The sequence below is a fragment of the Scyliorhinus torazame genome, chromosome 18 (assembly GCF_047496885.1).
Source record: "Scyliorhinus torazame isolate Kashiwa2021f chromosome 18, sScyTor2.1, whole genome shotgun sequence".
Classification (NCBI taxonomy): domain Eukaryota; kingdom Metazoa; phylum Chordata; class Chondrichthyes; order Carcharhiniformes; family Scyliorhinidae; genus Scyliorhinus; species Scyliorhinus torazame.
This window is the reverse complement of record NC_092724.1, coordinates 60,212,556-60,284,644: the sequence shown is the minus strand read 5'-3', so window position 1 is coordinate 60,284,644 and position 72,089 is coordinate 60,212,556. Positions and strand designations below refer to the sequence as shown.

Here is a 72,089-nt window from a genome sequence, read left to right as displayed (position 1 = left end):
CCCCATGTCTGACACCGTCGCACCCATTGCCTCCACCGCGGATGCCACCCGTGCGGTGTCAGCCTGGGTGGCACGCATGATCGGCACCACTCCCAGCTCCTGGACGCGGGTGGACTCCTCCACCTGCGACCGCAGCCGCCGCAAGCCGCCCTTCACCCTCTTCGCTCGTCTCCGGGTCGGTGGTTGCATCGGATCTATGTGTGGGTGTGGTAACTGCAGGAACCCGGGATCCATCTGGGCGGCAGATGTTCGCTTGGGCTGGGCTGCCCGCCGACCGCCCGGTCCCTCTGCTGCTCCTACCTCCACCTGCTGTACCGGGACGGCTGTGTTGTGCGCACCAGTGAGTGTACCAGACGCCTCATCACTAAAGTGCCCAACCGTGGTGAGTGTTTCTGCGATGGTGGAGGGTGTTGGTGACAGCAGTGGCGTTGTGTCGTGCTCTTCGTCCCACTCTGAGTCCATGGCACTTTGGGGGTGGGGGTTCGTCTCCACCCATCCACTCTGAGTCACTGTCCGGTATTTCGTCTTCCTTGGTAGTGCTGTCCCGGGTAGGGGTGTCCTGGGTAGTGCTGTCCCGGGTAGGGGTGTCCCGGGTAGGGGTGTCCTGGGTAGGGGTGTCCTGGGTAGTGGTGTCCTGGGTAGTGGTGTCCTGGCTCGGATGTGACGGGGGCCTGTGGCTGCCCTCCTCGTCGCTGGGTGGTCGCTCCCGCACGTGACGGGGGTGTCGTCTCCCTGTTGCTCCAGGTCTCTCTGTCTCCCGTGGTCTCCGAGGGGCATCCTGCGGGCGTCGCATGCTGGAGGGTGCGGGTCTCTCCGTCTCCCGTGGTCTCCGAGGGGCATCCTGCGGGCATCGCATGCTGGAGGGTCCGGGTCTCTCCGTCTCCCGTGGTGTGCGAGGGGCATCCTGCGGGCGTCGCATGCTGGAGGGTGCGGGTCTCTCCGTCTTCCGTGGTCTCCGAGGGGCATCCTGCGGACGTCGCATGCTGGAGGGTCCGGGTCTCTCCGTCTCCCGTGGTCTCCGAGGGGCATCCTGCGGGCGGTCTGCATCTGCGGGGCTGGGTGCCTGGACGTTTGGTCCTGCGATACACAATGAAGCATGCATGGTTAGACATCAGGCAGTGATCAGGTGATACGGGGGAGGGGGATATAGGAGAGGGGGGATATGGGGACGGGCTGTCGGTGGCTCACTCGCTAGTACGCCCCCGACCTCTGCATCAGCAACCTCCCGGTCCTCAGGTCCGCCAGCCAGTTCCAGGGCCCTTTCCTCGTGTACGGTCAGTGGCCTCTCATCAGCGGGCCCTCCTCCAGTCCTCACATGCTCCCTATTGTTGTGTGCGCACTTCTCCTGTGGGTGGGGGGTGCAGGGGTAAAAGGCAACAGTGTTAGGCAGGTATATGAATGCACGCCATCGGTTGCGCGTGCATTGCAGAGGTTAAGGTTAGGGCTGGATTCACTTGGGGATATGGGGGATATGGGGGAGGGGGGATATGGTGGAGGGGGGATATGGGGGAGGGGGATATGGGGGAGGGGGGATATGGGGGAGGGGGGATATGGGGATATGGGGGAGGGGGGATATGGGGGAGGGGGGATATGGGGGAGGGGGGATATGGGGGAGGGGGGATATGGGGGATATGGGGGAGGGGGGATATGGGGAAGGGGGATATGGGGGAGGGGGGATATGGGGGAGGGGGGATATGGGGGAGGGGGGATATGGGGGAGGGGGGATATGGGGAGGGGGGATATGGGGGAGGGGGATATGGGGGAGGGGGATATGGGGGATATGGGAGAGGGGGGATATGGGGGAGGGGGGATATGGGGGAGGGGGATATGGGGAGGGGGGATATGGGGTAGGGGGGATATGGGGGATATGGGGGAGGGGGGATATGGGGAGGGGGGATATGGGGGATATGGGGGAGGGGGGATATGGGGGAGGGGGGATATGGGGGAGGGGGGATATGGGGGATATGGGGAGGGGGATATGGGGAGGGGGGATATGGGGGAGGGGGGATATGGGGGATATGGGGGAGGGGGGATATGGGGAGGGGGGATATGGGGAGGGGGGATATGGGGAGGGGGGATATGGGGGGTATTGGGGAGGGGGGATATGGGGGATATGGGGAGGGGGGATATGGGGGAGGGGGGATATGGGGGAGGGGGGATATGGGGGAGGGGGGATATGGGGGAGGGGGGATATAGGGGATATGGGGGAGGGGGGATATGGGGGAGGGGGGATATGGGGGAGGGGGGATATGGGGGAGGGGGGATATGGGGAGGGGGATATGGGGGAGGGGGATATGGGGGAGGGGGGATATGGGGGAGGGGGGATATGGGGGATATGGGGGAGGGGGGATATGGGGCATATGGGGGAGGGGGGATATGGGGGAGGGGGGATATGGGGGAGGGGGGATATGGGGATGGGGGGATATGGGGGAGGGGGGTATGGGGGAGGGGGGTATGGGGGAGGGGGGATATGGGGGAGGGGGGATATGGGGGAGGGGGGATATGGGGGATATGGGGAGGGGGGATATGGGGGAGGGGGGATATGGGGAGGGGGATATGGGGGAGGGGGGATATGGGGGATATGTGGGAGGGGGGATATGGGGGATATGGGGGAGGGGGGATATGGGGGATATGGGGGAGGGGGGATATGGGGGAGGGGGGATATGGGGGAGGGGGGATATGGGGGAGGTGGGATATGGGGGATATTGGGGGAGGGGGGTATGGGGGAGGGGGATATGGGGGGGATATGGGGGAGGGGGGGATATGGGGGATATGGGGGAGGGGGATATGGGGGAGGGGGGATATGGGGGAGGGGGGATATGGGGGATATGGGGTAGGGGTGATATGGGGGAGGGGGGATATGGGGGATATGGGGGATGGGGGGATATGGGGGAGGGGGATATGGGGCTGGGGGGGATATGGGGGAGGGGGGATATGGGGGATATGGGGAGGGGGGATATGGGGGAGGGGGGGATATGGGGGAGGCTCACCCTGCCTGCTCTGACGAGGTCGTTCACCTTCTTGTGGCACTGGGTGCCTGTCCGTGGTGTCAGGGCCACAGCGGTGACGGCCTCTGCCACTTCTCTCCACAGACGCCGGCTGTGGCATGGGGCAACTCTGCGGCCGTGCCCGGGATACAGGGCGTCCCTCCTCTGCTCCACCGCGTCCAGGAGCGCCTCCACATCGCGTGACTCGAACCTCGGGGCTGAGCGACGGCCAGCCATCCAGTCGGGTGTTGAGGTCGGGTGTTCCGGTCGGGTGGGGGGGAGCAGCGCGGCCTTATGAGCCGTCACGCCGTGCAGCGCGTATGACGCTGCACGGCGTGAACCACTGTGCAAGCGCGAATCCCGTTATGTCGCTGCTGGCCCATTTCGGGCCGGAGACTATCGACCCATTTTTCCGACGTGACGCAAGTCGGATTTGCGCCGTTTTCTGCGCCGATCGGCGGACTTTCCGCCGATAACGGAGAATTTCGCCCAGGATGTATAATCATCTGGAAAGGAATAATTTGATTAGCGATAGTCAACACGGTTTTGTAAAGGGTAGGTCGTGCCTCACAAATCTTATTGAGTTCTTTGAGAAGGTGACCAAACAGGTGGATGAGGGTAAAGCAGTTGATGCGGTGTATATGGATTTCAGTAAAGCGTTTGATAAGGTTCCCCATGGTAGGCTACTGCAGAAAATACGGAGGCATGAGATTCAGGGTGATTTAGCAGTTTGGATCAGAAATTGGCTAGCTGGAAGACAAAGGGTGGTGATTGATGGAAAATGTTCCGACTGGAGTCCAGTGGTGTACCCAAGGATCTTTTTGGGGCCACTGCTGTTTGTCATTTTTATAAATGACCTGGAGGAGGGCGTAGAAGGATGGGTGAGTAAATTTGCAGACGACACTAAAGTCGGTGGAGTTGTGGACAGTGCGGAAGGATGTTATAAGTTACAGAGGGACATAGATAAGCTGCAGCGCTGGGCTGAGAGGTGGCAAATGGAGTTTAATGCAGAAAAGTGTGAGGTGATTTATTTTGGAAGGAATAACAGGAAGATAGAGTACTGGACTAATGGTAAGATTCTTGGCAGTGTGGATGAGCAGAGAGATCTCGGTGTCCATGTACATAGATCCCTGAAAGTTGCCACCCAGGTTGAGAGGGTTGTTAAGAAGGCGTACGGTGTGTTAGCTTTTATTGGTAGAGGGGTTGAGTTTTGGAGCCATGAGGTCATGTTGCAGCTGTACAAAACTCTGGTGCGGCCGCATTTGGAGTATTGCATGCAATTCTGGTCGCTGCATTATAGGAAGGATGTGGAAGCATTGGAAAGGGTGCAGAGGAGATTTACCAGAATGTTGCCTGGTATGGAGGGAAGATCTTATGAGGAAAGGCTGAGGGACTTGAGGCTGTTTTCGTGATAGAGAAGAAGGTTAAGAGGTGACTTAATTTAGGCACACAAGATGATCAGAGGATTGGATAGGGTGAACAGTGAGAGCCTTTTTCCTCGGATGGTGAGGTCTAGCACGAGGGGACATAGCTATAAATTGAGGGGAGATAGATATAAGACAGATGTCAGAGGTAGGTTCTTTACTCAGAGAGTAGTAAGTGCGTGGAATGCCGTGCCTGCAACAGTAGTGGACTCGCCAACACTAAGGGCATTCAAATGGTCATTGGATAGACATATGGACGATAAGGGAATAGTGTAGATGGGCTTGAGAGTGGTTTCACAGGTCGGCGCAACATCGAGGGCCGAAGGGCCTGTACGGCGCTGTAATGTTCTATGTTCTAACCCAAAACGCATAGACATCCACCTGAGGGACTGTCTCATTAAGTTGTATATGTGCATAGAGATAATACATAAGTTAGTCTGTTGTAATAATGTTGAAATATTTGTTGTCACTAAAGAAATAAAGAGGGAGGGATGTTATGTGTCAGAGAATACATTCCTGCTGGTGCAACATCACAAGTTCTGTAGTGACATTAGCAGTGTTTTGCATGTTCTCCATCTTAACCGTGAATGAGCAACATCTAATAAACCTCTCACCGTGTTTGTTAAAAATCTAAGCGTGTGGCACCACAATACTCATTGTGGCACTCAGAGATAACACACCTTTTTCTGACATTCCTTTCCTCTTTTCCTGCTCTCATTTTCTCTCCATCTCGCTGTTTCTCAATGAGACTTTCAAAGGCTACATTAATATCTTGTTACTCGAGTCACTATCACAGATGACTTAACCTTGTGCTACCTCTGTTCACAGACAGAGAGATGTATGTGAAGTGTTGGGTGCTCTGAGGTACAGACGAACCAACACGGTTGCGATTGGTACAACGCAGTTTTATTCCATTAAACTATTTATACATCAAACTTGGTACTCAGCACGTGGTGACTGTGTGAGTGTCTTGCTTTGTGGTCCTGGCCCTGTGCCGTCTCCAGATGGACTGCCCAGGAGGTGTCGTGTTTCCTGGCGACAGACTAGCGACCTGTCCCAGGAATAATTAGCTACAGATGGAAGTCTGACCTAAGCACCATCAGGGTGTGGAAAGGTTGAGAGAGAGATAGAAGCTTTTACAGTTGCTTGCATGTTTACTCTCATTTTCCCTCTTAAATCAATCTCTCCTTTGCTATTATTTACTGTTATTTGGTAACAGATCATTCCTCTTTTGAAACTTGACCAAATTAAGCTATATTGTTTCGTTCATCTGATTATTACACACTGCGTATTGCTAAAAAATAGTGATATGTTTCAACAGTGTGTTTCTTTTGTTCAGCAACATTCCAGTTCCATTCTGCCATGTGGCGCTTTGTATTGCACATTGGCCCAATGATGAACATAGCAAACTAGAGCAGAAGAAGGCCATTTGGCCCCTCAAACCTGACCCGCCATTTGATAAGATCAGCCAGCTGTACGTTCTGATTTACCCATAATAATCTTCGATCCTCCTACCGAGCAAGAATCGATCCACCCCGCCTTAAAAATGTTCAGTGACCCCTTCCCCAACCCCCGCCCTCCTCCACCGCCTCCTGAGGCAGAGAGTTCCAAAGGCACACAACACTCAGAGAAGAAAACTCTCCTCATCGGTGTCCTAAAAGGGCGATCCCTAAATTTAAACAGTGCTCCCTGGATCTGAGCTCACCAACAAGAGCAAACGTCCTTTCCACATCCACCTTGTTAAGACCGTTCAGCATCTTATACACTTCAAACAAGTCACCCGAGTCTTCTGAACTCCAGTGGAAATGAGTCCAGTCTGGCCAAACTTTCTCATTCCCTCTGAGAAAACAAAATGATTTCTTGATCCTCCACTACAGTCCCGTTACCTTCTTCACGCACAATCGCATCTTTCAGTCCCTCACTGCTGACCAAAACAGAAGACCCTCTTCTCAGAGGAGTGGCCATCTTCTGGAACAAAGTGTCCAGATATTTATCTCCCTTCTTCCCTTATGTTGCGCAGCGTTTACCGTTTGGCCTCTCGATAAATAATCCTGCTGCGGACTTCCCCAAGCTGCTTACACTTTCTGCAACAGCCTTTGTCATGGATCGAACTGGCATTCAAAATCACCCACATGCTACAGCTGCAATATATCATCTGTCCTGCCATTGTAACTTATGTTATTTAGTTAATTTAATTTAAGACTCACTTTGTTAATTGAGGCTTGAATTTTACCCTCTGGGTGCTCCCAAGATCTGCATGGCTGGAAGTGGATTTATAATCCGCTCCTAGCCTCGATCCAATTGTTAAGACGACATTCCGCTGGGTGGCCAATTAAGGCCCACCCGATGTAAAACATGTCAGCTGGACTGGCACGCACTGCACGGAGGCTGGGGATGCGTTGGGTGATGGGTCTAATGGGGACCCATTGGGAATAGGGAGAGGAGGCGGGGAGGGGGGAGGGGCGCTTGGAGGAGGCAGATCCCTGAAGACTGCCACACATTTTGGGGCAGACTGAGAGAGTTACCTGTAATCATTATCATAACTTTCCTGTAGTAGGGGTATACAGACTCAAAGCGTTAATACTGTTTCTCTCTCCAAAGATGCTGCCAGGCCTACTGAGCTTATTCAACATTTTCTGTTTTTATTTCAGATTTCCAGCATCTGCAGATTTTTCTTTTATTATAAAATCCCTGTTGTGCAGAAATGGCCAGTGGTCAGGAAAGGCAGGCGGCAAGTCGGATGTGCAATGTGTGCCAGTTTCACAAGTAGGTGTCTGAGTATCCTGGCTCAGGAGGTCAGTGCCAGGAGGAGCATTTTCATTCCCAGGGATGGCAGAGGAAGGCTATCCCAGCTGACCAAAACGGCCTGGTCAAAAATCATCATCTAGGTCATTGGGCACAATGTGGAGCACTGCGCGTTGCTTCAATGCAGCAAGGGATTCAATGATTTGCTGCAAATGGCAAGGGTAAGTGGAGATATGGCATGGATCTGTGCAGAGATATGTAGTTGGGCACATTATAATAACATTCATGAGACCCAAGGGGACACATCGATTGATCTCCCTGTGGAACACGTAGAATATGAGCTTGCCGGCTAGTGGCGGAGGCCCATCCAGCTGGGGGTCGAGATTCACTCTTTAAAAGCCGGCCTGCACTGGGACCCGCACTTCGGTAGTTCCGATTGGGACTGTGAACTGTAAGCTGTGTTGCGGCCTTTACTTTATTTTTATGAATTAAATGTTGTTTAATTTACCTTCTCGGGTCGCCAGAGCATTTATACACATGTCCCTCTGTGTGCTCAGGGGTCTGAATGTTTGCCAATTCGCACTGAAACCAATACATTCAAATCTATCCAATGTGCTCAAAGCTGTCCAATGTGCTCAAAGCTATCCGATGTGCTCAAAGTTATCCAAAGCACACAAAGCAATCCAATGTGCTCAAAGCTATCCTTCTTGCTTTTGCTTCTAAAGTGAATAACCTCACACACACGCTTCTGAAAGTCCAAATATACCACATCGACTGACTCCCCCTTGTCAACTTGTCAACTCCAGGGGCTGGTTTAGCACAGTGCTAAATAGCTGGTTTTTAAAGCAGTCCAAGGCAAGCCAGCAGCACGGTACAATTCCTGTACCAGCCTGCCCGAACAGGAGCCAGAATGTGGCGACTAGGGCCTTTTCACAGTAACTTCATGTGAAGCCTACGTGTGACAATAAGTGATTTTCATTTCATTTCATTTCAGAATGTTTGAAGGTATGGAAGTTCATAGCTATGGAAAATGAACTTTGTGATTTTGGTGTCCAAATGCTAAAATAGTATTGCCAATTGCAAATGTTTGAGCATTGTGGTTTGAGGTAATTGATGACATTGAGGCCAGTTATGTTACTTGCAATGTGAATTGATCGTTAAATGACTGCTTCTAAGTGCAATAAATGACAAATGATAGCCAAATGATTGTTTTGAGTACCACTGATGTCAAATGAGTGCAAATGAACACTGTCAGAAATTTTGTGTGGGTAGGCTTGAGGGGTTGCACAGACTAATCCACCTCCTATTTTCCCACTAGTGGTGTTTTGCTGAGGTTGAAAAGGAGAAGAGGAAGATATCTCATTACCTGGCCCAGGATTAACCTGTTTGATGCTGGCAGGGGGGGTTAAAACAGTCCACAAAATCTTTCCTTCCCAGTGCTGACACTGTTTCTACTGATAATTTATAATTCATCAATAAAAAAATATAGAAATAGGATCCAATGTAACAATTAAATTTTAGGCCTGTGTTCCTGGAAAGGTGGACACTGTGTATACCTGTAGTGTAGTGAGCTGGTCAGAGCTGGAACACAGGGTCAGTTCACTCATGCTGATTACACTGCTTGATGTGTCTGGAACACAGCAAGGCCAATGGACAGGTTATTTGGCATCAGCGGCTCTTAAAAAAGTCTGGGCCACCCTTAATGGGATCTAAGTGCAGCTTTACAGACACCCAGTGGTTGAGATAAATAGAAACTAATCAAAAATTAAAAAGAGGTGGTCATCCAAATATTACATTTCAAAGTATTATTACCATATTCCCTTTGAAAAGAGGAATTTGATTCTTGAGCAACATTCTGAGAATCATGAGACAATCCTACATCATTTGTTCGTTACTGTCCTCCATTTCCCAATCAATGATGTGTCCATAGATATGAAAGATGGGTTCTGGGAGGCTGTGTGTGTATATAATGTGGGAGGACACCCGCCGTTCAGTCGAGCTGCTCGGAGGATCTCTCCAAGGTGAGTTTGTTAATACAAAGTTTCTGTCTCATTCCTTCCATAGAACATAGAAAATACAGCACAGAACAGGCCCATTGGCCCACGATGTTGTGCCGAACCTTTGTCCTAGATTAATCATAGATTATCATTGAATTTACAGTGCAGAAGGAGGCCATTCGGCCCCCTGAGTCTGCACAGGCTCTTGGAAAGAGCACCCCACCCAAACTCAACACCTCCACCCAACACCAAGGGCAATTTTGGACACTAAGGGCAATTTATCATGGCCAATCCACCTAACCTGCACATCTTTGGACTGTGGGAGGAAACCGGAGCACCCGGAGGAAACCCACGCAGACACGGGGAGGACGTGCAGACTCCGCACAGACAGTGTTCATTGATTAATTGGGTGGAATGGGATGGGTTCAGTTCCCATTCTGTGTGTACGTCCAGATGGAATGGGGGATAAATTCACCGGTTTCAGTATTCTGGGAAAGTAGTTCAACATTTTTCAGGTTAATCACCAGGTTAGTTAACTCCTTCTCCTCCATGTTACTTTTTGTATTTGTTTCCAGGATATTGGTAAGACCGGTATTTATTGCCCATCCCAAGCTGCCTTGAGAAGCTGGCGGGGAACCTTCTGTTTAAACTGTTGCAATCCTTGTAGTGAAGGTGCTCCAAAAATCTCCTTCAATAGGAATTCCCATGACAATGACGAGAGAGCAGCAATATATGTCCAAGTCCGGATGGTGCGTGACTTGGAGAGGAATGTGGAGCTGGGGTTGTACCCAAGACATTGCTGCTCTTGTTCTTGGTGTTAGAGGTTGTAAAGGAAGAAATAGCCTTGTTAATTTGCTGCAGTACATCCTGTAGATAGTACGTACTGTAGCTGTAGTGTGGTAGACGGTGCAGGAGAAACTGAGTCTCGTAGCAGGAGCACCAATCAAGTGAAATGCTCCGTCCTGGATGGTGTGTTGTTGTGGCTGCACCTTCCAGGCGAGTGGTGATGATTCCATCACACTCCTGACTTGGAGCTTGGAGATTTTGCCGAAACTCTGAATGGTCAGACGGTGAGACACTTGTCTCGGAATACCCAGCCTCTGCCCTGCATGTACAGCCAGAGTGTTGATACGGCTGCTCCAGTCCGGATTCTGCTCAATGGCGTACTCTAGAAATTGGCAGAGTGAGAGCACAAAGGGGGTTTATTTTTCAATGGAGAAACTAAGGTGAGGTCAATGGCCATCAAACAGAATGACAAGTTTGTAAAAAAAAGAGGAAAGGGGAACTAAATCTAGGAGGACTTGGAAATGTCAAACTCGCAAGTATTACAATGTATTGAAAGTACAGAAACAGGTCATTCAGCTCAACAGGTCCATGCTCATCTCTATGCTCCACATGAGGCTCCTCCCACCCCTCATTATCTCACCCGATCAGCTTTTCATTCTGTTCCTCTTTTCCTCATCTGCTTGTCGACTTTTCCCTTAAGATTCCCACTTCCTGTTCTAATGGCGAGGTCCTCATTCTAACCATTCTGTGGATAGAGACATCTCCTCTGAATTCTCCATATGAGTGAATATCTCATATTTATCCCTACGCTAACAAACTCTTTCATAATCTGGAGGACATCTATCAGGTTACCCATCTGTCTTCTCTTCTCTAGAGAAAATAGCCCCAGCTTATTCGATATTTCTTGATATGAGTAACCTCTCAGTTTTGGCATAATTCTAATCAATCTTTTTTGCACCTTCTCCTGTGACATTTTTGGGCTTGAATCTGATCACAGCATAAGTTGGGAAAGATCTCAAACTGGGATCCTGCTGGTGCAAATCCCGTTCTGGCCCTTTGCAGTCATAACGGGATTTGTGCATGCAGCAAACAGGCCGACTAAATTCCGCCATTTCGGTAATTTATTACACAGCACTAGAGGAAGGTATTGGGTATCGAGGCATTATGTAGCCATGGTTGTGAAATGGTGATATAATTACACTAATCCTGAGGCCCAGGCAATTGCTCTGGGGTCTTGGGTTCAAGTGCCTCCCTAATCCCTTGTGGAATTGAAGTTCAAACATTAAATCTGGAATATAAAGATTGGGCTGGATTCTTTTGCCCTGCCGCAAGATCGCCACGGGCGAGATGCAGACCATGTAACGGCGCATTGACCTCAGGTGGGAATTTCTGGTCGTCTAGCGGGCACGGCTGGAGAATCCCGCCCATAGTGTCAGTCGTGATGACCCTGACACTTATCCTTTCTTTGATTGTTGAAGACCTGGTTCACCGATGTCCTGCAGGGAAGGAAATCTGCCTTGCCTGGTCTGGCTTATGCAGCAATTTGGTTGACTCTTAACTGCCTTCTGCAATGATCCAGTAAGACACACAGTTAAAGGGCAATTAAGGATGGGCAACAAATGCTGGCTTTTCCACCAATGTCCACATCCCATAAAAAATTTAACAAACTATCCATACAATAATGTTCAAACAGTGCTTTCTATCCACTGACATCAGACAATGAGGGCAAAGGGAGAGAGGAGGGGCTGTGTGTCGTGTAGTGTATTTAGAGTTTAGCAAGAACAAGATGGGAAGGTCCAGAAGAAACTGATCATAATATTACAATATGTTAAATATTTGTATGTAAGCATTTACATTGTATATAATGTGTGCATATCAACTTGTGTATATATCATCATTCTAGTCTAATTGTCATTTATTTGCCGTAAAATATCATTTGTCAGAGACTGGTGTTCCATTCTCTGCTCAGTGAAGCTATGATGGGAGGGACAGGAGGACTCTGTTCCCAGTAATTATCAGGATGGTAATTTGCATGGTAGCACCATTTTCAGAGAACACCAATTCTTCGCTCTGATCTGTTGTGGGGCTTTTAAAATGCATTCTCGGAATGGTGGGTATTTCTGACAAGGACACCATTTATTGTTCAGCCCCAGTTTCTCTGATTCAGCAGAGTAGCTCACTGGGGCAGTTCAGATGACAAGTAACCACATGAATGTGGAACTGGAGTCACATGGAGACCAGGTAAAGACGGCCACTTAGGGAATAAAGAACATTTCAGTAACAAGTGAACCAGTTGGATTATTATAACAATCCAACAGTTTTTTTGGCACTTTAATGGCTGCATATAGTGACACCAGTCTTATTTTTTAAAAAATATATATTTTATTCAAAATTTTTTGGCCAAACAAAACAATACAAAGGTTTTTACAACAATAAAGCAGTATAAATAACAGTGGCCGTTTTAACAAATAAATAAATAATATATAAACTAAATGGCAACTGCCATATCAAAAATAATAACTCTCCAAAAATAAAATCAAACAATCCAATATACATAACCTAGTACAAATATCTACACACAAACATCCCTGAGGACCCGCCCGGGCCCCCCCCCCCCCCTCCCCCCTGGGTTGCTGCTGTTACCTTCCCATTTCCTTTATCGTTCTGCGAGGTAGTCAATGAATGGTTGCCACCGCCTGGTGAACCCTTGAGCCGAACCCCTTAGTGCGAACTTTATCCGTTCTAATTTTATAAACCCTGCCATGTCATTTATCCAGGTCTCCACGCCCGGGGGTTTGGCTTCCTTCCACATAAGCAATATCCTTCGCCGGGCTGCTAGGGACGCAAAGGCCAAGACATCAGCCTCTTTCGCCTCCTGCACTCCCGGCTCTTCTGCAACCCCGAATATAGCCAACCCCCAGCCTGGCTCGACCCGGACCCCCACCACCTTCGAAAGCACCTTTGCCACCACCACCCAGAACCCCTGCAGTGCCGGACATGACCACAACATGTGGGTGTGGTTTGCTGGGCTTCTCGAGCATCTCCCACACCTATCCTCTACCCCAAAAAATTTACTGAGCCTTGCTCCGGTCATATGCGCCCTGTGTAAAACCTTGAATGTATCAGGTTTAGCCTGGCGCACGAGGACGACGAGTTTACCCTACGTAGGGCATCAGCCCACAGCCCTTCCTCAATCTCTTCCCCCAGCTCTTCTTCCCATTTCCCCTTCAGCTCATCCACCATGATCTCCCCCTCGTCCCTCATTTCCCTGTATATATCCGACACCCCACCATCCCCCACCCATGTCCCTGAGATCACTCTATCTTGAATCTCCTGCATCGGGAGCTGCGGGAATTCCCTCACCTGCTGCCTCGCAAAAGCCCTCAGTTGCATGTATCGAAATTCATTCCCTTGGGGCAACCCATATTTTTCCGTCAGCGCTCCCAGACTCGCAAACGTCCCGTCTACGAACAGATCTCTCAGTTACATAACCCCAGCTCTCTGCCATGCTCCAAATCCCCCATCCATTCTCCCCGGGACAAACCTATGGTTATTTCTTATCGGGGACCGCACCGAAGCTCCCGTCCTTCCCCTATGTCGTCTGCACTGCCCCCAAATTTTTAGTGTTGCCACCACCACTGGACTTGTGGTGTATTTCTTCGGGGAGAACGGCAACGGCGCCGTCACCATTGCTTGTAGGCTGGTTCCCTTGCAGGACGCCATCTCCAATCTCTTCCACGCCGCCCCCTCCCCTTCTCCCATCCACTTACACACCATTGAGATATTGGCGGCCCAGTAGTATTCACTTAGGCTTGGTAGTGCCAGCACCCCCCTATTCCTGCTACGCTGCAGGAACCCCCTCCTCACTCTCGGGGTCTTCCCGGCCCACACAAAACTCATGACACTTTTCTCAATTCTCTTGAAAAAAGCCTTCGTGACCATCACCGGAAGGCACTGAAACACAAAGAGGAATCTCGGGAGGACTACCATTTTGACCGCCTGCACCCTACCCACCAGTGACAGGGGCACCATGTCCCATCTCTTAAAATCCTCCTCCATCTGTTCCACCAATCTTGTTAAATTAAGCCTATGTAAGGTTCCCCAACTCCTGGCTATCTGAATCCCTAAGTACCGGAAATCTCTTGTTACCTTCCTCAGCGGTAAGTCATCTATTCCCCTGCTCTGCTCCCCCGGATGCACCACAAACAACTCACTCTTACCCATATTCAATTTGTACCCCGAAAATTCCCCAAACTCCCTGAGTGTCTGCATTATCTCAGGCATCCCCTCTACTGGGTCCGCAACATACAGCAATAAATCATCTGCATACAAGGATACCCGGTGTTCTTCTCCTCCCCTGAGTACTCCCCTCCACTTTCTGGAGCCCCTCAGTGCTATGGCCAGGGGCTCAATCGCCAATGCAAACAGTAACGGAGACAGGGGACACCCATGCCTCGTCCCTCTATGAATTCGGGAGTAGTCAGACCTCTGCCTGTTCGTGACCACGCTCGCCACCGGGGCCCTATACAGCAGCTGTACCCATCCAATAAACCCTTCTCCAAAACCAAATCTCCTCAGCACCTCCCACAGATAATCCCACTCCACTCTGTCGAATGCTTTCTCGGCGTCCATCGCCACCACTATCTCCGCCTCCCCCTCTGGTGGGGGCATCATCATTACCCCTAGCAACCTCCGTATGTTCGTGTTCAGCTGTCTCCCCTTAACGAACCCAGTTTGATCCTCGTGTACCACCCCCGGGACACAGTCCTCTATCCTCGTCGCCATCACCTTGGCCAGGAGCTTAGCATCTACATTCGGGAAGTGGGCCTGTAGGACCCACACTGCAGCGGGTCTTTTTCCTTCTTCAAAAGGAGCGATATCGTTGCCTCCGACATAGTCGGGGGCAGCTGCCCCCTTTCCCTGGCCTCATTAAAGGTTCTCGTCAAAAGCGGAGCCAGTAGGCCCATATACTTCCTATAAAATTCCACCGGGAATCCGTCCGGTCCCGGGGCCTTCCCCGCCTGCATGCTCCCAATCCCTTTTACCACCTCCTCCATCTCAATCTGTGCTCCCAGTCCCACCCTCTCCTGCTCCTCCACCTTAGGGAATTCCAGCTGATCCAAGAAACACATCATTCCCTCCTTCCCTTCCGGGGGTTGAGCCTTATATAACCTCTCATAAAATGCCTTGAACACCCCGTTCACTCTCTCCGCTCCCCGTTCCATCTCTCCCTCCTCAACTCTCACCCCACCTATCTCCCTCGCTGCTCCCCTCTTCCTCAATTGGTGGGCCAGTAGCCGACTCGCCTTCTCTCCATACTCGTACTGTACCCCCTGTGCCCTCCTCCACTGTGCCTCTGCCTTACCCGTGGTCAGCAGGTCAAATTCCACATGTAGCCTTTGTCTTTCCCTGTACAGTCCCTCCTCCGGTGCCTCCGCATATTGCCTGTCCACCCTCAAAAGTTCTTTCAGCAATCGCTCCCTTTCTTTACCCTCTTGCTTCCCATTATGCGCCCTTATGGATATCAGTTCCCCTCTAACCACCGCCTTCTACGCCTCCCAGACCACTCCCATCTGAACCTCTCCATTGTCATTAAGCTCCAAGTACCTTTCGATGCACCCCCTCACTCTTAAACATACCCCCTCATCCGCCAATAAGCCCATATCCATTCTCCAGAGTGGGTGCTGTTCTTTTTCCTCTCCTACCTCCAGGTCTACCCAATGTGGAGCGTGGTCCGAAATAGCTATGGCCGTATATTCCGTCCCTGTCACCTTCGGAATCAGTGCCCTTCCCAAGACAAAAAAGTCTATCCGTGAGTATACTTTGTGAACATGGGAGAAAAATGAAAACTCCTTACTCCTAGGCCTACTAAATCTCCAGGGGTCTACCCCTCCCATCTGCTCCATGAAGTCCTTGAGCACCCTGGCCGCTGCCGGCCTCCTCCCGGTCCTGGACCTCGACCGGTCCAGCCCTGGATCAAGCACCGTATTGAAGTCTCCCCCCATTACCATCTTTCCCGCCTCCAGGTCCGGGATACGTCCCAACATACGCCTCATAAAATTTGCATCATCCCAGTTCGGGGCGTATACGTTCACCAGAACCACCGCCTCCCCTTGCAATCTCACCATCACATATCTACCCCCACTATCCGCCACTATGGTCTTTGCCTCAAACAGTACCCGTTTCCCCACTAAGATAGCCACCCCCCTGTTCTTCGCATCTAAACCCGAATGAAACGCCTGCCCCACCCATCCTTTACGTAGTCTGACCTGGTCTATCAGTTTCAGATGCGTCTCCTGCAACATAACCACATCTGCCTTTAATTTCTTTAGGTGTGCGAGTACCCGTGCCCTTTTAATCGGCCCATTCAGCCCTCTCACGTTCCACGTGATCAGCTGGGTTGGGAGGCTCTTTACCCCCCCCCCCCACCTGTCGACTAGCCATCCCCTTTTTTAACCCAGCTCCTCTCCCGGTTCCCACGTACCCGTGTATCCCCCCGACGGCGCCCTCCCACCTCAGCCACCCCATCCCATAACAGCTCCCCCTTCTCCTTAGCAGCAGCAACCCAGTTAACCCCCCCTCACCCCCCTCCACTAGATCCCCCTCTAGCGTAATTGCACCCCCCATTTTGCTCCCAGAAGTCAGCGAACTCTGGCTGACCTCGGCTTCCCCCCTTGTCCTCGGCCCCCTCCTTCCTGCGTCCCTGTTCCCGCCATAATTACCATCGCGCGGGAACAAAGCCCGCATTTCCCACTCGGCCCCGCCCCTAATGGCCGGCGCCCACAGCTCCTCATACTCCCCCCCCCAACATGGGAAGAGAGAAAAGTTACAGGATCGCAAAATTAATCAAATTGAAAAATCACCCCCCCCCCCTTTTCCTCGCCCCACATAATCACCCCACCACTTTGTCCCAAAAGTTCTTTCTCTCGCCAGATTATTCCAGCTTCTCGTCCACAATGAATGTCCACGCCTCTTCTGCCGTCTCAAAGTAGTGGTGCTTCCCTTGGTGTGTGACCCACAATCTCGCCGGTTGCAACATTCCAAACTGGATCTTCTTTTTGTGAAGCACCGGCTTAGCCCGATTAAAACTTGCCCTCCTTCTCGCCACCTCCGCACTCCAATCCTGGTATACGCAGATCACCGCGTTGTCCCACCTACAGCTCCGAGTTTTCTTTGTCCATCTGAGGACCGTCTCTCTGTCATTGTAGCGGAGAAACCTCAACACTATAGCTCGGGGTATTTCTCCAGCCTTCGGTCTTCGCGCCAAAACTCGATAAGCTCCCTCCACCTCCAAGGGGCCCGTCGGGGCCTCCGATCCCATTAGCGAGTGAAGCATCATGCTCACATATGTCCCGACGTCCGCCCCTTCTGCGCCTTCGGGAAGACCCAGAACTCTTAAATTCTTCCTCCTCGAATTATTCTCCAGTACTTCCAACCTCTCCACACACCTTTTGTGCTGTGCCTCGTGCATCTCTGCCTTCACCACCAGGTCCTGTATTTCGTCTTTATTTTCAGCAGCCTTTACCTTCACGACCCGAAGCTCCAGCTCTTGGGTCTTCTGCTCCTCCTTTAGCCCTTCAATCGCTTGTAGTATCGGGGCCAACAGCTCCTTCTTCAACTCCTTTTTCAGCTCTTCCACACAGCGCCGCAGGAACTCTTGTTGGTCCGGGCCCCATAACAAACGGCCACCTTCCGACGCCATCTTACTTTGAGCTTCCCTTCCTTGCCGCTGCTCCAGAGGATCCTCCGCAATCCGGCCGCTATCCTCTCTCTTATCCATGCGTGTCCGGGGGGGATTCCCTTCTGGTTTACCGCACAGTATTTTTGGCCGTTTAAATTGCCGTTGGGGCTCCTATTAAGAGCCCAAAAGTCCGTTCCAACGGGAGCTGCCGAAACGTGCGACTTAGCTGGTCATCGCCGCACCCGGAAGTCACACCAGTCTTATTGACCAGAATTAATTTAATTGGCTAATTCCCTCATCAATCACATTCAGAGCCCACTATTTTACTGAAAGCAGCTTCTTTTATTTGCAAACATTCAGTGGAAGTTGACACATTTTCTGGATGGTACTAACCCCGCAACATAACCACTGTATTACTTGAGCCATTAGGTTAGTGACTCTGAGGCTTGAATGCTATCACTGAATGAGGATCATTCTTCAGATCAGTATAACTTAAATTAATTTCACAGACTTTCTTTAGAACCTTTTCTTTTCAATAATTAGTTTAAAATAATTGAACAACATTAATTAAGTAGACTTAATGGCAGAAAGATTCCAGTCCACTGACCATGAAGTATTTTAATCTGTTCAATGAACCTAAAATGCAAAAAGGTGACAGCAATTGATTGAGAAAGATAATATTTGTACATTTGCAGAATATTTTTACCAAAACGTCATTACCCAGTAATCTGTGAGTATTGTCCGCTCCATGTCTGATGCCATTGGTTTTGCTCCATTAGATTGTCCATCATGAAGCTCTCTCTGTTTCTGGGCTGTGTGCTGCTGTCGATTCTGGTTGCAGCCTCAGGCCACACATTTGATTCCAAACTGGATGAAGACTGGAAGAGCTGGAAATCACAAAATGAGAAGCAGTACACCGAGGTAAAAGGGGAATTTGTTCTAGTGTGGAGCCCAGGGCTGGTTTAGTTCAATGGGCTGGACAGCTAGTTTGTAATGCAGAACAAGGCCAGCAGCGCGGGTTCAATTCCAGCTGTGCGGTAAACCAGCTTATCCGAACAGGTGCCAGAATGTGGCGACTAGGGGCGTTTCATAGTAACTTCATACTTGTGACATTAAAAGATATTATTATTACCCAAACATTCAGCTCACTGTGAAGGGGGAAGAGATTCCACACACTTGGTAAATTATTGTGAATTCTCACTTGGAGTTTAGAGGTGAGGGGCGGGATTCTCTAATCCCGCTGCAGAGTGTCCACACCGTTGTAAATGCCGTCGTGTTTTACGATGGCGTGAACGGGCCGACCCCACGACTAAGGGCCGCACGGCACTGGAGTGGTTCACGCCGCTCCAGCTGCTGATCCCGGTGCGAACTGGGCATCGCGGGATCTGCGAATGCGCAGTGGTGCCGGCGCCAATGAGCACATGCGCAGTGGCACCAGTGCCAATGCGCACATGCGCAGTGGCTTCCTTCAACGAGCCGGCCCCGACGCAACATGGCGCAGGACTACAGGGGCCGGCGTGTAGGAAAGGAGGCCCCCAGCCAGAGAGGCCAGCCCGTCGATCGGTGGACCCCGATCGCGGGCCAGGCCACATCGGAGGCCCCCCCTGGGTCGGACCCCCCAACAGGTCGCCCCCCCCTGACCCTTACACACCGAGTTCCCGCTGGCTGAGAGCAGGTGTGAACGACGCCGGCGGGACTCGGCGTTTTCACGACGGCCGCTCGGCCCATCCCGGGCCGAGAATCGGCGGGCCAGCCGCATAAAGCGGCCCCCGACCGGTGCTGCGCCAACCACGCCGGTGCCAATGGTGCCTATTCTCCACTCTGCGGAGAATCACATGCCGGAGTCGGGGTGGCGCGGGGATTCTCCGGCCCGCCCCGGGCTGTGAGAATCCCGCCCGAGTTCTCTGTTGGGGGGAATGGGTATGTGGAATGTAATTGAAAATATATTGAGCCTAAAGTTCTTAAGGGAGTTCTCTAAATCTCAGATTCTAATAAGAGGACCGACAGAATTCACAATAAAACAGCAAAGATTGGGGCAGAATTTAATGCAGCTGACACGGGTCTCGCCCACTGGCTGGAGAGCCAGTGAGTGCCCTGCATCACCTACTATTGGGAAGGCCCACTGAATTAAGTGCCAATCAAGACTTTAGTGGGCAGTGGAAGGGCTCCCAACGGATCAAGAACTCCGAGGGTAGAAGTCCCAACTCCCAAGAGCGGCTGGTCAGCCTAAGGCTGTCAGGTGTACATTGCTTGGCAGAGTCACCAGGGGGTGGTGTTGTTTCCAGTAAAATACCCACCTGAGGCCTAGTCCATCAGTGAGTGATGGCTGGCCTTGAGCTGCAGTTGGTGGTGACCCGGCAGCAAGGGCATGGCTGAGGCTCTCACTGGACCCCCACACTTTGCAACACATGGTCCCTCAGTCAAGTACTGAAGGACCCCAACTTGGAAGCCCGAAAGAAAATCCAACAGGGTTTGCTTTTCAGGCTTGGCACATGATAAATGCTCCGCCCGGGTTGATTTCAACAGGGGTGGTGGGAGGCCCCTAATCGGGCATTCATTGTCCACATTAGAACCTCAGTTGCCAGTGGTGGGGTAGCTACCCATGAGCCTTCACTCCCTGAACTTCATTGGATAAGAGGAACAAAGGGGGGGGGGGGGAGGTGGTATTCCCACCTTACAGCCTCCTGCCCATTTAAATGCTCCTCCCCCTCAACACAAACTCACCTCAGGGAAGGAAGGGAAATAAATTCAGTCTTTGGTGTAAATCAGTTTACTGGATTCCACTGGGCCTCTGTTGAAGTTACCATAGAAACCATAAATACACCTGGAGTAGCTTCATGACCATTCTCTTTGTAAACATATCGACATTGTCATCACACTCACCAATCAGAACACTCCACAAAATTAATGGAATGGGGCGGCAAAATCTTTTTTTAACTTAAAAGTGCCCAATTGTTTTTTTTAAATTAAGGGGCCAATCCCCCAACCCTGCACACCTTTGGTTGTGCGGGTGAGACCCACACAGACACGGGGCTGGGATCGAACCTGGGTCCTCGGCGCTGTGAGGCAGCAGTACTAACCACAGAGCCACCGTACCGCCCAGAGGAGACAAATTCTAACCTGGGAAATGCATGATCCATCTTTCCTCTCGATTTCCAATTTTCTGTTGTTCGTCACAAAACATTATGTCCGGGGATAAAGATGTTGACCTTATTCAACAAATTATTCCTACTCCACTGTCAGGGTGGGAAACGTGCTGGATGGGGTGACTCAGTCAGGTTGAGATGCAGAGAGAGATTCAGGCTCAAGCCATGACAGGAGTCGAGCCTTTCCGTCCCTTGGCAAGTTCCTGCTGGTCATACATTAGTATGCCATGAATACTCATCATATTAAAACTTTTAAAATTGCTTCTATCATTATGACAAGGTCAGCGGTACACGAGGATCTCGTGTGACTGCAGGAGCCGGCTCCTGACACGTAAACAAAAATGCAGCTGACTTCCAGCTCTGTCATCAGGACTGCGCACCCCAGAAAAAAGACTGCCTAAAGCTTTGATCTCTCAGAGCGCGGGTTCAATCTGCTTTACCTTTCTGTGTCTATGGGAAGAGGAATGAGTGTATCTTCTACAATATGAATGAGAGGATAGAAACTTGACTGCAAAATGTAACTTCAGTTTTTGCATCAGGATTTTAAATAATTTTACAAAATGAAAATGTTACAGCCTGACTGCCTTAATGTCTTTATTCAGGAAGAAGAGACCTACAGGAGAAAGATATGGGAGGACAATGTGAGATACATCGAACAGCATAACCTGGAGAACTCAATGGGGAAACACACGTTTACTGTGGGAATGAACGAGTTTGGAGACTTGGTGTGTACAAGCTGTCTAGAAGGCGGATCAATTAGATCCACGTTATTGTGGGTACTATTACTGAATGAGGTTTGATATAAGACCATATAAAATAGGAACAGGAGTAGGCCATTCAGCCCCTCGATCCTGCTCCAGCATTCAATAGGATCATGGCTGATCCGACATTCCACACATCCACTTTCCTGCCCTTTCCCCATATCTCTTGATTCACAACACACAAGGACTCTGCCCTCAAAGCTTTCTGTGGCAAGGTGTTCTGAAGATTCGCAAACCTCTGAGAGAAGAAATTCCTCCTCATTTTAAGTCTCGAATTGGCACCACTTGATTCTGAGACTATGCCTGCTGGTCCTAGACTCTCCAATGAGGGGAAACATCCTCTCAGCATTTACCCTGTCAAAAGCCCTTTAAGAATCCTATATCTTTTAATGAGATCATTTGTCATTCTTTTAAATTCCAATGAGTAGAGTCCCAACCTGTTTAAACTTTGCTCATGAGGCAATCCTTCCACACCGGGCCCGGATTATCCTAGTGAACCTGTTCTGAACTGAGTCCAATGAAATAACGGGGCTGGATTCTGCGGCCCCCCAGCAGCATGTTTTTCGGTGGCGCTCCATTCACTGGTGGTCGGATTCTTTCTTCCCTCCACTTGTCAATGGGATTTCCCATTGAAGCCATGGAAAACCCACGGATGGGGGTGCGCTGCCAGCGGGAAGAAAGAATCCCAACAGCTGGAGAATTCCAGCCAATATCTTTCCTTAAATAAGGAGACCAGAACTGCTCACAGTAATCCAGACGTGGTCTCACCAGCAGCTTGTACAGTTGCAGCAAGACTTCCCGGCTCTTATACTCCAGCCCCCTTGGAATAAGGGCCAACATTCCATTAGCCCTCCAGATTACCTGCTGCACCTGTGTGCCAACTTTCTTTGTTTCTTGCACAAGTACCCCCAATCCCTTAGTACAATTGCTTTCTTCATTTCAATAATACCCTGTGCTTTTATTCTCCCTTCCAAAATAACCAACTTGATTAGTAGTATCACAGCACCTCATTATAACAAAGAATTCACTGTTCGTTCCTGTTTCTGTCAAAATAGATTCTTCTCTCCTTTTGATATCTAAGTGTGTTATGTTTGCTCTTGTCAGTCAGCCAGCACCATGGGCTTGTGTGTCTGTTGTACTTTCTGAATAAAAAGCATGGGATGGGCTCACCGGCACTAAACCAAGTGACAATTTAAAAATGATTGGACAGTGTTGACAGTGTTCAACACACCAGCTGCATTAACTCTCCATGGCCCTAATCTCCCCGCAGTGATGGACTAAAACCGAACACTGGGACCAATGGCAATTTCAACTTTTGATGTGTGAACCTCCACAATTCATGTGGGCAGGATATTCGACCATGGGCAGCATCAAAACCAAACTTGATCTTTGTGTAACAACTACTTTCCATTGTGATCAGAAATGGGAATGCTTACTGACTTTCTCCTCTAAATCCCAGGACTCTGCCGTCAATTCTAGACCAACTGCACCCTGAGCTGTGATTTTGATTTGATTTATTATTGTCACATGTATTAGTATAGAGTGAAAAGTATTGTTTCTTGCATGCTGTGCAAACAATGCACACCGTACATAGGAAAGGAAGGAGAGACTGCAGAATATAATGTTACAGTTATAGCAAGGTGTAGAGAAAAGATCAACTTAATACGAGGTAGGTCCATTCAAAAGTCTGATGGCAGTAGGGAAGAAGCTGTTCTTGAGTCGGTTGGTAAGTGACCTCAAACTTTGGTATCTTTTTCCTGACGGAAGAAAGCGGAAGAGAGTATGTCCAGGGTGCGTGAGGTCCTTAATTATGCTGGCTGCCATTCTGAGGCAGCGGGAATTATAGATAGAGTCAATGGATGGGAGGCTGGTTTGCGTGATGGACTGGGCTACTTTCACGACCTTTGTAGTTTCCTGCGGTCTTGGGCAGAGCAGGTTCCATACCAAGCTGTGATACAACCAGAAAGAATGCTTTCTATGGTGCATCTGTAGAAGTTGGTGAGGGTTGTAGCTGACATGCCAAATTTCCTTAGTCTTCTGAGAAAGTAGAGTTGTTGGTGGGCTTTCTTAACTATAGTGTCGGCATGGGGGGACCAGAACAGGCTGTTGGCGATCTGTACACCTAAAAACTTGAAGCTCTCGACCCTTTCGACTTCATTCCCATTGATGTAGACAGGGGCATGTTCTCCACTACGCTTCCTGAAGTCGATGACAATCTCCTTCGTTTTGTTGACATTGAGGGAGAGATTATTGTCGTCGCACCATTTCACCAGATTCTCTATCTCATTCCTGTACTCTGTCTCGTCATTGTTTGAAATCCGATCCACTACGGTGTTGTCATCAGCAAATTTTACATTCCTTCATCTTGGAGCCCGTTATGTCTTGCAGACCTGCCATAGTCGGCAGGGATCTGTGTGGCTAGCCTGGGACTCGAGCTTGGTCCGGTACTGTCTTTTGGCATCTTTGATGGATTTCTTTAGATCATATTTGGCTTTCTTGTAGAGGTCAGGGTCACCTGACTTAAACGCTTCCTACCTGGACTTCAACAAGCAGTGGATATCCCTGTTCATCCAGGATTTCCGGTTGGGAAACATGCGGATTTGCTTCTTTGGCACACAGTCTTCTACACACTGACTAATGAAGTCAGTTACTGTAGTGACGTACTCGCTCAGGCTGGTCGGAGAATTTTAAAATACTAACCAGTCCACTGACTCTAAGCAGTCCCGTCGGAGATCATCCGATTCGTCAGACCAACAATGCATGACTTTCTTTGACGGATTCTCCCGCTTCAGTTCTTGCTGATAAGCCGGGAGCAGGAGCACAGCCTTGTGGTCAGATTTGCCAAAGTGTGGGTGGGCGATAGAGCGGTAGGCATGTTTGATATTTGTGTCGCAGTGGGCCAGGATGTTTGGGCCTCTGGTGGAGCAGGTGACGTGTTGGTGGTAACTTGGTGGTACGCTCTTGAGCTTGGCCTGATTGAAGTCCCCAGCTACAATAAACAAGGCCTCGAGATGTTTCGTTTCAAGGCTATTTGTGGTGGTGAATATTTCGTCCAGTGCAACTTTCATGTTTGCATGGGGTGGGATGTAAACTGCCGTCAGGATAACGGAGCTGAATTCCCGCGGAAGGTAGTAGGGGCGGCATTTTAGCGTCAGGTATTCTAGGTCCGGGGAGCAGAAACTCTCCAGTGTTGCTACATCTAGGCACCAGGAGGTGTTGATTTGGAGGCAGAACCCACCACCCCTTGTCTTACCTGAGGCCGCCATACGGTCCATTCAGTAGATTGAGAAACCCTCTGGTTGTAGGGCACAGTTCGGTGAAGCAGGAGTGAGCCATGTCTCTGTGAAACAGAGCACACAGCATTCCCTTAGTTCTCTTTGAAAAGTGAGTCTGGCTTTAAGTTCGTCTAGCTTGTTTTCTAGAGATTGGACATTAGCTCGGAGTAAGGGAATTAAGACCAAGCTGGTGATGGAATCTGAGAGCCTCTTGATCGGGATGGTTCAGTTAAACACCAATAAACTCAGCCATAATGGGGGACTTTACCCACTCTCCTCACTGTGAAAGTGCTCTGGACGTTTCTAATGACCAGAAGATTCTCAAATTATTTCACACAAAATCAGGCATCAGTGCTGCCATTTTGTTTCTTGTACCCTAGACCAGAGAGATTCTTTATCACTTTCAGGATCTCCACCCACCTTTATCCTGGAGTGTGGTGAAATGGATGAACCATTTTCATGCAGTTCTTCATTTTAGTCAAACATTAGACATGAGTATGGAGTGTCAGTGCTGCTTGATACTTTAATCGCTCTTTTTGCTAAACTCAGTGAATGGGTGAGAATGTGGCCCTGTGCGGTTATCTACTCTCCTCCTGAACCTTCTCCATTAAAAATTCATCAATTCATTAATGAATGCCTGATGTGTTTTCCTTTCTAGACTGATAAAGAGTTCAATGAACGCATGAATGGATTCCTCCCAATCGAAGCTGATAACTCGACTGAAGAATTTGAAGGAGACGAATTTGATGAAGATGAAGAAAGTGATGGAGATGATGAACTTGATGAAGAAAGTGATGGAGATGTGACACGTGTAATCGTCGATTGGCGTAAACATGACATTGTAACTCCAGTGAAGAACCAGGTAAAAATCAGGAGCAGCCAATCTAGTCATTATTGGGGTGGGATTTTAATAGTCAGCTGCTCTCCAAATTTCTCGTCCCGCTCATGACGATGCCCACCAGTGTCAGGGCGGGAAAATCCCACCACAAGTGTGAGGTTCTAATTGGCTTTGAGTTTCGGTCCTTTTTGCCTGAAAATGCCGCTGCTGCTTACTCACAGCAGCTGTTTATGTGCATTGGTTATGGTCAGGCATGGAATCATGGTGGGATTTGTCGAAGTTAAATCCATTTTTTTTGCATAAAAAGGCTGTTAAATGTTGGATTCCAAAGTATAAAAGTTTTTTTTTTAAGATGTTAAAATAGATTTAAAATTGAAGTGTAGAAGTACAATTGTTCCATGCTAAATAGGAATTTCAGACCTAACCTGGCAAAACTCAAACCAGACAAGTTTCTGAGATGCGCTCTCCAAGCTCCTTATCAGATTATGTCCAGTCTCACTTCATGAGCATTGCATTGTATACTCCAATTATGCATTGTTTAATTATTCAGATGCCTAATGAAAAGTGAATGGGATACATAATTTATATAGAAAGCACCAACCAACCTAGATATAAGTTGTGTAGGTCGGAGGAATGAGTTCCTGTCCCCCTCATCTTTTGATCAAAGCAGCCAATTCCATGTTGTGGCTTTTCTATGATAGTGTCTGAATCATTTAAACCGACACATTGTACCAATTAGAATTATCAGGATAATTATCTGGATAATGACAAAATCCATTGATATTATTCTAACCCTTAGTCGATGACCCCATCACTAAATTGTCTCTCATCATGTGAGATGTCCCCTTTTAAATACAGCATTGCATTGCTTCATATACATGATATTAGAACGTAAGAAATGGAAGCAGGGGTCACCCACTCAGCCCTTCAAGCCTGTTCCATCATTCAATATGACAATGACTGGTCTTTCAACTCAACTTGTATAGAACTTTGGTGAGGCCACTGTGTGCAATTCTGGTCACCACATTATAGGAAGGATGTGATTGCACTGGTGGGGGTGCAGAGGCGATTCACTGGGATGTTGCCTGGGATGGAAGATTTGATTTATGAAGAGAGGTCAGATTGGCTTGGATTGTTTTCGCTTGAGCAGAGAAGACTGAGAGGTGACCTGATCAAGGTGTACAAGATTATGAGAGGCATGGACAAGGTGGATGGGAGCAGCTGTTTCCCCCAGTTGAAGGGTCAGTTACAACGGGACACAAATTCAAGGTGAGGCGTAGGAGGTTTAAGGGGGATATGAGGGAAAACGTTTTTACCCAGAGGGGGGTGACGGTCTGGAATGCACTGCCTGAGAGGGTGGTAGAGGTGGGTTGCCTCTCATCCTTTAAAATGTACCTGGATGAGCACTTGGCACGTCATAACATTCAAAGCTATGGGCCAAGTGTTGGCAAATGGGATTAGTCAGGCAGGTCAGCTGTTTTTCAAGTGTCAATGTCGACTCGATTGGCCGAAGGGCCTCTTCTGCATTGTATGATTCTTTGATTCTGTGATTCTGCAAACTATTGGGTCCAATCACTTAGTTTTCTCCAACTCATTTGGCACATGCCCTGAATGGCATTCATAATCAATGAAGCAATTAACGTAGTGCCCATTTGATGATGTATTTTTGCAGTTTCTCTTTCGTAGCCTCAATCACTCCCTGTCATTTAATTCTCCACATCCCATTAAATATCATTTAATCTCCATTCTAATCCCAGGACAAACTTTGACACCCAATACACTGTCATCAAACCTTAAAACATACACTGAACATCCACAAATCAGTCCAAATTCTCAGCACAATTTCGTATATATTTCTTAACCTCTTCTGAAGTCTTTTATTTTCCACAACAGCAATCAATGTTGTACTTGTGTCCAATTATTATTTCAAAATGGGGTGCTGGGGGGGCGCGGGGTGATCTGGCCCCGGGGGGTGCCCCCACGGTGGCCTGGCCCGCGATCGGGGCCCACCGATCCGCGGGCAGGCCTGTGCCGTGGGGGCACTCTTTCCCTTCCGCCTCCGCCACGGTCTCCACCATGGCGGAGGCGGAAGAGACTCCCTCCACTGCGCATGCGTGGGAAACTGTCAGCGTCCGCTGACGCTCCCGCGCATGCGCCGCCCGGAGATGTCATTTCCGCGCCAGCTGGCGGGGCACCAAAGGCCTTTTCCGCCAGCTGGTGGGGCGGAAATTCCTCCGGCGTCGGCCTAGCCCCTCAATGTTGGGGCTCGGCCCCCAAAGATGCGGAGCATTCCGCACCTTTGGGGCGGCGCGATGCCTGTCTGATTGGCGCCGTTTTGGGCGCCAGTCGGCGGACATCGCGCCGTTTCGGGAGAATTTCGCCCCAGTATTGTTGGAATATCAGGACTGGTCAATTAATTTTATAATCCTGATGAAAGTTTGTTCTTTAATAGATAACATGGGTGGGATTCTCCGACCCCCCGCCAGGTCGGAGAATCACCGGGGGCTGGCGTGAATCCCACCCCCGTCGGTTGCCGAATTCTCTGGCACCGGATATTCAGCGAGGGCGGGAATTGTGCCGCGCTGGTCGGCGAGCCCCCCCCCGGCGATTCTCCGGCCCGCGATGGGCCGAAGTCCCGCTGCTGGAATGCCTGAGCCGGCGAGGATCAAACCACCTCTCTTCCCGGCGGGACTAGGCGGCGCGGGGGGCTCCGGGGTCCTGGGGGGGGACGATCTGGCCCCGGGGGGTGCCCCCACGGTGGCCTGGCCACCGCGATCGGGGCCCACCGATCCGCGGGCGGGCCTGTGCCGTGGGGGCACTCTTTTTCCTCCGCCTCGGCCACAGACTTCACCATGGCCGATGCGGAAGTGACCCACCCCCTGTGCATGCGCGGGGATGATGTCAGCAGCCGCTGACGCTCCCGCGCATGCGCGGACTTCCACCGATCGGCGAAGTCCTTTCAGCCCCGGCTGGAGTGGCGCCAAAGGCCTTTCCTGCCAGCTGGCGGCGCGTCAACCTCTCCGGCGCGGGGCTAGCCCCTCAAGGTGAGGGCTTGGCCCCTAAAGGTGCAGAGACCGCACCTTTGGGGCGGCCTGATGCCGGAGTGGTTCACGCCACTCCATCCCGCTGGGACCCCCCGCCCCGCCAGGTGGGGGAGAATCCCGCCCATGAGTCAGACTTTACTTGGATTCAGTCAATATTGCATTTAGAAATTGCTCAATGTTCATAATATGAATACAATCTGAATTATGAATTATTTCAGTGTTCTCACAGAAGATGGTGGCACAGTGGTTACCACTGCTGCCTCACAGTGCCAGGGACAAGGGTTCGATTCCAGCCTTGGATGACTGTGTGAAGTTTGCACCTTCTCCCAGTGTTTGGTTTCCTCCGGTTGCTCCAAATATCACCACCTAAGGGTCCGGTCCACCTCCTCCTCCACTATCCTGGCTAAGACCGTGAACACTGTCGCCCAGAATCTTCCCAATTTTTCGCAACCCCGAAACATGTGCATGTGGTTCACTGGCCCCCGTCCTACACTTCTCACACTCACCCGCTACCCCCTGAAAGAACCCTCATTCTCGCCGGAGTCATATGCACCCTGTGCACCACCTTAAACTGTATCAGGCTCATCCTTGCACAAGAGGAGGTCCCGTTTACCCTTCGGAGTGCCTCACTCCATATTCCCCAATTGATCTCCCCTCCCAACTCCGCTTGCCATTTCTCCTTGATCTTCACCACCCGCTCACCCCACTGCTCCCCCAGCCACTTATATATATCCCCAATTCTTGTCTCCCCTTCCACTTCTGGAAGCAGCAGTCGCTCCAGCAGGGTGTATCCCGGCAATCTAGGGAACCCTCTCCAAACCTTTCGCACAAAGTCCCTAACTTGCAAATACCTGAACTCACTGCCCCTCGGCAGCTCTACCCTCTCCCTTTGCTCCTCCAGACAGGCGAACCCTTCCTCCAAATACAAATCCACATCCCTCCACCTCCTGTATACACTAGCCATCCCCCCCGGCTCAAACCCATGATTCTCGCACAGCGGCGTTGTACCAACATCCCTTCCATCCGAAAATGCCTCCTCAGCTGATTCCACATCTTCACCGTGGACTGCACCACTGGGATCCCCGAATACCTACTCGGAGCCATTGGCAATGCTGCCGTCACCATAGCCTTCAAACTAGACCCCTTACAAGATTCCTCCTCCATTCTAACCCACTCTAACCCTTGTCCTTCCCACCACCGCCCCACCTTGCCCACATTCGCCGTCCAATTATAATGAAGCAAGTTCGGCAACGCCAACCCCCCCCCTGCTGCCTCTGCCTCTGTAGCAGGGTCCTGACAGTATTTTAGTTTATCTCATTTTTAAAGATGGTTTTCCCAGTTCTTTATTTACAATTCAGATTAAACCGTTCAATAATTTCTCCATTATTTAAGCACTGTTCAAGGTTCATTAGCTCTTAAAGAGTGAACAGACCAATCAGAGGATTTCTCAACGTTATTGCTATAAAGAAACAAAAGATCTGCCAGATATTTATTGCACACAGGACCCTTTTAACTTCCATCAATCCTAAGTTAGAAAGATGCTGACAGTTTGCTAATGGCTATCGCATTCCAGTAGAACCAATAGCAATAAAGAATGTTTATCCAATTATTCAACAGAATTCCACAAACACCAATTACTCTCAACATTCAATTTTTAATAAACTCATATCAAATAATGATTTTCACCTCATTTATAATCACAAGAATTTCACTGTGGTTAACATCAAAGTCTAGTTTTCACAATTTAATAATTTGGTTAACTTCAATAACCCTGATTCCATTCCATAATATTTTAAACTGGTAAAAGGAGCAGACGTAAATTTATCAAAACCACGCTTGCTTACAAGAAGCCATTGAATTAAATAATTTTATTCTTCAGGTACCTTTTGAAATGACTGCAAAAATACTCAGTATAACTGAAGAAAATATTAGTCTCACAGTTAAACACACATTCTGACTTGAAATAGATAGAGAAATAAAAAGGACATTCCATCTTGAATTCGGAATTCATGTTCTCACTCAAACCTTTTACCTCCTACACAATCCTTGATATTCTCCTCTATTGGGATATCAAAGGGGTGTTACAGGCACTGCTTGGGCACTTGACACAATTGGTTCCTGAAATCCAGGTTGTAACTCGAATAGTCATAAGTTTGAACCGATTTTCTTGGAGGAATAATAGTACAACTGGGGAATTGGTTCTTGAGCCCGGGCTGGAAATCCTTTGTGGGCACCCGGTGTAAAATACTCTCAACACTTGCCCTGTAATGCCTGCACGCCTCAGCACAAGTTCCTCGATTGTGTGGGGGATATACTGAAGCCATTTGATCACTGTCAGTTGCCTGTTTAACCTTGAAGTTCTGTGAGTCTGAGCACATATTAAATAGAACATGAGTATATAAAAGCATTAAAATCACGACAGTTGGGCAAAAATAATTAAACAGAATAAAACACCTGTTTATAACCTAATAAAGATAGTTCGACCTGTCCAGTGAAACAGGTAGAATGGAAGAATAGAACCATAGAATTCCTACAGTGCAGAAGGAGGCTATTCAGCCCAAAGAGCACCAACCCTCTGAAAGAGCACATTACACAGGCCCACTCCCCTGCCCTAGCTCCATAATCCCAGCCAACCTTTAGACACTAATTGGCAATTTAGTAAGGTTAATCCACCTAACCTGCACATCCTTGGACTGTGGGAGGAAACCGGAGCATCCGGCAGAAACCCACGCAGACATGGGGAGAACGTGCAAACTCCACACAGACAGTGACTCAAGGCCGGAATGGAGCCCGGGCCCCTGGCCCCTGGTGCTGTGAGGCTGCAGTGATAACCACTGTGTCACCATGATACCCCTAAAGGACAGCACAGGATGTCAATGTGCATTTATGAATGTGTTGCCGTGGCATCATGAACATAGAACATTATAGTGCAGAAGGAGGCCATTTGGCCCATCAAGTCTGCACCGATGTGGCGCGATCGAGCAGTTGAGGCCTTTACTCTCTCGAGTTTCGAAGAATGAGAGGAGATCTAATTGAGGTATATAAGATGGTAAGAGGTATTGACCGTATAGACGTAGAACAAATGTTTCCTCTTGTGGGACAATCGAGAACGAGAGGTCATAGTTTTAGGATAAGGAGTGGCAGATTTAAAAGAGGTGAGGAGAAAATACATCTGCCAAAGGGTCGTGAGTCTGTGATATTCACTACCCCAGAGTGTGGTGGATGCTGGGATATTGAATATATTTAAGGAGGAGATGGGCAGATTTTTAATTAGTAATGGGGTGAAGGGTTGTGGAGAACAGGCAGGAAAGTGGAGTTGAGGCCGAGATGAGCCATGATCGTATTGAATGGCAGATCGAGCTTGAGGAGCTGAATTGACAACTTCTGCGCCGAGTTCTTATATTCTAAATTACTGCAATCTCATTTAATGCCTGATCTGTTGCACAGACTCCAGAGGGTGTTTCATTCTAAAACTCAATTAGATTAATCCAGCATCTTTTTTTTCCAAGGCTGGCTCTCCTTAATTAACTCTCCAATGCAGTTAATTGGCCTTCAGTTCATTGTTTCTCAGCCCCGACACCAGCTGAGTGAGCCGACACCAGTAACTAACTTGCTGCCATTCTTTCATCTTTTCTTGGGCAAGGGTGTCACATTTATCACTCTAGTCTTTTGGAACGTCCCCGACATTTGGGGAAGATTGGATAATTCTCTTCACTCCCATTCCCTTTAGAATTCAGACCGAAAGCTGTCAGACACGGCAATTATCTATTCTAAACATAACCAGCCTTTCCCACACAGCCTGCCCAACAATTATTGCCCCCATATCCATTTTCTCACCTGACATGCATCATACAATCTCTTTAATTGTTTCATCATAATCTCCCATCTCCCCTTCATCCGAGGAGCCCTGGCTTTGGATCCTATCTTTCCCTCTGGTTGTAATGTCCCTCGCCTGTATCTGAAACATCAATGCATTAATGGTCACCCATTATCTCTTCTAGCTTTTCTTGTCAGTTTTTGGTTCGGTTTGGTTGCCCCATTAACACTTCATTCACTTGATCCATCTCTGTGATAAACGGTTACTGTATTAATGTACCCTTATCATCATGTAAGGTGATGTCCCCTTTAAAACCGGCCTTGGAACCCTGGGGGACTCTGCCTCTGGCTCCGCCCACCTGGGAGCCGTATATAAGGGGCCGCCTTGTGGACGGCACCTAGTAAGCACCCGTCTCGGCACCAAGCTAGTTCTTAGCTTATTAAAGCCTTCTTTACCGTTTACTCTCTAAGCGTCGTTATTGAGGGTACAACAATCTCATTTCGCAGCACCAGATCCAGCAAAGCCTCCTCCCTCATTGGACCAGGAGCATTCTGGGAAAGGAAATTCTCATGAACACATTTCAGAAATGCCTCCTTCCGTTTCCCTTTACTATAACACTTTCCCAATTGATGCTTAACTCAGTAACATCCCCCAATATCATCACTCCCTACTATTGCACTTCTTTGTGATTTCCCTGCATATTTTCCCCTCTGTCTCACATTCAATATCTGGAAACTTAGATAATACCCCTCTCTCCTAGAAAATCCCCCCCCACCCCCCCACCCCCAGTTGTGTAATCATACACGTTTTGCCTCCATGTCTAATGAGTAGATTCTGTCCTTGTTACCTCCAGGACATCCTACCTTTGCAACACAACATCAACCTGGTAGCACAGTGGCTAGCACTGTGGGTTCACAGCACCAAGGTCCCAAATTCGAATCACCACTGGGTCACTGTCTGTGCGGAGTCTGCATGTTCTCCCCGTGTCTGCATTGGTTTCTTCCGGGTGCTCCGGTTTCCTCTCACAGTCCAAAGACGTGCAGTTTAGGTGGATTGGCCATTCTAAATTGCCCTGTGTCCAAAAAGGTTACGAGGGGTTATTGGGTGGCAGTGAGGGCTTACGTGCAGTCTCAATGGGCTGAATGGCCTCCTTCTGCACTGAATGCTGTATGTATGTTCCCTAATTGCTGCCATCCATCTCCCCCTTCCTATCCCCATTTTTTCTGAACATTTTGTATAATTGAATATTCGCAGCCTTGTCCGCACCATTAACCACATTTCTATTATTGCTACTACACCATATTTCCACTTTGATCTTTGTGCTTGTAACTCACCAATTTTATTCACTACTCTATGTGTTAACACACATGTATTCTTAACCTGGCTTTGCAGCCATGCTTAGTCGACTCCTGTCGAATGTGGTACTATTTCCTTCTAGGATTAAGGTAAAGTCACCATAGGCCAAAGATGACCATAGGCTGCTTTCCCTTTGAGGGGGAGAGCTGACTAATGGTGATTTAACCTGAGGGTCACCACACCTCAGGCGAGGGTCAAGATTGAGAATGCAGGGCCTTCATGAATAACCTCAGCTAGTACAGGAATTGAACCCACGTTGCTCACCTTGCTCTGCATCATGAACCAGCTGTCTAACCAAGTGAGCTCAGGCTCCCGAGGAGTATCCAACACTCTCACTTGAAGTACCTTGTTCCACTTTACTACTTTCTGGTGCCTACCCCACTGTCAATTAAATTGAAACCCTCCCCAACCAGAGTGGTGAACTTTTGTTTGAGGAAATTGGTCCCAGACCGAATGGGATGTGACCTGTTCTTTTCGAGTAGCTGCCTCCTGTACCAGAGCTGGTCCCAATGCCCTGAAGCCCTCATTTACTGCACTTCAAGCCACACGTTGATCCTCCCGATTTTCCTATTTCTACTCTCGCTAGTCGGGAGAGTAATCCGGAGCTGTTACCATTCTCCATGATTCCTGAAACTCTGACCATTGGCCCACAATCCCTATCCACTCGATGTCATTGATACTGACTCAATTTCTGGCTCACCCCCTTCATCCTGCAGAATATTCTTAATGATGTCCTTTACCCTGACATCAGTGAGGCAACTTACCTCGCAGGACTCCCGACAACATTTACAGAAACACCTAACTATGGAATCTCCTGTATCAATTACATTTCTATTCCATAGTGTTCTTCCTTTCTGGAGTCCCTTGCCCAATGATGCCATAATCTGGTCTGCATCCCTTTGAGGTGTTGTCGCTCCCAGCCATCACCAAAGCTGTGTATCTGTTTGAGAGTGACTCCCCGAAAATACTTGTACTTTCTGCTTCTTCCTACTTCTCCAGATAGGCACCCACCTCCCATCCTTAACTCTCCTTGGCTGGGGAGTGACCATGTCCTGGAACACAGGAAACTCCCGTCCTCCCTGATGTTAAGCTTCCCCTCCAGCTCGGCAACCCTGAGCTCCAGCTGAAACAGCTGGAAACACTTCCTCCACACGTGGATTGAAACCTGGGTCACAAGCAGCGGGCTGACTTACTTTACCCATGATTCCATCCCCAATCTTTCTTCTCTAATTATTCCCCGCTTAATCAGAATCAGCACTAAAGAGTAAGAGTGAAATCCATACCCTCTCAAACCTGCCACACAGACACTCACTGATCCCATGTGTCTTCTAGAAATCTCATCAAAAAGATGAACTAACTTCCTTGGTGTAAATCTGTATTGCACCTGCCAATGCAAAGATTTTGGGCGCGATCTGCTGACCAGGTGGTGCGCCAGAACAGGGGATCTTGCAAAATGTTGCAATCTGAATCCTGCCCATTGTAGACAGGATCAGTATTCGGCACATCTGTGTATTAGAGTGAGACAGCTGGACTCACTCTAATATGCAGCTCGCCTGATCTGCCAAGGCCTTGGGTTCTGACCTCTTCACCTTGGAGAACTCAGGCGAGAGCTGTTCACTGTTGGTTCCCACAAATGGGAACAAGGAGGAATGGCAGTTGAGGCAGGGGATCTCCCAGGGGATCCGACAGGTGGTTGCCCTCGAGACAGGCCGATACCCTGGCACTACTGGTGCCACCTTGGCAGTGCCAGCCTGGCAACCTGGCAGTGTGACCTGGGTGCCAGCCTGGCACTGCCCACATTGCACTGCTAGTTGGCAGGGGCACTGACAGGGATGGCATTTTTCCCACACTAGGTATCGGGCTGGGGATGCCCTGCATGTCTGGGTAGGGTGCAGGGGCTCAAGAACCCCCATATTTGTGACCTAGTACTTTGGGGGGGTGAGATCCAGGGATGGGTCGGGCCGGGTGGGGGGGGGGGGGGGGGGGGGGGGGGGTCAATCTCCTCCTGCACTGAGGAGTTCTGGCGAGCAGAGTTCCTCAGTGCAGGAAATGGGACTAACTGCGGCCTCGGTGGGGTGTTCACCGCTGAGGCCCCGGATTGAAACAAAGTCCAGTTAGATAGAATGATGATTCTCGGCGCTGTGAGTGTAGGGAAACACCCGGCTAAACGCGCTCGACACGGGGCTCTGTTGCAAATCGGTTAGATCACACCCGGAATTTTTAATCAGAATGTTATTTTATTTCTGTCATGACCAGGGAAGCTGTGGTTCTTGCTGGGCTTTCAGTGCGACCGGTGCCATCGAAGGGCAGTGGGCTCGGAAACATGGAAAACTGATTCTCCTGAGTGAACAGAACCTGGTTGATTGTACCAAACTATATCATAACAATGGATGCGGAGGTGGATGGATGAATCGTGCCTTTCTCTATGTGATCGACAATAAAGGCATCAACACGGCTGCAGATTATCCATATACTGCTCGGGTAAATCTCTTTTAATTGCTTTTCCAATTCTCCAGTTACAAAATGTTTACAATATTCATGGTAGACTGCAGAGCCCAGTCCAAATAGAATGGAAGCTGACATCCAGCTTTGGATCAATTCTTCCCTGAGAAGCTGCTCCCAGGTTTCCACCAATGTCACTGTCTAACCAACATGAGGGAGGGTGAGGGAATATCACTTTTCAGGAAGGGACTAGTTCTCTCTTTCATTTCTCCCCTTATCTTGTAATTGATACACGATCAATTACTGCATAACTGAAGGCTTTAATAGATTAGAACTGTTCCCCAGCAGTTCAGGTACAGAATGAGGACTGCTGGGACGGCACCGACTCTTAATACCCCACCTATCTGGGTGGAGCTACTACTATACAGCCAATGGTAAACCCCCAGGTTTGACCAATGGAACTTCAGCCTCTCGGGTGCTGCAATACCTGATAATACCACATTCACCCCCTGTTAAAAAGAGTCCGGCGTGGGTGGTGGCCAGTGGCTACAACTGTATTCAACATGGTATGATCAGATATGGAGGTACCGTGATACCTCCTTACAGTGCTTAGAGGGTATTTACAGTCATGGCAGATATATACAGTCAGTGTTTATTATTTACAGTTACAGATCGGTTAAGATGAAGCAATCAGTCGGTCGGGTGCCCTGGTCGTCCTCTGGGATCGTCTGGGCCTCGGTGGTGATTCCGGTGGGGGTCCAGGCGCCTGCGACTTCGGGAGCGTGGCTTCGGCCTCCATGGCAGTTTCGGCACCCCTAGACGGCGCTGGTGGGGAGAGCGGTTGACCTGGGAGGGTGTTGCCTGTAGTGGGTGGGTGGGAGGGCCCAGGCAGGAGCGGCGGGAGGACTGACCCCCCTTTTGAAGTGCTGCAGAGTGGTGGGGTGCGGGTGGTGGTTGGGGTGCGTATGGGGATCCGACGGGCGCCAGTTTCCGTAGGGAGACCGTATCTTGTCGGCCGTCAGGGAACGCCACGTAGGCGTACTGGGGGTTAGTGTGCAGCAAGTGGACCCTCTCGACCAACGGGTCCGACTTGTGCGCCCGCACGTGTTTTCAGAGCAGGATGGGTCCAGGTTGGGAGCGCGGTACCGGAGGAGGACGTCCTGGGGAAGACAAGGAGACGTTCATGAGGTGTCTGATTGGTGGTCGTACAGAGCAATGACCGGATGGAGTGGAGGGCCTCCTGGAGGACTTCTTGCCAGTGGGAGACTGGGTGGTTCCTGGACCATAGGGCCAGTAGGACGGTCTTCCAGACCGTTCCGTTCTCCCTCTCTACCTGCCCGTTTCCCCGGGGGTTGTAACTGGTCGTCCTGCTTGAGGCGATGCCCTTGCTGAGCAGGAATTGACGCAGCTTGTCGCTCATAAAGGAGGACCCCTATCACTGTGTATGTAAGCGGGGAAACCAAACAGTGCAAAGATACCATGGAGGGCCTTGATGACGGTGGTGGCGGTCATGTCGGGGCAGGGGATGGCGAAGGGTGGCAGAGGTCCTCGTGGAGGGCTCGGAGGCAGTACACTTGTGCGGTGGCACATGTGCCGCGGGACAGGGCGTCAGGAGGCTCGTTTAGCTTCCCGGGACGATACAAGATCTCGCAGTTGTAGGTGGAGAGTTCTATCCTCCACCGCAAGATCTTGTTGTTTTTTTATCTTGCCCCGCTGTGCACTATCGAACATGAACGCCACCGACCGTTGGTCAGTGAGGAGAGTGAATCTCCTGCCAGCCAGGTAATGCCTCCAGTGTCGCACAGCTTCTACTATGGCTTGGGCCTCCTTTTCGACTGAGGAGTGGTGGATTTCGGAAGCATGGAGGGTACGGGAGAAGAAGGCCACGGGTCTGCCCGCTTGGTTGAGGGTTGCCGTCAGAGCTACATCGGACGCACCGCTCTCGACCTGGAAGGGGAGGGACTCGTCGATGGCATGCATCGTGGCCTTTGCAATGTCTGCTTTGATGCGGCTGAAGGCCTGGCGGGCCTCCATCGACAGGGGGAAGGTTGTGGACTGGATCATGGGACGGGCTTTTTCTGCGTAGTTAGGGACCCACTGGGCGTAGTAACTAAAAAACCCAAGGCAGCGCTTCAGGGCCTTGGGGCAGTGAGGGAGGGGGAACTCCATGAGGGAGTGCATGCGTTCAGGGTCGGGGCCTATAACTCCATTTCGCACTACGTAGCCGAGAATGGCTAGACGGTCGGTGCTAAATACGCATTTATCCTTATTGTACGTTAAGTTAAGGATTTTCGGAGGTTGGAGTTGTGGTCCTGCTGGTCATGGCCGCAGATGGTGACGTTATCGAGATACGGGAACGTTGCGCTCAAGCCGTACCGGTCAACCATTCGGTCCATCACGCGTTGGAAGACCGAGACCCCGTTAGTGACACCGAAGGGAACACTTAAAAAATGATAGAGCCGCCCATCTGCCTCGAAGGCAGTGTATTTGCGGTCGCTCGTGCGGAGGGGTAGCTGGTGGTAGGCAGACTTGAGATCCACCATGGAGAAGACCTTATAATGCACGATCCTGTTTACCAGGTCGGATATGCGGGGGAGAGGGTACGTGTCCAGCTGCGTAAACCTGTTGATGGTCTGACTGTAGTCGATGATCATCCTATGCTTCTCCCCGGTCTTTACCACCACTACTTGAGCTCTCCAGGGACTGTTGCTAGCTTCAATGACCCCTTCCCTTAGTAGCCTTTGGACCTCCGACCTAATGAAGGTCCGGTCCTGGGCACTGTACCGTCTGCTCCTGGTGGCGACGGGTTTGCAATCCGGGGTGAGGTTCACAAACAGGGAAGGCGGGTCGACCTTAAGTGTCGAGAAGCCGCAGGCAGTAAGGGGGGAGGGGGGGGAAGGTTTGCTAGGCAGGACCCCTTTATCTCCACTGAGTAGGAACTGGAGGCCAGGGAGAGTCTTTGATTTATAGGGTGGGTAAAAAGTGAACAGCGCCTTACCGTGTCGGGGTGTATAAAGCTCTCCGTGCTCCCAGAGTCGATCAGGCAGGGAGTCTCGTGGCCATTGATGAAGACCGTTGTCGTTGCTGTTGAGAGTGTTCGATGTCAAGTTTGGTCCAGAGTTACCGAGGCCAGACGCAGTAAATTTTGATCGGACAGTGTATAGTCGGCCGGGCTGGGGTCCTGGGCCCCATCCAAGATGACGTCTCCCATGGGTCGCACATGGTGGTCGGAGATGGACAAAATGGCGGCGCCGATCCGTCCAGTGCGGTGTCCGGGGAACAAGATGGCGGCGCCCAGGGGCCGCACGTGGCCCGAGGATACGGGGGTGCTGGTGACTGCTGGCCGCCTGGGGCCCGAGGGGAAGTTCGCTGTGGCAGCCCGGAGTCACCGCTCGTGCCTGGCAAACCCCCACAAAATGGCCCTTCTTGCCGCACCCTTTGCAGGAGGGTTGGCCGCATCGTTGTGGTCTGCTGCAAACCTCCACAATATATCCTAGCAGAGGGGCGATGTGCTGGAGGAGGATGAGGATCAAGGGCAGGCCTTGTCAGACGAGGAGGATGAGGGGAGTGAGGGGGACAATGAGCGGGACATGGGGGCTAGCCATGCACGGAAGGTTGCACGACACTATCGGCAGGGTCAGCGAGCACGGGATGCTTTAGTCGACAGACGTTTCACCAACTGGGGGGTGGGTGAGTTACTCGGCAGGGGCCCGGACATCACAATACCGCACCCCCTCACCACCGACCACCCTCGCCTCCCGCACCACCGACAACCCTCGCCTCCCGCACCACCCACCATCCTCACCTCCCACACCACCCACCACCCTCACCTCCCACACCACCGACCACCCTCACCTCCCACACCACCGACCACCCTCACCTCCCACACCACCGAACACCCTCACCTCCCACACCACCCTCCATCCTCACCTCCCACACCACCCACCATCCTCAACACCCACACCACCCACCACCCTCACCTCCCACACCACCCTCCATCCTCACCTCCCACACCACCCACCATCCTCAACACCCACACCACCCACCACCCTCACCTCCCACACCACCCTCCATCCTCACCTCCCACACCACCCACCATCCTCAACACCCACACCACCCACCACCCTCACCTCCCACACCACCCTCCATCCTCACCTCCCACACCACCCACCATCCTCAACACCCACACCACCCACCACCCTCACCTCCCACACCACCCTCCATCCTCACCTCCCACACCACCCACCATCCTCAACACCCACACCACCCACCATCCTCACCTCCCACACCACCCACCATCCTCAACACCCACACCACCCACCATCCTCACCTCCCACACCACCCACCATCCTCAACACCCAAACCACCCACCACCCTCACCTCCCACACCACCCACCATCCTCACCTCCCACACCACCGACCACCCTCACCTCCCACACCACCCACCACCCTCACCTCCCACACCACCGAACACCCTCACCTCCCACACCACCGAACACCCCCACCTCCCACACCACCGACCACCCTCACCTCCCACACCACCGACCACCCTCACTTCTCACACCACCGAACACCCCCACCTCCCACACCACCCACCATCCTCACCCCCCACACCACCCTCACCTTCCACACCACCGAACACCCTCACCTCCCACACCACCCACCATCCTCACCTCCCACACCACCCACCACCCTCACCTCCCAAACCACCGAACACCCTCACCTCCCACACCACCCACCACCCTCACCTCCCACACCACCCCCTACCCTTACCTCCCACACTACCCACCACCCTCACCTCCCACACCACCGAACACCCTCACCTCCCACACCACCGAACACCCTCACCTGCCACACCACCGATCACCCTCACCTCCCACACCACCCACCATCCTCACCTCCCACACCACCGACCACCCTCACCTCCCACACCACCGAACATCCTCACCTCCCACACCACCGACCACCCTCACCTCACACACCACTGACCCCCGTCACCTCCCACACCACCCACCATCCTCACCTCCCATACCATCGAACACCCTCCCCTCCCACACCACCCACCATCCTCACCTCCCAAACCACCCACCAGCCTCACCTCCCACACCACCCACCACCCTCATCTCCCACACCACCCACCATCCTCACCTCCCATACCATCGAACACCCTCACCTCCCACACCACCCACCATCCTCACCTCCCCCACCAGCCTCACCTCCCACACCACCCACCATCCTCACCTCCCATACCATCGAACACCCTCCCCTCCCACACCACCCACCATCCTCACCTCCCAAACCACCCACCACCCTCATCTCCCACACCACCCACCATCCTCACCTCCCATACCATCGAACACCCTCACCTCCCACACCACCCACCATCCTCACCTCCCCCACCAGCCTCACCTCCCACACCACCGAACATCCTCACCTCCCACACCACCGACCACCCTCACCTCACACACCACTGACCCCCGTCACCTCCCACACCACCCACCATCCTCACCTCCCATACCATCGAACACCCTCCCCTCCCACACCACCCACCATCCTCACCTCCCATACCATCGAACACCCTCACCTCCCACACCACCCACCATCCTCACCTCCCCCACCATCCTCACCTCCCATACCATCGAACACCCTCACCTCCCACACCACCCACCATCCTCACCTCCCCCACCAGCCTCACCTCCCACACCATCGAACACCCTCACCTCCCACACCACCCACCATCCTCACCTCCCCCACCAGCCTCACCTCCCACACCACCGAACACCCTCATCTCCCACACCACCCACCATCATCACCTCCCACACCACCCACCACCCTCATCTCCCACACCACCCACCATCCTCACCTCCCACACCACCCACCATCCTCACCTCCCCCACCAGCCTCACCTCCCACACCACCGAACACCCTCATCTCCCACACCACCCACCACCATCACCTCCCACACCACCCACCACCCTCACCTCCCACACCACCCACCATCCTCACCCCCCACACCACCCACCATCCTCACCCCCCACACCACCCACCATCCTCACCTCCCACACCACCCACCATCCTCACCTCCCACACCACCCACCATCCTCACCTCCCACACCACCCACCATCCTCACCTCCCACACCACCCACCATCCTCACCTCCCACACCACCGAACCACCCGCATGCACACCTCCCTTCGTTATGTATACCTGCGGTACAATGAGCTGGGAGCACTGGGTTGTCAGTGAAGGCGGGTCTGGTCCATGGGATGGAGGATGATGACAGCCCGCTCTGTGATGAGCTCCATGCTCCACATCGTTAGACAATGTCTGACTCATTCCCACAGTAGCACCTTCCACCTGGATGATCACTGCGTGTGAGATGGCCCGTCCATCGCACGGTCCTGTTGAATAGCTGGGGACGGGGTGATGGGAACGGTCGGGGAAGGGGGGGGCTGCATGGTCCACCCAATGGGCTTCACTCGTCCACCACCCCTCACCCACAGTGGCCATCACTGACTGCCCCACCCCCACACCCATCAGACAGAGTAGGTTTGAACGTGGTAACAGGTGTTTAATGTGAAGAGGTTGATGCGCAATCAATTACTCTCAAGACAAAGTGATTCATAACTGAAGGCTTTAATCTGCTAGAACTCTTCCCCAGCAACTTCGATACAGGAAGTGAAGGCTGCTGGGACGGCACCGGCTCTTATACTCCGCCTCTCAGGGCAGAGCTATGTACAATAGCCAATGGTAGACTCCTGGTTCTAACCAATGGTCATCCACCTCTTATGTACCGCAATACATAGTACTACCACAGAGGTATATACAGTCTGTGCCCTAGCCCCTGTAACTAAACTGTGCCCGACACCCATGCCAACTTAACTGGTGTCTAGCTTTCTGGCCTTACGGACCCTAACACTACACCAAGGTGGTTCCCCAGACGGTACAGCAGGAGTGAAGGTGGACTGCTTGGACTCCTGCCCTGCGGCGAGAGTCCCCGTTGGTGCTCGTCTCCTGGGGCGGCCTGGCCTGGGTGGGCTCGGCTGCTCCTCGGAAGTGCCAGGAGGCGTGGTGCTGCCCTGTTCTGCGCGTTGCCCACTAGATGTACCAGGAATAGTAGGGAGGGGGGAGTCCGAGGTGCTGCAGTGTCCGGGGCCTCCCCTGCAGGTGTCACCGGCACCAGCACCTCCTCCTCCCTCGGGGTGCCCGATGGCCCCCGGGCTTCTGCATGGGACAGGGGTGTGAGAGGAGCCAACCCACGAGGCCTTCTCGACACCTGGTGCTGCCAGCCCTGGATGCCCATTCTGGTATCAACAGGGGTCTGCACGTTAGCAGCCATGGAGCACGGCTCCATGTCCGTCTGGGACTGCGCCACCTCCCTCTGGGTCTGTGCGATGCCGGCCAGCACCTGGGCGATGGCGCCGATGCTCTCAGCCATGGCCTGCTGTGACTGGGCCACACTGAGGAGCACCACTTCAACCTGCAGCTGGCTCTGATACATGGTTGCATGTGAGAGGGCGGCCTTGTCCTGGGCCACGGCCCCAGCCTGCACGGAATGCCCCAGGCCTTGCAAAACCTGACCCATGTCTGATATTGCCACCTCCATTGCCTCCACCGCGGATGCCACCCGTGCAGTTTTGGTTTGGGTGGCACGCTGTAGCACCATCGATCACACACGAGGCGAGACGTAGAGAACTTCAATCGAGGCTTTATTGAGCAGACTTGTTCAGACTTGTTTCCCAGCAGCTCAGTCACAGAATGCAGCCGCGGGGAGTAAACCGGGTTCTTATACCCCGCCTATCTGGGTGGAGCCCAGTAGGCAGGAGATCCAATCGGGACCCAGCATCTGTCCTCCAATAGCTCCTCGGCATTCGTGGTGTACCATATTACCCCTAATACATACCACCACATTCTCCCCTTGTTAAAAAGGAACCCGGCGGGGTGGTGGGTGGTAGGGGTTTACAGGGTCGGTACCTTAACCATTGAACTATATACAATCATGCCGCTTTTACTGGGCCACCAAATTATTCACATTTTACCCGATTTGCAGCGTTAACTATTTACAACAATGCCGCTTTACTGGGCCACTGAATTATATACATCTTAAGTCGATTTGATGAGTCGAGATGGTGCTCTGGTCGCCCTTTCCAATTGCCTCAGCCCGGGTGGTGGTGGTGGTGCAGGCTCGGGTCCAGTCGACTCTGGGAGCATTGCGCTGTCCCCCTCTGTTTCCTTACTCCTGGACGGGCCTGGGAGGAGAACTGATCCCCCCGGGAAGGGGGTGGCTGTGGGGTGCACCGGCGGGAGTGAGGGGGTGGTGATTGGTGTTGGGGGGGTGTGGAGAGCTCCGGCGGGTGTCAGGTCCCGCAGAGAGACCGTGTCCTGTCGGCTGTCTGGGTACGCCACGTAGGAGTACTGCGGGTTTGCGTGGAGTAGATGTATCTTCTCCACCAGTGGGTCTGATTTGTGCGCCCGCACATGTTTCCGGAGCAGGATGGGTCCCAGGGCTGCCAGCCAGGCCGGAAGTGACGTTACAGAAGCGGACATCCTAGGGAAGACAAGGAGGCGCTTGTGAGGCGTTTGGTTAGTGGTGGTACACAGCAGGGACCGGATAGAATGAAGGGCATCCAGGAGTACTTCCTGCCAGCGGGAAGTTGGGAGACTCCTAGACCGTAGGGCCAGTAGGACGGTCTTCCAGACCGTTCCATTCTCCCGCTCTACCTGCCCGTTCCCCTGGGGTTGTAGCTGGTTGTCCTGTTCGAGGCTATGCCCTTACTGAACAGGAATTGACACAGCTCTTCACTCATGGAGGAGGACCCCCTATCGCTATGGATGTAGGCGGGGAAACCGAACAAGGTAAAGATGGTGCATAGGGCTTCAATGACCGTGGCCGCGGTCATGTCGGGGCAGGGGATGGCGAAGGGGAAACGGGAGTATTCGTCAACGACGTTAAGAAAGTACGCATTGCGATCGGTGGAGGGGAGGGGGCCTTTGAAGTCCAAACTGAGGCGTTCAAAGGGACGGGAAGCCTTTATCAGGTGCACTCTATCTGGCCTGAAAAAATGCGGTTTGCATTCTGCGCAGATTTGGCAGATCCTGGTGACTGTTCGGACGTCCTCGATGGAGTACGGGAGGTTGCGGGCCTTTATAAAGTGGTAGAAACGAGTGACCCCCGGGTGGCAGAGGTCCTCGTGGAGGGCTTGGAGACGGTCCACTTGTGCGTTGGCACAAGTGCCGCGAGATAGGGCATTGGACGGCTCGTTCAGCTTTCCGGGACGATACAAGATCTCATAATTGTAGGTGGAGAGTTCGATCCTCCAACGCAGGATCTTGTCGTTTTTTATCTTGCCCAGCTGTGCATTATCGAACATGAAGGCTACCGACCGTTGGTCAGTGAGGAGAGTGAATCTCCTACCGGCCAGGTAATGCCTCCAATGTCGCACAGCTTCCACTGTGGCTTGGGCCTCCTTTTCTACTGATGAGTGGCGAATTTCTGAAGCGTGGAGGGTCCGGGAGAAAAAAGCCACGGGTCTGCCCGCTTGGTTGAGCGTGGCCACCAGAGCTACGTCGGACGCGTCGCTCTCAACTTGGAATGGGAGGGACTTGTCGATGGCGCGCATCGTGGCCTTTGCGATATCCGCTTTGATGCGGCTGAAGACAGGGGAAAGGTAGTGGACTGGATTAGTGGGCGGGCCTTGTCTGCGTATTGAGGAACCCACTGGGCGTAATAAGAAAAGAAGCCCAGGCAGCGTTTCAGGGCTTTGGCACAGTGGAGGAGAGGGAACTCCATGAGGGGGCGCATGCGTTCGGGTTCGGGGCCTATCACTCCATTACGCACTACGTAGCCAAGGATGGCTAGACGGTCGGTGCTAAACACGCATTTTTCCTTGTTGTAGGTGAGGTTGAGGGCGTTAGCGGTCTGGAGGAATTTGTGGAGGGTGGCGTCGTGGTCCTGCTGGTCGTGGCCACAGATGGTGACGTTGTCGAGGTACGGGAACGTGGCCCGTAAACCGTGCTGGTCAACCATTCGGTCCATCTCCCGTTGGAAGACCGAGACTCCGTTCGTGATGCCGAATGGAACCCTTAAGAAGTGGTATAGCCGCCCGTCTGCTTCGAAGGCAGTGTACTTGCGGTCACCGGGGCGAATGGGGAGCTGGTGGTAGGCGGACTTAAGGTCCACGGTGGAGAAGACCTTGTACTGTGCAATCCGATTGACCATGTCGGATATGCGGGGAAGAGGGTACGCATCTAGCTGCGTGTACCTGTTGATGGTTTGACTGTAGTCTACGACCATCCTTTGCTTCTCCCCTGTCTTCACTACTACCACCTGGGCTCTCCAGGGACTATTGCTGGCCTGGATTATGCCTTCCTTCAGCAGCCGCTGGACTTCGGACCTGATAAACGTCCGGTCCTGGGCGCTGTACTGTCTGCTCCTAGTGGCGACGGGTAGCAATCCGGGGTGAGGTTCGCAAACAAGGAGGGCGTATCGACCTTGAGTGTCGCGAGGCCGCAGATAGTCAATGGGGGTATAGGGCCGCCAAATTTGAATGTTAAGCTCTGGAGGTTGCATTGGAAGTCCAACCCCAGGAGGGTGGGAGCGCAGAGGTGGGGAAGGACATACAGCCGGTAATTTTTGAACCCTCTCCCCTGCACCGTTAGGTTTGTGATGCAGAACGCTTTGATTGCAACGGAGTGGGACCCCGCCGCCAGGAAAATGTTTTGGGTGCTTGGCCGAATTACAAGGGAACAGCGTCTTACCATGTCCGGGTGAATAAAACTCTCCGTGCTCCCCGAGTCGATCAAACACGGCGTTTCGTGCCCGTTCACCAGCAGCTTTGTCGTTGTCGTCTGGAGCGTCCGGGGCCGCGACTGGTCAAGGGTCACTGATGCCAAACGTGGTTGGTGCATCAGATCGTTGTCTTCAGGCAGTGTGGAGCCGTCCACGCTGGGGTCCTTGCCTGTCAGCCAAGATGGCGGCGTCCATGGATCGCACACGGTCGGGGGTGGACAAAATGGCCGCTCCCATGGATCGCACGCGGCCCATGGGTAGTAAGATGGTGGTGCCCGTCCCCCCCTGGTGGTGTCCGGGGCCCAAAATGGCGGCGCCCATTGGCCGCCCGTGGGTCGCTGGGCGGGTTGAGTCCGTGGTCCCATTTCTTCCACGGAGATAGCGGCGACCCCATGGGACTGGCACACCGCTGCGTAGTGCCCCTTTTTACCGCAGCTTTTGCAGGTGGCCGAGCGGGCCGGGCAGCGCTGGCAGGGGTGTTTTGGCTGCCACAAAAATAGCAGCGGGGCCCCCCCGGGTGGTCTGGGATTCTGGCTGCGTACGCTTGCGGAGGAGTGGGGTGTGCCAGGGGGTCGGTCGCGGGCAGGGGTCCACGGAGCCCAAGGGGCTGCAGCGCGGTCGGGGGCAGAGGCGCAGGCGTTTTGGGAGACCACGTCGAGGGAGGCTGCAAGGGCCCGTGCCTCTGTGAGTCCGAGAGAGTCTTTCTCTAAAAGTCTCTGGCGAATTTGCGACGATGCCAAACCTGCTACGTAAGCGTCTCTGATCAGGAGGTCCGTATGTTTGTTCGCCGTAACCGCTGGGCAGGTGCAGTTTCTTTCCAGGTTGTTAGAGCATTGAAGAATTTGTCTAGCGATTCCCCGGGGATTTGTCGTCTCGTCGCGAGCTGGTAGCGTGCGTAGACCTGGTTGACGGGCCTAATGTAGATCTCCTTCAGCAAGTTGATCGCCGCTGGGAATTCTTCCGCGCCCTCGATGAGGGAGTAGATTTCGGGACTCACCCTGGAATGCAGGACCTGCATCTTCTGGTCTTTTGTTGGTCTGCCGGGGGCCGTTCGGAGGTATCCCTCCAAGCACGCCAGCCAGTGCTGAAACGTCGATGTTGCGTTAGCTGCTTGGGGGCCGATTCGCAGGCACTTTTTAAGTCTGCTCAATAAATTGTAGCACCATCGATCACACACGAGGCGAGATGTAGAGAACTTTAATCGAGGCTTTATTGAGCAGACTTGTTCAGACTTGTTTCCCAGCAGCTCAGTCACAGAATGCAGCTGCGGGGAGTAAACCGGGTTCTTATACCCCGCCTATCTGGGTGGAGCCCAGTAGGCAGGAGATCCAATCAGGACCCAGCATCTGTCCTCCAATAGCTCCTCGGCATTCGTGGTGTACCATATTACCCCTAATACATACCACCACACACGCATGACCGGCGCCACTCCCTGCTCCTGCAGGCAGTTGGACTCCCCCACCTACACCAGCAGGTGCTGGACGTTGGCCGCCATCCCCTCCTCGAGTCCCTTGGTCACTGCCTGCACCTGCACTGCAGGTGGTAATTGATCATCCAGGTGCCCGGGACCCATCTGGGTGTGTCTGTCCCGTGTGTCTGTCCCCTGTGTGTCTGTCTCCTGTGTGTCTGTCCCCTGTGTGTCTGTCCCCTGTGTGTCTGTCTCCTGTGTGTCTGCCCCCTGTGTGTCTGTCTCCTGTGTGTCTGTCCCCTGAGGTGTGGTCCCCTGTGTGTCTGTCCCCTGTGTGTCCGTCCCCTGTGTGTCCGTCCCCTGTGTGTCTGTCTCCTGTGTGTCTGTCCCCTGTGTGTTTGTCCCCTGTGTGTCTGTCCCCTGTGTGTCTGTCCCCTGTGTGTCTGTCTCCTGTGTGTCTGTCCCCTGTGTGTCTGTCTCCTGTGTGTTTGTCCCCTGTGTGTTTGTCCCCTGTGTGTCTGTCTCCTGTGTGTCTGTCCCCTGTGTGTCTGTCCCCTGTGCGTCTGTCCCCTGTGTGTCTGTCCCCTGTGCGTCTGTCTCCTGTGTGTCTGCCCCCTGTGTGTCTGCCTCCTGTGTGTCTGTCCCCTGTGTGCCTGTCCCCTGTGTGTCTGTCCCCTGTGTGTCTGTCTCCTGTGTGTCTGTCCACTGAGGTGTGGTCCCCTGTGTGTCTGTCCCCTGTGTGTCTGCCCCCTGTGTGTCTGTCTCCTGTGTGTCTGTCCACTGAGGTGTGGTCCCCTGTGTGTCTGTCCCCTGTGTGTCTGTCCCCTGTGTGCCTGTCCCCTGTGTGTCTGTCCCCTGAGGTTTCTGCCCCCTGTGTGTCTGCCCCCTGTGTGTCTGTGCCCTGTGTGTGTCTGTCTCCTGTGTGTCTGTCCCCTGGGTCATGGTCTCCTGTGTGTCTGTCCCCTGGGTCATGGTCTCCTGTGTGTCTGTCCCCTGTGTGTCTGACCCCTGCGTGTCTGTCTCCTGGGTCGTGGTCTCCTGTGTGTCTGACCCCTGCGTGTCTGTCTCCTGGGTCGTGGTCTCCTGTGTGTCTGTCCCCTGTGTGTCTGTCCCCTGGGTCGTGGTCTCCTGTGTGTCTGTCCCCTGTGTGTCTGTCCCCTGTTAGAACAGTTTCAGTTTGGGGTGTGACCTATTCACAGTTATTAATGTTTCATGGGCCATTTCAAAATTGGTGTGAAAGCTATTTGAAAGATCGGCCTCTGTATCAATCTGGTCATTTGGTCAGAGAGGTGTTTACTCTTTAGGAATGTAATTGAAGCTGCAACTTGATTTGAATATTGGGCGGTAATTAAGAAACAATTTGGTTTGAAACAGTTCTCTGTGAATATTTGTGTAAACTGCCTTTCGTGCTGGTGTTGTTTCTCTCGCAGTCACTGTTCTCACTGTTACACTGGGGACAATGCGCCAGTGTACGTGTGTGCGTGAGCAGTCGTTCCGCACTGGGGACGTGCTGGGGGAAATGCTAACTCTTCCTGATCCAAAGTGGCATTGAGCAGCAAGGAAATGCAGAGTGGCAGTGAGGACGATGCAAAATGTAGCAATCCATCCTCACCATCCTGTGCTAAGAATTGTAGAGAGGGGTGATGAGGGTCTCGAGAGAGAGAGAGATACAGAAAATCCTGTGCTCAGTATAGTATCATAGGATCCCTATATTGCAAAGGAGGCCATTCGGCCCATCGAGTCTGTACTGATCATCTGAAAGAGCACCCTACCCAAGCCCGATCCCCCACCTTATCCCCGCAACCCCTCCTAGGGGCAATTCAGCATAGCCAACCCACCTAACCTGCACATTCTTTGGTCTGTGGGAGGAAATCGGCGAACGTAAAGGAAACCCACGCAGACACGGGGAGAATCTGCAAACTCCACACAGACAGTTGCCCAAGGTCAGAATCGAACCCGGGGCTCTGCCACTGTGAGGCAGCAGTGCTATCACTGTGCCACCATGCCACCCAAAACAAAGCTGAGAAGTTTGAGAGTATCATTATGAAAATTGTTTCTCAGATTTGTTAATTTTTTTAAAAATGGAATTGCTGCTAATTGTTTCTTGAATTTTGGATTGGGGAGTTGAGCAGTTTCGTTCCCAAGGATAAAATCGCACTGCAGTTTCTGATTCTGGGCACTGAACGGATCATTTACAAGTGTCACTGTTTCCCATTGAAATGGAGTCAGTGTGAGGGTATTACAAGAGCTGCTCATTCTAATACAGGGCAACGTAACACACTCGGGTCTGTTTTATACATTGGGAGCCGTCTAACGCTTATTCTAACACTAGGCTTTGAACACCTGGCCAAATTTTCCATTTTCTCTTCGAAATGCTGGCTCAGATGGACAAAGAGGCGTGCAGCTCACTGGCAGTGCAGCTGGCCCTTCTCACCCTATTGTCCCGCACTTCAGAAGAAATAAATACTGCATCCGCTTTCCATGCTAAGGGGGAGGGGGACCTGAAAAAGCCAATAAGTCCGAGTTACGATAGCCCCAGTTAAGAAAAAGAGGAATCCCCCCACCCCCACCCTATGCACACAGGAACACCCACACCATGGTAACGCCCAGCATGGAGAGAGAATGCCATCCCGTGGACATGGGAATCCCCCAATGGAGTTCCCAGGACAAAAAGCCCACATGGCACTGCCAAGTGATGTTGTGGGACTTCTTAAATCTCCTGAGCAATACAGCGGTGAAAGCCACTGTGCAATGTCCCCCTTCACGCTCACTGTCACACTCTGCAATTTTTTTCACAATTTGTTTGACTCTTAGGAGGGACCATGCAGATTTCAGAGAGATAAGTTTGTTGTCACAATCAGAGGCTTCAGAAGAATCAGACGAAGCGCACGGTATTTGCAGAAAGCAGTGAAAAAGACTGGACCAATAGCTGTTGCAATTGATGCAAGTGGACCTTTCCGCTGGTACAAACGAGGTAAGAGGCAGAAACTTTTTTATTGTTAATTATTTCTCAATATTCAGAATGGAAATGACCGCACCCCTTCACCTCGTTCATGTTTTCCACCTCCAGTTCTCCATACTCTCCAGTGCTGTCAAACACCATGGGGTAAAAATTATCGGGATGGACAATTTATCTGCACCCATTCGCAGTGATACAGGCAGCTCAGAAACTTGGTGCTGCTGCCAATTTAACTGATAGTGATGATTTTGTAAGGGCCACGAAGAATCCAGCACGAGTTTTAAGGATACAAAATAATAACGTTTATTTACTATAACAATATATACATAACAGTAGCAGTAACTTCCCTTGCTACCTTCTCCTTCCTGCTGGTTCCTGAACTGGCCAGCTTATTTATACTCGGAGTTTCTCCGCCCCCCTCATTGGGGAAGTTCATACTCCCATAGGATTGTGGGATAGTCATTAGTCCCCAGTCAATCGTAAGTAGGCAGGTTATAACATCCCTCCCCCCCAAAGTCCAAGGAATCCACCGAAGACCCTGGCGAAGGAAGGCGTCGAACTCGTTTGGCCGCAGGACGGACGCCATTTGCACGCGGCGCTGGATCAGGCGGCGTGTAACGAGACGGAGACCGGCGCTTCCATGATGAACGGCGCGGTTGTACATCCACGGCCTGTGGACCCGAGGATTCCCCCTCTGATTCATCCTGTGTCTCCATCTCGGAGTCAGAGTCTGCTGCCTCCGTCATGTCAGCGTCTCTATCTCCATTCGGTCCCGTAACGACCTGCGCAGGCTTCGAGTGAGGCACCAGTGGAAGATTTTGAGGACTATCTTCCCTTGTCTCTGGTCTTTGCGGCTGTTGAAATGAGCTCCGGGGGCGGGGAATCTTTTGAGGGGATGATCTTCTGGACCGGACGTGGTCTACATGTTTTCGCTGGAGACGACCCTGGGCTTGCACTTGGTAAGATATAGGGCCCGTTTGGCGAAAGATTACACCAGGAACCCATTGGGCACCACCAGCAAAATTCCGCACGAATACTGGGTCACCGGGCGCAAACTGCCGAATCGGACGATGCCGAGACAATCCCTGTCCCTGCCGTTCTTGTGTGCGGCGTACTTTTGCGCCAATGTCCGGGAAGACCATACTAAGGCGGGTGCGAAGTCTTCGGCTCATTAGGAGTTCTGCGGGAGCTACCCCAGTCACTGCATGGGGTGTGGTCCTGTACGTAAACAAAAAGCGAGCCAGTCTCGTGTCCATTGATCCGGAAGACTGCTTCTTTAGGCCTCTTTTAAATGTTTGCACTGCACGCTCTGCCAACCCATTTGAAGCCGGGTGGTAAGGGGCAGTGCGGATATGGCGGATGCCGTTCACCTTTGTAAACCTAGCAAACTCCTCACTCGTGAATGGAGTGCCATTATCCGTGACCAGCACCTCGGGGAGGCCATGCGTACTAAATGATAAACGCATCTTTTCAATTGTTGCGCAGGACGTTGTCCCCTGCATCCTATGCACCTCCAGCCATTTGGACTGGGCGTCAATTAATAGAAGGAACATGGATCCCTGAAAAGGGCCTGCGAAATCTGCATGTAAGCGTGCCCAAGGCCGCCCTGGCCATTCCCAGTGATGTAGGGGCGCGGCCGGCAGAAGCTTCTGATGCTCCTGGCAAATGGAGCAGTTTTGGGCCACCTTCTCAATGTCGGTGTCGAGGCCTGGCCACCAGACATAACTCCGGGCCAACATTTTCATCTTGGTCACGCCCGGATGCCCATTGTGCAAGTCTGATAATATCAGCTCCTGGCCTTTTTCCGGGACAATCACACGCGTCCCCCACAAGAGGATGCCGTCTTCCACGCTGAACTCTGACAGCTTGGAGGAAAATGCCCGCAACTCGCCTGGGAGCTGTCTATGCTGCCCACCATACAGGACTATGTGCCGAACCTTTGACAAGACTGGCTCCGTCTGGGTCCACTCACGGATCTGTGATGCCGTGACAGGCAAGGTGTCCATAAAATTTAGGGTTGCAACCACCTCACCAGTCGTGGGGGTCGACATGGGGCCGGTCGATAAAGGCAATCGGCTCAGTGCGTCGGCATTTGCTATTTGCGTACCTGGTTTGTGCTCCAGAGAATACTCATATGCAGCAAGCAACAAAGCCCAGCGCTGGATCCGTGCAGAAGCAATGGGCGGTATTGGCTTATCCTCTCTGAAGAGTCCCAGCAGGGGCTTATGATCAGTCACGATAGTGAAATGGCGGCCGTACACATATTGGTGGAAGCGTTTCACCGCGAAAACCACTGCCAGGCCCTCCTTCTCGATCTGCGCGTACGTTTTCTCCGCTGCAGTCAGTCAATGTGCGGGAGGCGAAAGCTATCCGTCGCTCGGCCCCGTTCTCCATCTTGTGGGACAGGACAGCCCCAATACCATACGGGGATGCATCACATGTGACGAGCAAAGGCTTTCCCGGATCATAGTGGGTTAGTAACCCAGACGACGACAATTGTTGCTTTACCCGCCGGAAAGCGGTTTCTTGCGGCTGACCCCAAACCCAGGTGTGATTTTTCTTTAGCAGCAGGTGTAAGGGGGCCAGCGTGGGTGCCAGATTGGGGAGGGAGGAACTTCCCGTAATAGTTTACGAGACCGAGAAAAGAACGAAGATGCGAAGTGTCAGTCGGGGTGGGGGCATGTTGAATTGCACGCACCTTCTCTGCGACGGGGTGCAGACCCTCGCGGTCCACCCGATAACCTAGGTAGACTACTTCTTTTGCCTGAAATACACACTGTGTGACGTAAACAGACTCCAGCCTCCGAAAGGCGTCTAAGGACAGCCTCCAGATTTTCCAAATGCTCTTGCTCCGACGTCCCTGTAATCAACACGTCATCTAGGTAGACAGCCACACGTGGTAAACCTCTCAAAACGCCTTCCATAACACGTTGAAAAATTGCGCAGGCAGAGGATACTCCAAAGGGCAACCGTGTATATTCATACAGGCCCCGGTGTGTGTTAATTGTTACATATGGTCGGGAGGCAGGGTCCAGCTCCAACTGCAGGTAGGCGTGACTCATATCTAATTTTGTGAATGAGAGTCCACCTGCAAGTTTCGCGTAGAGATCCTCTATGCGAGGCATTGGGTATCGGTCGAGTCGGGAAGCCGTATTCACTGTAAGTTTATAGTTGCCACACAAGCGAACTGTGGCATCTGGCTTCATTACTGGTACAATTGGTGCTGCCCAGTCAGCAAAATGGACGGGCCTGATAATACCCAAACTCTCCAAACGAGTGAGCTCCCCTTCTACCTTCTCGAGCAAAGCGTAAGGCACTGGGCGCGCCCGGAAATAGCGCAGCGTGGCTCCTGGTTCAACTTGGATACGGGCTACGGCCCCTTTTATTTTCCCCAAACCAGGCTGGAATACCTCTGGGTATCGTCCTAGCCCCTCAGTCAACTCTCCAGAAACTGTTTGGAGGATGTGCTGCCATTGCAATCGCAAATGGCGCAACCAGTCCCGACCCAACAGGCTGGGCCCATGGCCACACACTACGATAAGTGGGAAACGCCCCTCCTGGCGTCCATAGACAACAGGGGTCATTGTAGTTCCTGCAATGTCCAGTGGTTCCCCCGTGTAGGTGGCCAACCTGGCCTGTGAGTCAGTTAATGTAAGGGTCTGTATACCCTGCTTGATGCGGTCGAATGTCCTCTGGGCGATCACGGAGACCGCTGCGCCAGTATCCAACTCCATCTCCAGCGGGTGGCCATTGACCCGTACTGTCACCTTAATGGGGGCCACACGGGGAGCTGCCACACAATGCAGCTGCAGGCAGTCGTCCTCCGTCTCCACGTCCTCAGGAGTGGTCACCGCAGGTTCATCCACATGGAAGGTACGGCCTCTGGGCTGGTCCCAGTTACGGCCCCTGGGCTGGTCCCAGTTTCGGTCGGAACGACGGCGCCTCTGGCGTCCCCAGGACCGCCGTCCGCGATGGGGTCGGCGCCTACAAGTCTGACACGGACATGGCTCCTCATCCATTGGCTCTGGAGAAGGCTCCCTTCGGGGAGGAATGTCCGATGGCCACTGGCGTCGGCCCGGTCATTGCCTCGCCCAAGGTACCGCAGGAGTGCGGGGGGACGTTTTTGGGCAGAAAGGGTTGCGCCCCAAGGCATGCACTTCCATTCCCTGTAGCTCCTGTACTCCTCGCTCTCTCGGGACAAGACTATCTGTATTGCCTGTTGAAAAGTCAATGTTGGCTCCGCTAACAACTTTCTCTGGGTTGCTGCATTGTTAATACCGCAAACCAAACGGTCGCGTAACATTTCTGACAAGGTCTCACCACAGTCACAGTATTCCGCAATCCCGCGTAGCCTGGATAAAAAATCGGCAAGGGATTCTCCAGGGGTCCTCTCAGCGGTATTAAACCGGTAACGCTGGACTATCGTGGACGGGGTTGGGTTAAAGTGTTGCCCCACTATATTCACAAGTTCGTCAAACATTTTGGTGTCCGGCGCAGCTGGGTATGTAAGGCTCCTAATCACCCCAAACGTATGTGGCCCGCAGGCGGTGAGCAATATGACCACCTGGCGCTCATTTTCAGTGATATTGTTTGCCCGGAAATAGTAACGCATCCGTTGTGTGTACTGGTTCCAGCTTTCCAGTGCAGCATCAAAAACATCCAAACGTCCGTACAGAGGCATGTTATAATAGAAAACAACTTCCAACCTGTATCCAACAAAACTCCAGGGAGGTGGCTTCAGCAGTGTAGACAGCTATTCACTTTTACCTTCGTCACCAGTTTTGTAAGGGCCACAAAGAATCCAGCACGAGTCTTAAGGATACAAAATAATAACGTTTATTTACTACAACAATATATACATAACAGTAGCAGTAACTTCCCTTGCTACCTTCTCCTTCCTGCTGGTTCCTGAACTGGCCAGCTTATTTATACTAAGAGTTTCTCCGCCCCCCCCTCATTGGGGAAGTTCATACTCCCATAGGATTGTGGGATAGTCATTAGTCCCCAGCCAATCGTAAGTAGGCAGGTTATAACAGATGACCAGCTCAGTGCTGACATGTTGCTGAATGTCTGCAACCCTCAGCAGAGGCCCAGGTATCATTTAAAGTGAGTTTGGACGACTTAAACCCAACCTGCAGCTCTGAAAGGAGCAGGTGCTGGAACTCAGGCAGAGACTCTGAGCACAAAGAGAAGTGGAAATGGTGCAACAGGCCAGGCAGCAGCCCCTAGGTTCTCTGATACAGCACTGGAGGCCTTGGTACAGGAGGTGGACAGGAGAAGAGAGGTCCCCGTCCTTCAGGGCACCAGGAGACCCTCCAGACGGACATTGAGAAGGCAGTGGGAGCAGGCAGTGTCACAGTCAATGCCGGCAATCTAGTTCCGAGGACCTGGAGGCAGAGGCACAAAATGTTCAATGACCCCACACGAGTGGTCAAGGTGAGTGAATTTGTTACTTGCTGTATACATACAAAAGCACCACTAGCCTCACACACTGCCCCACTCACCACACCCACTTCACTCACCTCCTAAAAACATCCAACACAATCATAGCTCACATGTCTCCACCTCACCCGCACACAGTTAACACCAATGCAAACATCACACCCACATCTCACAGCTTGCACACACTGCCAGATATTCAACCATGAAAGCCACATCACCCAAACAGATTGCAACAAACTCAGTGACACACCTCCCTCTGTCTTGCAGGACAAGGTGGCCCATAACCAGAGGCAACAGCACCAAACCGGCAGAGACTAGCCTGGCAGTATTGGGGCTCGATACTGGAAATAATTGGTGCAGCCACAACTGAGGCTGTGGCCAGTGGTGGGGGTGAAACAATAGAGGATGATGGCTTCTTCCTCCCAAATCCACCTCCTCACATCCCATTTCCCCCTCATCCCACAACCTCTGGTGGTTTACAAGCTGCAGATGGTATATTTGTGAACCTCTTGCTTTCCTCCACTTGCTTCACCCGAACCCTATCCCTGCCCCTCTATCCTGTCAGATAGACAAGAACTGCCCCCTGGTCAAGAACTGGTGCAGGATCCTGAAGTGCAAGAGGAACAAGAGATGAAGAGGGAACACCACCATTCAATCTCACACTCACAGGCAACAGCTCAGATACTGGCACTGAGTGAACGATAGAGGGTGGCACAGGGACAGGATCTGCACGGGGTGAGTCACTGGGCTGTAGCCAGGACAGTGGGAAAGGACAGTGTGGGTGCCAGCTCACCTGCGGTTTCAGGTGGTTTCTGCTGCGGAGAACTTAGACTCAACCAGGAAACAAAGAAGAAAAGGTTGACAGGCGTGTGCATCAGGATACTTGGTGCATTGTCAGACCTGGTCTGCTGTCAGTGTGAATGGACATGGATGTGGTCCAATTCCATCCTCGGACAGGACTCTACACAAAACATGGTGCCCAACCTTTCCAGCATGGAATTGCTGACCAACCCCATGAGAACCCCTGTGTGCCTGACCATGATACAGGCTCTGATCGCTGGTGATTGCTGAATAGTCAGAGGCCAATGCACATTGGAGGGTATTTTATGCAGGTGACAGGGGTCTTGGCTGTTTGCTGCAGAGACCCACGTTGTTCCCTTTGAGGAAAGCGTGCCGAATAATGGACCAATCAGGCCACTGGTGGGCGCTCCAGAGGACTCCAAGCTCAGGAAGCCCCTCCCACCAACATCTGCCAGCCAATCAGTCGTAAACATTATTTTTCCCCTCAGTACCCCCTAGAAGGCAGCAGTGTCTCAGAGCGACTCACGGAAGTCACAGGAAGGGGTTGTGGGGGGAGTTTGTGGAGTAAGGAACAAGAGCAGGTCGTTGGCTTTCAGCGGTCTTGCCCCACGTGCCCGTCCTGATGCTGGGTCACTCGATCAAGCACTGAGTGCCTCTGAATGAGGAATTCCCCATGGGAGACCACAAGAAGCCGGCACAGGTTTGCTCATCGTGCTCCCCGCTTGGTGACAGGTCCACTTGCGTCTGGATTAATACCAGCGACAGCAGAATGAGACCCATCAGTTGGCATCTGTAACCCAGTTAGGGGCCCGAATGGGCAGGGGGATGGGAAGTTTGTCCACCAGCTTTCCTACCTCAGAGTTGTTCAGAGTGGAGGTGGGAAGTGGGCAGGTTCCCCACCCCTCCCCTCTGATTTAAATGCCATCCCTTCTTGTAAACGCACCTCAGGGAGGGTACAAGGTACTGCCGAGTATCTGAGCGCTGCCGTGGAAGCTCAGACTGATGTCATGGCATCTCAGCTTGTTGCTGTGCAAGGTCAGCGCTGTCTTCCCCAGTGAAAGACTGTATCCTCCCAGCAGCCACGCTGCAACCACTGGGATCGCAATGAGGAGGAGAGCTCTGGCAGTCCAGGGAAATAGTAAGGCGGGCAGTCAGGGAATTCACCCTTCGTATGGATTGGATTTGGACCGAGGTACAGTGAAAAGTATTTTTCTGCGAGCAGCTCAACAGATCATTAAGTACATGGAAAAAAATGAAATAAAAGAAAATAGGGCAACACAGGGTACACAATGTAACTACATAACACCGGCATCGGGTGAAGCATACAGGGGTATGAACTTGGCTGGTTGATAAGCTGCAATTGGTCGCACACAGGCCGGTCCAAAAGAGGCTGATCCCTAATGTGCAGGGCTTCTTATCCTTCTTCTATTTCGCACACTTTTGGGCGGTCCTATCTCACGCTCCAATGGATCGATAGAGTTTTGATCGCCCTCACTGATCCTGGCCAATTAGGGGATGAATACCTCGTTGGCTGGGCGGGTCCCAGCTATCATTGTCCTAGGCACGTAGGCCTTTCCAAATCAGGGGTAGTGGCATCGGTTAGTCTGCTACTGTTCTAAGTCCTTGATTCAAACTCTATTGTCCTGGGGGAAATGGCAATTGACTCTTAATGAATACAAGTTTCAGTCAGGTCTGGCTTCTTTGCACAATACACAGAGGCTGTGTACTTGTCTGTGTCCAAGCTGACCACAATTCTCATGGTCCTTTGCAGGTGGCCATTTTAGATGGCTACAATGCCGAATTTCCTTAGTTTCCTGAGGAAGCATAGGCGCTGTTGTGCTTTCTTGGTGGTAGCATCGACGTGGGTGGACCAGGACTGATTTTTGGAGATGTGTACCCCTCGGAATTTAAAACTGCAAACCATCACCATCTCGGCCCCATTGATGCTCACAGAGGTGTGTACAGTACTTTGCTTTCTGAAGTCAATGACCAGCTCTTTAGTTTTGCTGGCATTGAGGGATAGATTGTTGTCGCTTCACCACTCCACTAGGTTCTCAATCTTCCTCCTGTATTCTGACTCGCCATTATTCGAGATGAGGCCCACTATGGTCGTATCATTAGCAAACTTGTAGATGGAGTTGGAACCAAACCTTGCCATGCAGTCATGTGTGTACAGGGAGGATAGTAGGGGGTTAAGTACGCAGCCTTGCGGGGCCCCGGTATTGAGGACTATTGTGGAGGAGGTGTTGTTGTTTATTCTTACTGATTGTGGTCTGTGGGTTAGAAAGTCGAGGATCCAGTTGCAGAGTGAGGAGGCAAGTCCTAGGTTTTGGAGCTTTGATATGAGCTTGTCTGGGATGATGGTGTTGAAGGCGGAGCTGTAGTCAATAAATAGGAGTCAGATGTAAGAGTCCTTGTTGTCGAGATGCTCTAGGCATGAGTGTAGGGCCAGGGAGATGGCGTCTGTTGTGGACCGGTTGCGGCGGTATGCGAATTGCAGTGGATCAAGGCGTTCTGGGAGTATGGACGTCTTGCGCTTCATGACCAACCTCTCACAGCACTTTGTTACGACTGAAGTCAGGGCCACCGGACGGTAGTCATTGAGGCACGTTGCCTGGTTATTCTTTGGGGAAGGTATGATGGTGGTCTTCTTGAAGCAGGTTGGGACCTCAGAGCAGAGTAGGGACAGGTTAAAGATGTCAACGAACACATCTGCCAGCTGATCCATGCAGGCTCTGAGTGCTTGACCAGGGATCCCGTCTGGGCCCGTCGCCTTCTGAGGGTTCACTTTCAGGAAAACCGATCTGACTTTGGAAGCTGTGATGGTGGGTCTGGGTGTGTTATGGGCTGCTGGGGCACTTGACAGTGGATCATTGGTTTCCTGCTCGAACCAAGCACAGAATACATTGAGTTCATTGGGGAGGGGTGCGCTGCTGCTGGAGATACTGCTCTGCTTCGCTTCGTAGCCCGTTATGTTGTTTAGGCCTTGCCACAACCGCCGAGAGTCTGTAACACTAGTCTGTGACTCTAGCTTGGTCTGATATAGAGGGTTTGATGGAATGGGATGGTTATTTACTGGTGATTTTTATTTGTGATGTGGAGATGCTGGTGTTTTATTTGAGCATTGTAACCAGCAGGATGGTTATTAACAGAGGGATGGTGAGGTGTGAGATGGTTGAACAATGGGGAATTGGGGTTGTGTTCACAGGAACCAGAGTCAAATGAGCCAATCACAGAAAGCTCGGCTGCACCAGGGATGTGTCAGCTATCTCCTCCTCTTCTTGCTTCTCCCCGTATCCCTGATGGAAAGTCTCTGCCCTCATGATGTTCAGGTTGTGGAGGATCCAGCAGATCACCATGAATTGGGACACAGGCTCCAGCAGGAACTGGCTGATCTTCTAGAACAGTCCGGGCAGCACCTCAATGATCAGCTCTGTGATCTATCAGAGGGCAGCATGGCTCTCACTGTGCACACACTGCTCACATGTGTTTGGGATGTGGAACAAAGTCATGGTGTAGAGAGGTTAACCCTTGTCGCCTAGCAACCATTCTCTGGTTTGACATGTGACTCGAATACTGAGGGGACAGTGGCTGGGTGCAGAATGAAAGCACCACGATCGCTGTCAGGGTAACGGACATTCACCAGCATGATGTGCTCAGCATGTTGCACACCACTCATAACACTGAAAGTCCAGACACTTTGGAAGCCAACTTTGAGGCTGACAACTCTATCCCAGAATTCACATATCCCACAACTTTTCTATCGGGGTCAGTACCTCCCAACCCAATTGGCATATTCAGTGTGATCCTTTTTCATTCCAGGGTGTGGTGGAGCTTACAGAAACCAATATTGAAACTAAAAACAAAATAAATTATCCAAAAGTAAACAAATGTTTGTTGATTATTTCATAAATTTACCGGGACTGCTGTTTGCAAGGACTTTTAATAGGTCCCCAGTAAATTGCCCCAGTGCTGTCTATGGTCAGTTGATGAATATAATGTGCACAGTGGAGTTGCGAGATTAAGAAAAGGCACTCCACAGAACTCTGAGTGATCAGGGCCCAGAACCCAGGCTAATTGTGATGTGTGACAGGAAAACTGAATGGAAAATGTGAGCAATGGTAAACATTGACACAAAAACATGAACAAACTTACGGCAATTGGAAATGTGCAATGCAGGCATGATTTGTAATAACATTCCAGTCAATACAAATGCTGAATTTGGCTAAAAATGGGGTAAAAGTTGTAAATAGGCTGAAGGTTGAAGATTAAATGACAAACAGATCTCTAGGTGGAAGGCCAAAGGAGTGGTACTGGAAGAAATAAAGAAACTAAAGCTGTGTCCAGAGGAGGTGGGAATGGCAGACGCGAGGAGATTGGGATTTATAATGTGAAAAGCCAATAAAAGTGACAAAATAATGTGACAAAAGGAGTTGAGTTTTGTAGAGTGGATTGTATTCCAGAAGATAATTAGACGGAAAAGATGATGAAAAGTAAATCTCTTTAGAAAGGGAAAAATAATTATATATTTTACAATCTATCTACAGGAATCTACAAGTATAGTCGGTGCAAGAACCACGGAGTAAACCACGCAGTCTTGGTGGTTGGATATGGACGTGAGAGAAGAGGGAAATATTGGCTGGTTAAAAACAGGTATGTACTTTATAAAAACAACAAATAACTGGTCACAGCTGAAGCAGTGTCAGGAGAACTGGATTTACTCTCAGTCTTCCTGGGACAGGGAGGGAAGCATCCACCAAAATTCCCCCTGCTGATTACTATCCAAAGGGGAGCTGCATAAAAAATTCACAAGGATGAAACTGGAACTGAGGAGAAATTTCTCAGAAAAAGCTGAACAGGCCGGAGCTCATCTCTTCAGAAAAGGGAAGGTTGAGAGGTGACCTGATCGAGGTCTTTAAGATTATGAAAAGATTTGATGCTGTCGGAATGGAGAAAATGTTTCCACTTGTGGGGGCGTTTGAAACTAGGGGCGATCAATATAAGATAGTCACAATATGGGTGGCATGGTTGCACAGTGGTTAGCACTGCTGCCTCATAGTGTTAGGGACCTGGGTTCAATTCAGGCCTTGGGTGACTGTGTGGAGTTTGCACTTTCTCCTCATCTCTGCATGGGTTTCCTCCGGGTGCTCCGGTTTCCTCCCACAGTCCAAAGATGGGCAGGTTAGGTGGATTGGGCAAGCTAAATTGCCCCTTAGTGTCCAAAAGATTAGGTGTGGCTACTGCATGATGGGATGGGGGTGGGTGGGGCTTGGACCTAGATGGGGTGCTCTTTCAAATGGTTGGTGCAGCCTCGATATGCCGAATGGCCTCCTGCACTGTCGTGATTCTATGATTGTATGAATAAATCCAATCAGAAATTCAGGAGAAATCTCTTTATCCAGAGTGGTTGAATTTGGGAAATGTTACCATGAGGAGTTTGAGCTGAATAACACAGATACATTGACGGGGAAGATAAGAACATGAGGGTGAAAGGAACGGAAGGATATGTTGATAGGGCTTGATGAAGAGGGATAGGAGGAGGCTCATGTGGACAAGGAATAACAGCACAGAGCAGTTGGATTGAATTTCCCATTTCCGTGTTGCAGTCCATGTGTCTATGTCAGCAACGCTAAATGATGGGTGAGATTACCCGGCCCTTCCCACTGGCAGATCTTGCAGCCCCGCCGTCGGTGACCCCTCGCTCTCGGAATCACCAGTGGCGGGAAACCCCATTGACAATTAAAGGACAGGAAGATCTCACCGCTGACCAATGGCAGGCTGCTTCCATTGGTGGAATACTCACCGCTGGGTGGGGGAAATCTCCCCCAATATGTTTATGTAGATGCGAAGGGTTAATGGTAGAGTTGGGTAACAACTTCAATGGAAATACATTTTTTGAGTGCTGACAGGGGTACTGGGGGTCTATTGCTGATGGCACTGGACAACTGTGAGGTTGGGGGGAGAGTGGATGCTTTGCTATCGGTTGAAGGACTGCACAACCAGCCATCAAATTTGATGTATTTCCAGTGTGAAGTGCCTCAGTTTTCCAAATCTGTCACTTCAATAGAACCGTGATGTTAATATACTTTCTTTCTTATTTTCCAGTTGGGGAACACGCTGGGGGAATGGAGGTTACATCAAAATGGCGAAGGGTGTGTGGACTAACTGTGGAATTACAAGACATGCAATCGTTCCAATCGTGTGAGGAGCCACATGTTAATCCAGAGATTCATGGAACTCCCCCTGAAAGAATGACGGAGACATTTCTGCTGCTGCTTACTCATTCTACGCCATTGCTTTAACTTCCTGCTGCAAGTTTAAAAAGTGGAATAATAACAGCTTCTACATATTTTTATAGCTTCACTTAAAGACCAAACCCATTGTGTATTTAATGTATGTAACCACATCATCCAACTTGTGTAGAGACAATGGGCTGCATGTACTGGTGATGTCGAGCAAAATAATAAACATTGCAATCACTTTGAGAATCTTTTTATTCCAAATGAACAATTTAGATTGATGAAAAAGTGTCTAGGGTTTTACATGAGGTGGCTCGTGAGGTAGTAAATGCATTGGTGTTAATTTTCCAAACTTCCCTCGATCCTGGAACATTTCCATCTGACTGATAACTCCTCTATTGAAGAAGAAAGTGAGCAGAAAACAGTAAACTACAGGCCTCTTAGCTTGACGTCTGTCATGGGGATGGCATTCAAGTCCATCATTAAAGATGATATAGTTGGGTACTTCGAGAAACTCAAGGTAATCAGGAAGAATCAGCATGGTTTTGCAAAAAGGAAATTATTTGCAAAAAGGAGTTATCTGAAGGAGTAACCTGTGTTTTAGATAAAGGGGAACCTGTGTTTTGTGAGGGCCATGAAGAATCCAGCACGAGTTTCAAGGATACAAGAAATAACATTTATTTACAATAACATATATATATATATATACACAACAGCAGCAACCTCACTTGCTGCTTACTCCTTCCTGCTAGTTCCAAACTGGCCAGCTTTATTTATACTGGGAGTCTGCTAATGATTTCTCCGCCCCCCCCTCATTGGGGAAGCTCATACTCACACAGGATTGTGGGATTGTCATTAGTCCCCAGCCAATGGTAAGCAGGTAGGTTATAACATCCCTTCCCCCACCCCGAAGTCCAAGGAATCCACCGAAGACCCTGGCAAAGGAGGGCGTCGGACTCGTTTTGCCGCAGACCGGACACCATTTGCACGAGGCGCTGGATCGGGTGGCGTGTAACGAGACGGAGACCGGCGCTTCCATGATGAACGGCGTAACGGTTGTACATCCACGGCCCGTGGGCCCGAGGATTCCCCCTCTGATGCGACCTGTGTCTCCATCTCGGAGTCAGAGTCTGCTGCCTCCGTCATGGCAGCGTCTCTATCTCCGCGCGGTTCTGTAACGACCTGCGCAGGCTTTGAGTGAGGCACCAGAGGAAGATTGTGAGGACTACCTTCTCTTGTCTCTGGTCTCTGTGGCTGTAGAAATGATCTCCGGGGGCAGGGAATCTTTGGAAGGAATAGCTTTTGGACCGAACGTGGTCTACATGTTTGTGCTGGAGATGACCCTGGGCTTGCACCTGGTAAGATATAGGGCCCGTTTGGCGGAAGATTACGCCAGGGACCCACTGGGCACCCCCAGCAAAATTTTGAACGAACACTGGGTCACCGGGTGCAAACTGCCGAACTGGCCGATGCCGAGAAAAACCCTGTCCCTGCCGTTCTTGTATGCGGCGTACTTTTGCGCCAATGTCCGGGAAAACCATACTAAAGCGGGTGCGAAGTCTCCGGCCCATTAGGAGTTCCGCGGGAGCTACCCCAGTGGGGGGTGGTTCTATACGAAAACAAAAAGCGAGCCAGTCTCGTGTCCATTGACCCGGAAGACTGCTTTTTTAGGCCTCGTTTGAATGTCTGCACTGTGCGCTCCGCCAACCCATTTGAAGCCGCGTGGTAAGGGGCAGTGCGGATATGGCGTATGCCGTTCATCTTCATGAACCTCGCAAACTCCTCACTGGTGAATGGAGTGCCGTTATCCGTGACCAGCACCTCAGGGAGGCCATGTGTACTAAAAGACAAATGCATCTTCTCAATTGTTGCGCAGGACGTTGTGCCTAGCATCTTATGCACTTCTAGCCATTTAGACTGGGCGTCGATTAATAAAAGGAACATGGATCCTTGAAAAGGGCTGGCGAAATCCGCATGCAAGCGCACCCAAGTGATCATCATTCCCAGTGATGTAGGGGCACAGCCGGCGGAAGCTTCTGATGCTCCTGACAAATGGAGCAGCATTGGGCCACCTTCTCAATGTCGGCGTCGAGGCCTGGCCACCAAACATAACTCTGGGCCAACATTTTCACTTTGGTCACGCCTGGATGCCCATTGTGCAAGTCTGTTAGTATTAGCTCCTGTCCTTTTTCCGGGACAATCACACGCGTCGCCCACAAGAGGATGCCGTCTTCCACGCTGAATTCTGACAGCTTGGAGGAAAATGCCCGCAACTCGCCTGGGAGCTCTCTATGCTGCCCACCATACAGGACTATGTGCCGAACCTTTGACAGGACTGGCTCCGTCTGGGTCCACTCACGGATCAGTGATGCCGTGACAGGCAAGATGTCCATAAAATTTAGGGTTGCAACCACCTCACCGGTCGTGAGGGTCAACATGGGGCCGGTCGATAAAGGCAATCGGCTCAGTGCGTCGGCATTCGCTATCTGCGTACCTGGTTTGTGCTCCAGAGAATACTCGTATGCAGCGAGCAATATAGCCCAGCGCTGGATCCGTGCGGAAGCAATGGGCGGTATTGGCGTATCCTCTCTGAAAAGTCCCAGCAGGGGCTTATGATCAATCACGATAGTGAAGTGGCGGCCGTACACGTACTGGTGGAAACGTTTCACCGCAAAGACCACTGCCAGGCCCTCCTTCTCGATCTGCGCGTACTTTTTTTTCCGCTGCAGTCAATGTGCGGGAGGCGAAAGCTATCGGCCACTCGGCCCTGTTCTCCATCTTGTGGGACAGGACGGCCCCAATACCATACGAAGATGCATCACATGTGACGAGCAAAGGCTTTCCAGGATCATAGTGGGTTAGTAACCCAGATGACGACAATTGTTGTTTTACCCGCCGGAAAGCGGTTTCTTGCGGCTGACCCCAAACCCAGGTGTGATTTTTCTTTAGCAGAAGATGCAATGGGGCCAGCGTAGTTGCCAGATTGGGGAGGAACTTCCCGTAATAGTTTACGAGGCCAAGAAAAGAACGAAGATGCGAAGTGTCAGTCGGGGCGGGGGCATGTTGAATCGCGCGCACCTTCTATGCGACGGGGTGCAAACCTTCCCGGTCAACACAATAACCCAGATAGACTAATTCCTTCCCCTGAAAGACGCACTTTGTGCGACGTAAACGGACTCCAGCCTCCGAAAAGCGTCTAAGGACAGCCTCCAGATTTTCCAAATGTTCCTGCTCCGCGTCCCTGTGATCGAAACGTCATCTGAGTAGACAGCGACACGCGGTAAACCTCTCAAAATGCCCTCCATAACGCGTTGAAAAATAGCGCAGGCAGAGGATACTCCAAAGAACAAACGTATATATTCATACAGGCCCCGGTGTGTATTAATCGTTACATATGGTCGGGAGGTAGGGTCCAGCTCCAACTGTAGGTAGGCATGACTCATATCTAATTTTGTGAATGAGAGTCCACCTGCTTTGCGTCGAGATCCTCTATGCGAGGCATTGGATATCGGTCGAGTCGGGAAGCCGTATTCACTGTAAGTTTATAGTCGCCGCACAAGTGAACTGTGGCGTCTGGCTTCATTACAGGTACAATTGGTGCTGCCCAGTCAGCGAAATGGACTCTGTGTTTGCTTGTCTTGTGTGTGTGTGATTCCTACCATTACCTGCCAAACAGACCCACACATCATCTTGCCGTGCCACCATCAACTTTAAAGGAATTCTGCAAATCCTGCTTCAGCTATCGGATCACCCTGAACTGTAACTCCTCCCTGAAGGAAACCTCTCTGGACTCTGACTTTCTGGGCTTCGGAAATCATGTGAACTGCTATCCATGGCCGGGATTCTCCAATCTCACGGCCAAGTTCTGACGCCGGCGTGAAAAGCGGTGCGAGCCACTCCAGTGTCAACAGGCCCCAAGTGTGAGGTATTCACCCCTTCCTAGGGGGCTACTATGGCGCCGGAGTGGTCCCCGCTGCTCCGGCGCCCGAAACCTGGCGCGCCACGACTGGCACGAGTTTGCGCCTGCGTGTGGGTTCCCGTCTCTGCGCCGGCCCCCGGGCAATATGGCGGAGCCCTATAGGGGCCCGGCGCGGAGGAAAATAGGCCGCCCACAGAACTAGCCCACCTGCCGATCGGTAGGACCCCCCCCTCCCGGTGTAGGATCCCCCCCCGTCCCCCCACCAGGACGGCCCCCGCAGCCAGAACTCCGAGGTCCCGCCGTGTAGGACCATATGTAACCTACGCCAGCTGGACTCGGCCGAACTCGGCGGGCACTCGGAATGTTGAGGCCCAGAGAATCACCGGGGGTGGGAGGCGCTTTCAACGGCCCCCGACTGGCGCGGCGGCGATCCCACGGGCGCACGAGAATCGGCGCCGGAGAATCGGCGGGCCTGCGTGTGAGCCGGCGCAGGGTCGGAGAATACCGCCCATGTCTATGGTGGGTCTTTTTCTTTTAAGGAATTCATTCATATTTGTAAAAACTCTCTTTATTCCTTTCTTCTTATTGCATGCTTGTTTGTGTGTATGCAGTTGTAACCTGGGCCAGGGTTTGAATGTATGAATAAACTATGCTTCTGATGTAACCCTAATGAGAGTTTGTTGTGAGTTCCTTCAAAAATGATATCACAAACAGAGGACGTGGAAAAGACAGCACAGCCTATTCCAAAAATTAAACACATCTGCTTGTGGACAGATGGGGAGAAAAATAAAGGAGTTCAGTTTTGCCTCCCTCCTTTGTCCGTGACAGGGGCAAATGTCCTCAGACAAATACTGAAGATGCTGATTGCTCACTCTCAATGCGAGCAGTTTTGATAAAACGCAGAAAGAATTTTAATGACTAGAATCCATGCAATCCCCGAAGGAGGCCATTTGACCATATATACGGCACCGACCCTCTGAAAGAGCACCCTACCTAGGCCCACTCCCTCGCCCTGGCCTCATAATCTCACCTAACCTATACATTTTTGGACAAAAGGGTCTATTTTATCATAGAATTTACAGTGCAGAAGGAGGCCATTTGGCCCATAGTGTCTGCACCGGCTCTTGGAAAGAGCATCCCACCCAAGGTCAACACCTCCACCCTATCCCCATAACCCAGTAACCCCACCCAACACTAAGGGCGATTTTGGACACTAAGGGCAATTTATCATGGCCAATCCACCTAACCTGCACATCTTTGGACTGTGGGAGGAAACCGGAGCACCCGGAGGAAACCCACGCACACACGGGGAGGATGTGCAGACTCCGCACAGACAGTGACCCAAGCCGGATTCGAACCTGGGACCCTGGAGCTGTGAAGCAATTGTGCTATCCACAATGCTACCGTGCTGCCCTTTAAAATGGCCAATCCACCAAACCTGCACGTCTTAGGACTGTGGGAGGAAACCGGACAGCCCGGAGGAAACCCATAGAGACACGGGGAGAAAGTGCAAACACCACACAGTCACCCAAGGCCGGAGTTGAACCCTGGTCCCTTGTGCTGTGAGACAACAGTGCTAACCACTGTGCCACCATGCCTCCTCACCCTCACACACGTAGCAGAGCTGCAACTCTTATCACCACCTCTCTCAGCATTCACAGACTGCTACTATTCAACTATGACAGGTACATCACCCAAACACATGGCAGCATACTCACAGACACACGGCTTTCTCTCTTTCAGGTGAAGTTGGTGAATAATCACACTCAGCAACATGTAACTGGCAGGGGACAGACATGACTGTATGTTCTCATCCCCACGGAGAAGACGGTGCTGGTTAACACTAGAGCAGCCATGACTGTGATCATGGATTGCTGCACAACCTATTGGTTTGATCTCCTTCGGAATCTCTTAATGTGGTAAGTACAGCCGGGAGAAGACTGTGCTATGTATAGAATGTTGAAAAATGATACACAGAGGTACAAGGATCTTGATTGGTTGGTTGCTTTGCGGGAGCAACCAGGGATAGGTCATCTGTGATGTACCCACTGGGATGGGAGACCCAAGCCTCCAATTCAGCTGACCACACGTGGACAATAGCCTTTGGAAAGAAGCTATTGTGACAGCAGGAAAAGAGGGAATAGTGGCAATGTCCAACAGTAAAAATAATGGAGCAGTATGGAATGAAGGGGCAGATGGGAAAAATAAAAGTTCAGTCAGCAAGGAGATTGTCTGAATTTGTGCTGTAATTTAGTCCTAATAAATTAAATGAGAGAGTAAAAGTGTTGGAGGAATAGCTTAGAAAACAGTAGCTGCAAATTGGAGAAGTCAGAGGGGTAAAGATAAGCGTAATATCGCCATCTCGTGGCCATTTGCACATATTCATTTATGGAAAATTCCAGAATCCACTGGTTTCCTCTAACAGACTGCTATGGTGTGCAGGTGTGATTTTAATAATAATAATCGCTTATTGTCACAAGTAGGCTTCAATGGACCGTCAGGAAAGCTGAACAGTTCTGGTAACGAGAAACATTTTAGATTGAAAGAGCTTCCAGCTAAACTGAGGGACTTGTGAGTTACTGTTCGTTGAGAAAATGGTTTAAAATCCAGGTCAGAGAGGTGGATTGACTGACAATAAGTGGCTGCAGCTACAGAACTGATCAAGTGACTGGACGGGTACCGTGATCGCAGGTCTGTCGGTACATACAAACAGAGGGACGGTGGATATAGAAGATATATTTCATTCGCAGTGCTCAAAGATTCTGAGAATCCAGCTGTCAAACCAGATAGTGTGGGAGAGGGAAAGGCTGACATTTTTGACTGAAGCTGGTCTGCATGCGAATGAGATGTTCAAACAAATTGCTCAGCCCAGCAAAGCAAGAGGACACGCCAATGGAGGACATTTTGATTAAGCCTGAACAACATATAGACCGGTGAGCCTCACGTCTGTAGTGGGTAAAGTCTTGGAGGGGATTATAAGAGACAAGATTTATGATCATCTAGATAGGAATAATATGATCAGGGATAGTCAGCATGGCTTTGTGAAGGGGAGGTCATGCCTCACAAACCTTATCGAGTTCTTTGAGAAGGTGACTGAACAGGTAGACGAGGGTAGAGCAGTTGATGTGGTGTATATGGATTTCAGTAAAGCGTTTGATAAGGTTCCCCACGGTAGGCTATTGCAGAAAATACGGAGGCTGGGGATTGAGGGAGATTTAGAGATGTGGATCAGAAATTGGCTAGCTGAAAGAAGACAGAGGGTGGTGGTTGATGGGAAATGTTCAGAATGGAGTTCAGTTATAAGTGGCGTACCACAAGGATCTGTTCTGGGGCTGTTGCTGTTTGTCATGTTTATCAATGACCTAGAGGAAGGCGCAGAGGGGTGGGTGAGTAAATTTGCAGACGACACTAAAGTCGGTGGTGTTGTCGACAGTGTGGAAAGATGTAGCAGGTTACAGAGGGATATAGATAAGCTGCAGAGCTGGGCTGAGAGGTGGCAAATGGAGTTTAATGTAGAGAAGTGTGAGGTGATTCACTTTGGAAGGAATAACAGGAATGCGGAATATTTGGCTAATGGTAAAGTTCTTGGAAGTGTGGATGAGCAGAGGGATCTAGGTGTCCATGTACATAGATCCCTGAAAGTTGCCACCCAGGTTGATAGGGTTGTGAAGAAGGCCTATGGAGTGTTGGCCTTTATTGGTAGAGGGATTGAGTTCCGGAGTCGGGAGGTCATGTTGCAGCTGTACAAAACTCTGGTGCGGCCGCATTTGGAGTATTGCGTACAGTTCTGGTCACCGCATTATCGGAAGGACGTGGAGGCTTTGGAGCGGGTACAGAGGAGATTTACCAGGATGTTGCCTGGATGGAGGGAAAATCTTATGAGGAAAGGCTGATGGACTTGAGGTTGTTTTCGTTGGAGAGAAGAAGGTTAAGAGGAGACTTAATAGAGGCATACAAAATGATCAGGGGGTTAGATAGGGTGGACAGTGAAAGTCTTCTCCCGCGGATGGAAATGGCTGGCACGAGGGGACATAGCTTTAAACTGAGGGGTAATAGATATAGGACAGAGGTCAGAGGTAGGTTCTTTACGCAAAGAGTAGTGAGGCCGTGGAATGCCCTACCTGCTACAGTAGTGAACTCGCCAACATTGAGGGCATTTAAAAGTTTATTGGATAAACATATGGATGATAATGGCATAGTGTAGGTCAGATGGCTTTCGTTTCGGTGCAACAT

The 72,089-nt window shown here is 51.3% G+C and overlaps 1 protein-coding gene across 1 annotated transcript; it reads left to right on the top strand.

The window, feature by feature from the left end:
• The first annotated feature begins 15,644 nt into the window (after window positions 1–15,644).
• Window positions 15,645–64,178, top strand: LOC140395240 (procathepsin L-like). Its single transcript, XM_072482790.1, has 8 exons — window positions 15,645–15,751; window positions 18,400–18,541; window positions 21,369–21,491; window positions 25,461–25,664; window positions 36,114–36,338; window positions 51,311–51,470; window positions 62,246–62,351; window positions 63,804–64,178. Exons 1-8 carry the CDS (start codon window positions 15,660–15,662, stop codon window positions 63,901–63,903), a joined length of 1,152 nt encoding a protein of 383 aa, XP_072338891.1. The 5' UTR covers window positions 15,645–15,659; the 3' UTR covers window positions 63,904–64,178.
• The last annotated feature ends 7,911 nt before the right edge of the window (window positions 64,179–72,089 follow it).

Excerpts from the sequence above, each read along its gene's own strand:
- LOC140395240 (XM_072482790.1), top strand. The coding sequence starts at position 15,660 with ATGTGGAGCGTGGTCCGAAATAGCTATGGCCGTATATTCCGTCCCTGT. Across the intron at positions 21,492-25,460 it reads TGAACGAGTTTGGAGACTTG|ACTGATAAAGAGTTCAATGA; the intron begins GTGTGTACAAGC and ends TTTCCTTTCTAG. Across the intron at positions 25,665-36,113 it reads TAACTCCAGTGAAGAACCAG|GGAAGCTGTGGTTCTTGCTG; the intron begins GTAAAAATCAGG and ends TGTCATGACCAG.